General features: G+C 43.1%; 1 protein-coding gene across 1 annotated transcript; it reads right to left on the reverse strand.

Moving 5' to 3' along the window:
• Window positions 1–951: 951 nt before the first annotated feature.
• Window positions 952–36872, reverse strand: LOC121574695 (storkhead-box protein 1-like). Its single transcript, XM_041887237.2, has 4 exons — window positions 36363–36872; window positions 5886–6038; window positions 2702–5573; window positions 952–1741 (listed from the first exon to the last, which is right to left on the reverse strand). The coding sequence occupies exons 1-4, from the start codon at window positions 36694–36696 to the stop codon at window positions 1588–1590; spliced, it is 3513 nt and encodes a 1170-aa protein (XP_041743171.2). The 5' UTR covers window positions 36697–36872; the 3' UTR covers window positions 952–1587.
• Window positions 36873–60863: the final 23991 nt, after the last annotated feature.

Here is a 60863-nt window from a genome sequence, read left to right on the forward strand (position 1 = left end):
AATAATACAGTCCACACTCAAAGGCGATTACTCAAATGTGTTTAATTTTGGAGTATAGATTACACCAATTATGTACCAAAGATATCTTAAATCAGTTTTGTTTGATGTTTTTCTGCCATGCATAATATGCGGTAGGCTATGTATTGTATGGGTATGGGTGTTTTTAATTAATCATCACCTTAGAAAGCGCTGTCCATTTCGTTGTGTTAGGCTTTGAAACAACATCTACAATGACCATGTTTTCCACTCAGTTTCAACCTGCTGTTGAACTTCTTTCTTCAAATTGATTACCACAGTGAGGTGAGTTTTAAAAGCATGATACTGTTTTGATGTGAGTTTCGATTGCATTGATGTCAGAGTGGTTAGAGGGACAATAGAGCCCTTAGAACCAGGCCATTAGGACCTGTACTACCAAAGCATGTCCAGAGTGCATAACAAGAAATTACCACGACTCAACAGTCACATGGAATTTGACTGTGGTCATGACTCATGACTGCTGGTGACTCATGACTGCTGGTGTGGCAGTAATATGGTCACCGCAACAGCCCTAGTTGATCTACGTTGGGACTTTACTACAATGGCCTATTCAAAAATGTCAACACACAATCACCTAGCCTTCAGATAACACGAAACCACCTCCCATTCCTCCACCCATCCCACACTCCTAACCCTAGCTCCCCCAGAGACGGGATGACATGGCTGGGGTTTGTCTTCCATGTCCACCTCTTCACTGGAGCCTCCACCAACACCCAAGGCTTAGCTTATCAGCTGTCTGCCAGGCTCAGGTTTGTACCAACCTTTCCTGAGTGATGTGAATAAACTTCTTTGCCTTTCATTGGAATTCCTCTTGTAAATCTAGTCATTTCAGGTGAAAAGGTAGGTAGTAGTAGTGTCACCTTATTTTCTTGTGAGTGTACACATGTCATCTGACACATTCAGTGAGGAGGTGGCTTGTGGTACATAAAGATTTATTTGTGTTACACATGGTGACAAGGAAAGGTATGAAAATGAAGTACTGGATCTTTAACCTCTATCTGAGTTATTTTGTCATTTCAGGCCAAGTTGAATGTAGTGAAAAACAAAGGTAACTCAGAGTACAACCTCTTACATCCATACCACCTATCGATTGATCATGCATTTAACGCAGCCAAATACGTCTCTCAGGATATTCTTGTTAAATGCTATATACAGAATGGGAAAAATAGACTATACACCTGTACAAAGACCTCCACTGGGGTAGGTCTGGAGTTGAGCACCCATGACTTGCTAATATACACTGTAGCCCTGGAGGACAGGATATATAACCAGGCTAGACAATGAGGAAAAGTTAGAGGTTCACAGCAGATTTATGACAGCAGTGAAACAAATAGATGCTGTAAGTCCATAAAGACTGGGTATGTGTACCCCATATCTGATAGCATAGTGTTCCTACTTCCCATGCTTTTCGGTGGTAGAACAGAGGGAGCTGCATCAGGGGACTCATGGGCCCTAACACGGAGATGCATCAGGGAGCTCATAGTCCCTCACAGAGCTGCATCAGGGAGCTCATGATCCCTCCCACGGAGCTGCATCAGGGGGCCTATGGTCTCATACGTTCATGACTGGTGTGAGCTGTAGCAGAGAGCTCTGTGGTCGCATGGCTGAGCTCTTAGAGTGCAGTTTCTCCAGGTTCTGTAGGAAACCTCTCCTCTTTAGACCCTCCAGAATCACTGTGTTGTTGGTTGCCAGACTCACACGAGTCCTGTAGGGAGTAACATAGAAGAACAGGGTGTAAATGCATAGTATAAATATAAATTATTATAAAATGGACACGCGTGTGCACACAAACACAAACCGGTCCTGTTGGGACTGGGGAGATTAACCATATCAGTTGGATATAAATACAATATGCAATACACTGATAGTCACACACCCACACACACTAACTATACTGTGAAATCCAGATGAAAAAACTCTGCTCTTCACCACAAAAGGGAAAAAGCCAAGTCCTTATAAAGTTAATGGAAAAACATTTTCCCTTTTCCCCTCTCTCTGTTTTAAACATGAGGGTGTACCCATTCCAAAGTAATTACATTAATCACTATAATCATTCCCCTCTGTCTAAATACTGCCTGGTGTAATTGGCTATGGGGTGTTTGTTCAGCTTTATCACCATTTACATGAAAAGGGAAGAGAGAGAAGTCACCACCGACCAGGGTCATTGGTCATCTAACTACTCCCTGCCGTAGCTTATTTTCTGCATCTCCACATTCCTCCACCCTCCCTGGGCCAGCACTATAGGCTCTGTAGCCTCTATCTCAGCCACAGAGAGAGGGTTACAGCTGGAGATAGGGGTCGAGGCCGCAGGCGAGAAGACAAATAAACGGGGGATTTAAGGGCCAAGTGCCTCTGTTCTGTTTTCTGGTTGACTGGGACCTCACACAGGAGAGGATGGGAGCAGGATAGGTACTGCTGCCTAGAAGAGTTCTACTGAGATTACACTACAAATGAAGGCCATTCCTGGGGCATAGTCCTTTGTCTTTTGTAAAATAGACTAATGCTGATGAATATCATGGTCATTTAATAATACCTTGCAAGTGACAAATTGTCACAATCACTCCACAAAATATAATGAGACCTTTTGTGAAAAGTGGTATAACTGCAATCCATAAAAAAAAGTTACGATGATCATCAACATTTTAATACAGAGAAAGAAACTCACCGTGGCGAGTCTATCCCGCTGTCTCCCATGTTGCTCTGACTCTCCCCCGCCTCCCCCATTATCTCTCCCCGTCCAGTTCCACTGGGCATGACCATACTGGCGCTTGAGGTCTGAGGGCCTCCTCTCTCCCCCAGGGTCTCAAAGCCACCCTTTTCTTCCTCCTCCTCTACTCCGCACCCCCAGTGAGACGACTCCCTGTCCCCCTCGTCTGCTGATTTATGGAGGGTCTCAGCATCCGACTCCACCTCACTGGTCTGGCAGTAGTCAAAGATGCTGCTGTCTGCCGCCTCAGGAGGCGCCAAACCCTCTAGAGCTTTCAGGGAGAGGATGGAGTCCTGCCTTCGCTCCCCCGGGATTGGATCTCCTCGTCTGGGGATGGGATCGCTGTGGGTACCTGGGGATGGGTGGCTGCGGTGGTTAAGGTTAGAGCCGCTCACCCTGACCCACCTCTCCTCTTCCTGTCTGTGGGGGCTGTGGGGGGACAGAGGGGGGTCTTGGTGGATGGTGGAAGAGTGTTCCTCCGGATAAGTGCTGTTCCAGTCTCCTTGGAGGGAATGGGGGTTGGGGCAGTGGGGTTGGGGCTCGTGGTAAGGGGAGTTAGGTTGGTCGTGGTAGTGGGTGATAGTGTCTTGGTATATGGTCTTAGGATCATGGTAGAGGGATTGAGAGTCATGATAGTGAGACATGCGTGTTTGATAGACCTCTCTGTTGTCAATGACTCCCTCCTCACTCAGATACAGAGAACTACAGGCATCCTCATCTTCTTCCTCTGCTCTCTGGTAAAGCCTGTGATCATCTTCTATAAACTCATCACTCTCTATCATAATGCCATTCCTCTCCACTACTAACCCATCACTGTCCCTCTGCCCATGCCCTGGACTCCTGTGCTCTCTACTGCCACCACTGCTGTGTACCAGCCCATGCTGTTTGGGGGTGGTACTGCAGGCCTGTTGGTGAGAGGAGAGCAGGTCAGGCCTGTGGGTTAGGTCTCCCTGTGTGTCTGTGTGTTTGAAGGAGTGCCTGCGATGCACAGCAGGCTTTGGCCAAGGCATGGCCTGGTCGTACGGGTGGGCAGGGACTGAGTTATAGGGATGGGTACTAGGGAGGTTGGCATCAGAATCCAGGGTTTGGCTTGTTACTGCTGGGTGTCTATGGTCCGTTGTACTGCCATATTCTACTTGCTGTGTCGTCCTATGCTTTCCTTCCTTCTCCTTCCCTCCCTCCTTGCTCTTCCTCCCTCTGTTCTTTCCCTCCCTCTGATATCTAACCTTGTCGTCAATCCTTAGTGTGCTGCTCTGGGGGTAGGACGAGCTGTAGTCTAACGGTAATTCTCTGGGTGGTTTGGTGTCAGAGAGGGCCAGGAGGAGGGGTTCGGTGGTGAACCCCCTCTCGTGGAGACGGTCACATGACCTGTCCTCGGCTGTACGAGACTTCCCAGCATGCTGTGTGTCAGCAGCAGTTGCTTTCGCTTTGTGCGGGTCCCAGGATTTGGAGCGGTGTCCCGCTAGTTCTCTCCTCCCTCCCCCTGAAGTCTTTCCCTCTTTCCCCTCCTTCACTTCCTTTCCCTCTCTCCTCCTCTGTTCTTTGTGGGTCATGGTAGGTGCCACAGTCTGGGTTGTGGCTGTATCTTTCCCAGGTGGTTGACCATCAAAGGGGTTGTCAATGCGTTTCTTATAGAGGCTTTTCCCCTCCACCGCTCCTGGCTCCTCTCTGTGGTCTGTTTCATCAATAGGGACCTCTGGTCTGAGGCAAGAGGAGACCAGGTCATCCCTGTCTGGGTCCACATCCACACACACTGGGGCCTTAGTCTTCTGCCTGTCTCTCCGTTTCTCCTTGGAGGAATGGGCCCTCCTCTTACTGCGAGAGGCCTTGGAGGTAGATCTCCTGCCCCCAGCCCCTGCTCCTAGTCCGGCCCGAGAGGAGTGGTGGTGTCTGGGCTTGGAGCGGTTTAGGATCTCAGTGGACATGCCCTTGTCCACACACTTGTCCCCTCCGTCTACCCTGTCCCCCTTGTGCAACCCTCTATCCCTTTCCACCCCTCTTTCCCCTCGTCTTTCCGTTTCCATCCCTCTCTCCCCTCCTCTCTCCTCCAGTTTCTTCATTAGTACAGTGTGGCGTGTCAGGTTGTCAACAGTGAGCTCAGGGTTGATGCGTCTGATAATGGCGTGCTCCAGGTCTCTGGGCAGATTGTTCAGATCCTCCTCGTCCCTCACCGGCCACTCCTCTGGAGGGAACTGACCTGAGAACAAGGCGTACTCTTTCTTCACTTTCTCCTTCTTCCCTCCGTTCCTCCTGAAGAGGCTGAGGCCAAACCTCCTCCCTGGTTTCTCCTTGCCATCTTTGTCTTTGTCCTTACGGCTAGTGGCAGTGGTGGTAGCCGTAGTGGTCTTGCTGACCTCTCTAATCTGGTAGTCTGCGGCCGTCGAGGTCGACTGGTGCTGGACTTGAGGCTTGTGGTCTCTAGGCCACTTCAGGCTCTTCCCTGTGCATTCGCTAATAGAAACAGAAACCAAGTGCTGGTCTGGGACGGATGGAGGAACCGTGGCACCTATAGTGGCCGTAGTAGCAGCATTGGTCACGTTATGGGCAGGGGCAAAGCAGCTGCAGGACTTGCAGTGGGTCACCAGGGGGGACTGTGGGTGGCTCTCCAGAGTGTCATTACTGAGCAGGTAGGTGATGGGGGGAGGGGATGGCAGCTCATTGTCTCCAGACCCTGAGGTCCACCAGCTCTTCTCTCTCACCAGGCTGTTGGTGATGAAGTAGGTCTGAGGAGTGACAATGAAGTAGCCCTCTCCTGTGTGGTAGATCTTCCTCTCTTTGATCAACGAGCCCAGAGCGTTGTACAGGATGTCCTGAGTAGGGATGGTCATACCTGGCAGGGAGAGAGAGAGAGAGAGAGAGAGAGAGAGAGAGAGAGAGAGAAAAAGAGGTTCAGCCACATTAGTTAATACAGTTTATCTCCTTTAAATCCCACAAAAGTTACTGTATATCTGCAGATGGGCTCAACTAATGTACAGCCAGGCTGAAAACTTCCAGTTGAGACTAAGCATTAGACTTAATACACTAGATATCATTCTCCCCTTTTTGCCAACTACAATTCCCCTATTGCAGGAGCACCTGTGGTTGAATGTACTGTATGTAAGGATATGCCCTGAAGCTCTCCCCATACATCTGTATATGTTACCTTGGTGAGCCTTGGTCATATGACTGATGAGGGCTTCCTGGTTGACGGTGATGTTGGAGGAGTTCATGTCAGAGATGACACAGCAGAGGACCTCGGCTAGAGGGATGAACTGAGACTGGGGCACTGGAGACATCTGCACTGGGGACAGGTCACCTGGAACACACACACACGTAGTTAGACTGGTGTAACACACACACACACGTAGTTAGAAAGGTGTAACACACACACACCTAACTAGACTGGTGTAACACACACACACACGTAGTTAGAAAGGTGTAACACACACACACCTGGCTAGACTGGTGTAACACACACATACATCTGGGTGATACCCACATCTGTTGATGTTGAGTTTTAATGTAGTAGCAATGTTATGACCACAGTTGGTCTTCATCAAGCCTGTTTTTGCCAGTCAAAATAACTTACTTCTGTCATGTTTGCAACTTTTACTTTGTGGTCTAGATCCTTTTGCCTGTAAAAAATTATCCTGTCACGCCCAAGTTGAGATTTTTGAATGCGGGTGGTCCAGTGAGTAATGTAGACCAGGGCTGACTTCCATTGGAATTCCATTAATACTGGAATGGATTGCGGTATTCCATATATGCTGGGAGTGACCATGGAATGTAATTACTCCCACAGAAGTGACCACAAGTTCTGCCTGCCAGGCTATTACATATCATCTCTATATCATACTGTGTCTTCAGCTGCTAGAACCCGGCCACACACTTTTGGGAATTTTCTTGTGATCCAAGAAACATACCTAAACTAAATGTATGTTTAAAAGAGAGGGAGAGCGAGACAGAGAGAGGGAGGGAGGGAGAGAAAGAGAGCATTTTACAGGCAGTTTGTTCTTGTGCATTGCAAACCGTACAAAGCTCAGACCGCTCTCACTCACTCTCTCTCACCAGTGGAGGCTGCTGAGGGGAGGACGGCTCATAATAATGGCTGGAACGGCGGAAATGGAATGACATGGAAACCATGTGTGATGTATTTGATACCATTCCACTAATTTACGCTCCAGCCATTACCAAGAGCCCGTTCTCCCCAATTAAGGTGCCACCAACCTCCTGTGGCGCACACACACACACACACACACACACACACACACACACACACACACACACACACACACACACACACACACACACACACACACACACACACACACACACACACACACACACACAACTCGAGGGCTGTCTGACAGCATTCCAATGACACGAATCTACAGTCTGGAAGCCACCTCAGAGAGAGGGAGAGATAACAAAAACCATAAAGACCATCTCATCCCCCCTTAAAGGGATAGTTTCAAGTTTTAATGTCACATGCACAAGTACAGTGAAATGCCTTTCTTTCAAACTCAAAACCCAACAATAATTACTAGAAAAAACACACACGAGAAATAAGAATAGGAAATATGAAATACTTAACTTACTTTATTGTGTAAGTAAGCATACTATATACAGGAAATATTTAAAAAGTCAGTTCCAATACCATATGTACATGTGCAGGGATACTGGAGTGATGGTAGTAGATATGTATAGGGGTAAGGGGACTAGGCAACAGGGTAAGATAAGCAGAGTAGAGTCAATATAAATGTATATGCATATTATGTGTGAGTGAGAAAATGATGGCGTGAGTGTTTGTGTGTGTGTTGGAGTGACAGTGTGTGTGAGTGTGTAGGGCCCTGTGAGTGTGCATAGAGACAGTGCAAATATTGAAATAAAAGGTCAATAAAGATACAAGGTAAACTCAGTCAGTGTAGCTATTTTGTTAGCTATTTTTCAGTCATATAGCTTGGGGATAGAAGCTGTTCAGGAGCCTGTTGGTGTCAGACTTGATGCACTGGCACCTCTTGCCGTGCGGCAGCAGAGAAAATGGTATCCACTAGTTCATCTGACTCTGGGGAAGTAGATAAATGGCCTCATTGCCAAAATCCCGAAGTATCCCTTTAACAGGACTGGGCTTATGGGCATACAATGGAGTTTGAGGCAATTTAGTTACACCTTGATTCAAGTTCACAGTTTGGAGTTTTTTCTTTTGCTTGCTCGAGTGGTTATATGTACACACTGCCTAGTGGCTACTACAACAGTTCTTAATATTTAACTATAGGTTACATTATAAGAGGTTAACTCAATCTGGGATGGCCACTTTAGTGCTTTCCCACCCTGAGCTGTTAAATGATTAGCCTACCAACAAGCCTGGTATTTACAGATAGTATAGGTCTACTATTCTTCTTAGAGAGTTGAACTATACCCAAACACAGACAGACACAGGGCAGTGACCATTATCTCATAAAGACCTGGGATATTGGTTTTTACTCACCGACAACACATGCTGTATCGACAAATTCTTGTCAGATATTTCAAGTAGGCTGCATGTATTCGTGTTAGAAAATGTAAGAAACATGTCTGTGGTTAAACCCTGTGGTGTGTATGTATGTGTGTTTCTCCCACCACTCCTTAGACCACTCAGCTAAAACTGTCTGGCACACCTCTCCCTGCAGAGTAAACATTCACCTCCCTCACACACTTGAACCACTTATGGCGGAGGCAGCGAAAATAAACCACTAATCAGATGGCTGCCATGGTAAGGTTAGACATGTATGGCATACATGCACACGCACACAAATACATGCACGCACACACACCTGAGGCAGTCTGAGGAGCCAGAGAGGAAGGGACGAAGCAAAAGGTTTCACTCTCGCCAAAATCGGTCCAAAATAAGACAAATGCGTTTCTATGGGCTTATTTTGGACCTAAGCCTGCCTTCCCACCGTTGAGACAACGACTCCCATTGTCAGGGCAGAGACATGAGCATCTCGTCATTATATACAGTGTGGGAAAAAAGTATTTGATCCCCTGCTGATTTTGTACGTTTGCCCACTGACAAAGACATGATCAGTCTATAATTTTAATGGTAGGTTTATTTGAACAGTGAGAGATAGAATAACAACAAAAAAATCCAGAAAAACGCATGTCAAAAATGTTATAAATTGATTTGCATTTTAATGAGGGAAATAAGTATTTGACCCCTCTGCAAAACATGACTTAGTACTTGGTGGCAAAACCCTTGTTGGCAATCACAGAGGTCAGACGTTTCTTGTAGTTGGCCACCAGGTTTGCACACATCTCAGGAGGGATTTTGTCCCACTCCTCTTTGCAGTCATTAAGGTTTCGAGGCTGACGTTTGGCAACTCGAACCTTCAGCTCCCTCCACATATTTTCTATGGGATTAAGGTCTGGAGACTGGCTAGGCCACTCCAGGACCTTAATGTGCTTCTTCTTGAGCCACTCCTTTGTTGCCTTGGCCGTGTGTTTTGGGTCATTGTCATGCTGGAATACCCATCCACGACCCATTTTCAATGCCCTGGCTGAGGGAAGGAGGTTCTCACCCAAGATTTGACGGTACATGGCGCTCTCCATCGTCCCTTTGATGCGGTGAAGTTGTCCTGTCCCCTTAGCAGAAAAACACCCCCAAAGCATAATGTTTCCACCTCCATGTTTGACGGTGGGGATGGTGTTCTTGGGGTCATAGGCAGCATTCCTCCTCCTCCAAACACGGCGAGTTGAGTTGATGCCAAAGAGATCGATTTTGGTCTCATCTAACCACAACACTTTCACCCAGTTCTCCTCTGAATCATTCAGATGTTCATTGGCAAACTTCAGACGGGCCTGTATATGTGCTTTCTTGAGCAGGGGGACCTTGCGGGCACTGCAGGATTTCAGTCCTTCACGGCGTAGTGTGTTACCAATTGTTTTCTTGGTGACTATGGTCCCAGCTGCCTTGAGATCATTGACAAGATCCTCCCATGTAGTTCTGGGCTGATTCCTCACCGTTCTCATGATCATTGCAACTCCACGAGGTGAGATCTTGCATGGAGCCCCAGGCCGAGGGAGATTAACAGTTATTTTGTGTTTCTTCCATTTGCGAATAATCGCACCAACTGTTGTCACCTTCTCACCAAGCTGCTTGGCGATGGTCTTGTAGCCCATTCCAGCCTTGTGTAGGTCTACAATCTTGTCCCTGACATCCTCGGAGAGCTCTTTGGTCTTGGCCATGGTGGAGAGTTTGGAATCTGATTGATTGATTGCTTCTGTGGACAGGTGTATTTTATACAGGTAACAAACTGAGATTAGGAGCACTCCCTTTAAGAGTGTGCTCCTAATCTCAGCTCGTTACCTGTATAAAAGACACCTGGGAGCCAGAAATCTTTCTGATTGAGAGGGGGTCAAATACTTATTTCCGACTTTAAAATGCAAATCAATTTCTAAAATTTTTGACATGCGTTTTTCTGGATATTTTTGTTGTTATTCTGTATCTCACTGTTCAAATAAACCTACCATTAAAATTATAGACTGATCATTTCTTTGTCAGTGGGCAAACATACAAAATCAGCAGGGGATCAAATACTTTTTTCCCTCACTGTACATATCTCTGGAGGAGACTAGAAAGGGTTTGCAAACACAGCAAAGAAGTTAAAATGCTCATAAATCCTGAAACACACACAAACATGCCCAATGTGAGGTGTGTAACTGATATAACGTACTGTACATCTTGTCATTCATTTTGCTGAGCTTTTGTCTAATGAGATACAGTATGTTAAGCAGAGGAATTAAGCTGACAACAACAAGGCCTTTTATCAGTCAGTGTTAAGCCACAGCAGCCACTTATCCACAGCCCACTAGTGGGAGAGGTATGTTCTTACTTCTTAAACATCCTGATCCTGTGATAAGGGAGGGTACTGAAGGATTGTGGGCACAGCCAGACAACATATTCCTTCAACCCCTAACCCCCATACACCCTCACCACTGACAACAGGCTGCTTAACGCTCAGTCTAATCCTCAGAGCTGATGTCTCACTGAGTGTTCCTCCCATTAGGTCTTAACTCTATTGTGCTCACTTCCTAGAGCAATGGCTTCCAGGCTGACTAGCAACAGCTAATGGCTGGGACTTAGGGCTTCCGAATGCCTCGGTTCGGCTGGTGCCTAGCTGAGCTCGCATACTCCCTTAAAAAGACCTTCGCTTGAAAAAAAAAAAAAGGACAATAGTACTTTGTCCATATTGAGATGCCGTAGCCAGTATACACTTCCTCAAAATAGTCAGAATTAATCTAAGAGAACTCAAGAAATCTGTCATTAATTTTGACGTTTTTGCAGAGATCTTAGTCACGCAATTTTACATCTAACTAAGATGTTTGGTGCAGTATTTCTCAAGTGAAAAAATTTGCATGAAAACGAGTCGTCTTTGGTTGAATGACAACAAACACTTCATTGAAGAATCCTTACTGTTGACTAATCACCAACAAAGGGGCGTAGGCTTCGGCTTGCCTGGAGAAAAAAGGTTGTGCGCACGAACAGCCGAAAAAAAACTTGCCAAAGACTAAAACAAACTAACATTTCACAAAATAGCGTCATAATATACACTACATTACCAAAAGTATGTGGACACCTGCTCGTCGAACATCTCATTCCAAAATCATGGTCATTAATATGGAGTTGGCCCCCCTTTGCTGCTATAACAGCCTCCACTAGATGTTGTAACATTGCTGCGGGGACTTGCTTCCATTCAGCCACAAGAGCATTAGTGAGGTCGGCACTGATGTTGGGCGATTAGGACTGGCTCACAGTCGGCATTCCAATTCATCCCAAAGATGTTTGATGGGGTTGAGGTCAGGGCTCTGTGCAGGCCAGTCAAGTTCTTCCACACCGATCAACAAACCATTTCTGTATGGACCTCGCTTTGTGCATGGGGGCATTGTCATGCTGAAACAGGAAAGGGCCTTCCCCAAACTGTTGCCACAAAGTTGGAAGCACAGAATCGTCTAGAATGTCATTGTATGCTGTAGTGTTAAGATTTCCCTTCACTGGAACTAAAAGGGCCAAGCCCAAACCATGAGAAAACAGCCCCAGACCATTAATCCTCCCCCACCAAACTTTATAGTTGGCACTATGCATTGGGGCAGGTAGAGTTCATGAAGCTCCCGACGAACAGTTCTTGTGCTGACATTGCTTCCAGAGGCAGTTTGGAACTCGGTAGTGAGTGTTGCATCCGAGGACTGATGATTTTTACGTGTTAAGCGCTTCAGCACTCAGTGCTCACGTTCTGTGTGCTTGTGTGGCATATCACTTCGCAGCTGAGCCATTGTTGCTCCTAGACGTTTCCACTTCACAATAACAGCACTAAGAATTGACTGGGGCAGCTCTAGCAGGGCAGAAATTTGACAAACTGACTTGTTGGAAAGGTGGCATTCTATTACGGTGCCGTGTTGAAAGTCACTGAGCTCTTCAGTAAAGCCATTTTACTGCCAATGTTTGTCTATGGAGACTGCATGTGCTTGATTTTATACACCCGTCAGCAACGGGTGTGGCTGAAATAGCAGACTCCATTTATTTGAAGGGGTGTCCACATACTTTTGTGTGTGTGTGTGTATATGTGTACGAACTGTTTCGAATGGAAAACATGCGGACGCCTTAACAGTCTTGTGGGAGAGATGGAGGAAGGGCATTTCCATGGTAACAGAATTGCGCAGAGACTCAGATTTCTCACTTAAATTGTATGCTAAACAAAAACCATTGATTTCAAAGTTTAACAAACCGTACAACTATCAACAAGGACTACGACTAATCCCAAACCATCTCAATTTGGTTGAGGTCGGGGGATTGTGGAGGCCAGGTCATCTGATGCAGCACTCCATCACTCTCCTTCTTGGTCAAATAGCCCTTACACAGCCTGGAGGTGTGTTGGGTCATTGTCCTGTTGAAAAACAAATGATAGTCCAAACCAGATGGGATGGCGTATCGCTGCAGAATGCTGTGGTAGCCATGCTGGTTAAGTGTGCCTTGAATTCTGAATAAATCACAGAGAGTGTCACCAGCAAAGCACCCCCACACCATAACACCTCCTCCTCCATGCTTTACGGTGGGAAATACACAAGCGGAGATCATCCGTTCACCCACACCGCGTCTCACAAAGACACGGCGGTTGGAACCAAAAATCTCCAATTTGGACTCCAGACCAAAGGACACATTTTCACCGGTCTAATGTCCATTGCTCATGTTTCTTGGCAAAAGCAAGTCTCTTCTTATTATTGTTGTCTTTTAGTAGTGGTTTCTTTGCAGCAATTCGACCATGAAGGCCGGATTCACACAGTCCCCTTTGAACAGTTGATGTTGAGATGTGTCTGTTACTTGAACTCTGTGAAGCATTTATTTGGGCTGCAATTTCTGAGGCTGGTAACTCTAATGAACTTATCCTCTGCAGCAGAGGTAACTCAGGGTCTTCCATTCCTGTGGCGGTCCTCATGAGAGCCAGTTTCATCATAGCGCTTGAAGATTTTTGCAACTGCACTTGAAGAAACTTTCAAAGTTCTTGAAATGTTCCGTATTGACTGACCTTCATGTCTTAAAGTAATGATGGACTGTCGTTTCTCATTGCTTATTTGAGCTGTTCTTGCCAAAGTATGGACTTTGTCTTTTACCAAATAGGTCTATCTTCTGTATACCCCACCTACCTTGTCACAACACAACTGATTGGATCAAACGCATTAAGGAAAGAAATTCCACAAATGAACTTTTAAGAAGGCATACCTGTTAATTGAAATGCATTCCAGGTGACTACCTCATGAAACTGGTTGAGAGAATGCCAAGAGTGTGCAAAGCTGTCGTCAAGGCAAAGGGTGGCTATTTGAATATAAAATATATTTTGATTTGTTTAACACTTTTTTTTGGTTACTACTCATAGTTTTGATGTCTTCACTATTATTCTACAATGTAGAAAATTGTAAAAATAAAGAAAAACCCTTGAATGAGTAGGTGTTCTAAATCTTTTGACCGGTAGTGTATATTTTGGTTATTGAACTACTGCAAGTGAAGTGGATTTACACCCAGTAACATAATTGCGGTAACCATTGGTGGAAAAAGTACCAAATTGTCATACTTGAGTAGAGGTAAAGATACCTTAAAGAAAATGACTCAAGTAAAAGTGACAGTCACCCAGTAAAATACTTCTGGAGTAAAAGTTTAAAAGTATTGGTTTTAAATATACTTAAGTATCAAAAGTAAAAGTATAAATCATTTCAAATCCTTATATTAAGCAAACCAGACGGCATGATTTTTTAAATTTACCGATAGCCAGGGGCACACTCCAGCACTCAAACATAATTTACAAACTAAGCATTTGTGTTTAGTGAGTCTGCCAGATCAGAGGCAGTAGGGATGATCAGGGATGTTCTCTTGATAAGTGTGTGAATTGGACCATTTTCCTTTCCTGCTAAGCACTCAAAATGTAAGGAGTACTTTTGGGTGTCAGGGAAAATGTATGGAGTAAAAAGTCCATTATTTTCTTTAGGAATGTAGTGGAGAAAAAGTACAAGTTGATATAGATACACAAAAAAACTACTTACACTACCGGTCAAAACGTTTAGAACACCTACTCATTCAAGGGTTTTTCTTTATTTTTTACTATTTTCTACATTGTAGAATAATAGTGAAGACATCAAAACTGCTGCATAGAAACCACTGCTAAAGGACACCAATAATAATAAGAGACTTGCTTGGGCCAAGAAACATGAGCAATGGACATTAGACCGGTGGAAATGTGTCCTTTGGTCTGGAGTCCAAATTTGAGATTTTTGGTTCCAACCGCCGTGTCTTTGTGAGACACGGTGTGTCCAAACTTTTGACTGGTACTGTATATTAATTAGTATATGTAAAGACAATATTAAATCAAGAAGTCTGATAGGTAACAATATTAGCCTATCACTTGTGAATTATATATTATCACTTGTGAATGATGCCCAGCATAAGAAAAAGCCTTTTTTGTATCACAAAAGGTTTGTATCACTACTGAAGTGGCCAAATAACTTCTTAAAATTAAGCACATTATTCCGCTTTACAAGGGGTGTAGAGCCTAACTGGCATACATAAGCAACACGTGAGTTTCAAGTTTGGGGAAGATAATTTTCACCATAGAAATGCACCTTTATAATAAAAGCATTACATGCATAATTGCATTTGGGGTCACTTTTGATGAAGGTGTTTTCCGCAAATGGAACATTCGCGCTTATAGCCTACTACCATGTGCTAATTGCTGAGCTTATAATGTGAAGAAATAGCCTAATAGTTGATCAACATTTTAAGCTAAACGTTCTGATCTGTTGCGTCAGCCACATTGCATAAACCATTTTTTTTGATGGTAGTGGTTGTATTAATTTGGGATCTATTGCATCCCACAACTGTCCCAGACTATGATTGGAATATTTATTTCTCGCACAGAATAGAATAGGTCGACTTTTGTACTATGGGGATAGTAGATCGACATAGGCTACTGCTTTTTCTGTTCGTTAGGCCTACTCATCTTGTTGGCTGATAAAAAGTAAATGTGGACAGTTCTTCCAATATCTTCAATATGCACCTCGGAATTGGATAAGGACGCGCGCAGTTGCGTCCCCGATGTGTCTCTTCACTTGTAGCCTGTGAGAAAGACTCGATCACGTGATGGAGAGCCCTGTGAATGAGAGGTGATTCAGAGCGCGCAGCACTCAGGGAGAAGGGCACAAGGCATGGATTTTTTTAGGGTGCATTACGGCCACACAAAGGGGATGCCATCGTGAAATTTGAGGCATTATCAAGTGCTTGTGAAATTGTGAATGAGTGACTGATGTAGTGTGTACAGCCTGCGCAAAAAAATAAGCAGAGCTCATGCCTTTCAAGCAACTTTAAAAAAATCATAATTAGAATGTATAAAAAATCAAAACGTATAGCCCAACATTTGTAGAACAACTAAAGTTACATTAATAACTCTAAATTAAGCATATAGGAATACCTATTTCTTTGTTAACCGCTCAACACAGAATAGCCACATTTGCGTACTCCCTCAAATAGTTTGGAGAAAATATCCTATTTTATTCAGCTTTGTTCAATAGTATTCTTCATACTAACCCTAACCCTAGGTATGACCACCCCTCAGTAATAGACCTCAGTGCTATAGCTCTTTTCTCTCCAAGGGGAACATTACACCGGGACACAGACATTAAACCCTTTGTCAAACGCCACATCAATACCCCTCTAGGTACCATGGCAACGACACGCTGTGCCATGAGGAGTAGAGACAGCATTCTAGTGGGTAGAACAGGAGACGGAAGCAACAGGAATATTATAATTCTAGACTTAGAATAGGCTAAGAGAGTACATTTCGATTTTATGCACTAAGTTGAACGTTCCTTGGTGTTAGTTTAGAACTATGTCAGTTAGGGCTGTGACGGAAAAAGTATTGCGATATTGGTATCATGGCAAAAATGTTAACACAAAGCAGACCTAACTCTTTGGTCCTTTAAAAACCTGCTATATGTAAGATATTGTGTGCTATAGCTTGGAAAATAAATAAATGTGACTCTGGATGACAACATAATGATGTTTGTTTCCAAAATTAGGGCTGCTTTCCTGAAGAAGTTAAATCCGGTTCGTGTTTTGTTTCCTTGCCACGCTACTAACGAGTATCGCGAGTATGTACTTGTAATGGTATTAATGTACAGTACAAAATCGCTTAGCAAAACAAGCAACGTCAACAATCACCTCATCTAGGCTATATTTACTCTCATACATCAAATAGTTTGTCATACTAGAGTAAACATGGACAGAAAAATCTAAATCTCACACTGATTTTGAAAGAGATTGACAGACAGTCTAGCCTGTCTCTCTCCTATCACTCTTCTGCCTGGGACCGAGGTTGATAAATGCCACATGTATTCTATTCAAATGGCTGTGCTTCTGCTGTGTGCCGCTGCTTTAGCCCACCGGGTCAGTCGCATGAGTCCCATTAGATTAGGCATGTGATTACATTACAGCCTAAAGGTCTAAAAACACATCTTCCAGCCAGGCCCCTTCTGACTGCCTACACAACAGCAGAGATAACACTGGGTTAGTCTGTAGTATTTACCAAACTACCAATAAGGGACATACTGGCTTAGAGATATCCATTCAAAAGGAAGACACACAGGCCCTACACGTCTGGAGTCAGCCCCGTTGCCTGTGTGGGCTTCATACTCAAATCATTGGAGCCATTAACTTCCATACGCTCTATTGATATCATTATTTCTTACACACATGCACGCAGGCGCACACACAGTCTTTCTTGTCCCTTTCTAATCTCCAGATCCTAACGATGTGGTCCTCATTCCACCTCACGTCCAGTCGTCCACACACACACCCCCTTCCACTAGGTGGTCAAACACGAACAAAAGCAAATAGTTTGTGTGCGAGTGAGTGTGCACGTGTGAAATATCAGCCCTATACTGCTGTTCTTTAAGTTTCCGTATACCTAGTACCTCATCAATGGAAGATCAGTTAGGAAGTAAATTGATAAGTGGGACCATGGCCGGCATTTTGATATGCATTTTTCAGGATTTTGTTGTTGTTATTCTGTCTCTCACTGTTCAAATAAACCTACCATTAAAATTATAGACTGATCATTTCTTTGTCAGTGGGCAAACATACAAAGTCAGCAGGGGATCAAATACTTTTCCCCCTGTAAATGGTGAAGGATGTCTGTTGCGATTTTCTTTTATTACCACACCCTCCCAGACACTCTTCTTTGCCTTTGTGTCCTAGCTGGGCTTACAGGGCTCCCTGCCACACCCTCTGGTGTGTGTCTGTGTGTGTGTGTGTGTGGTGTCTTTACGAGCAGAGTGTCAGTGGCTGTCACGGAGGACACAGATGTGGAGCCAGCAACCGTAAAAACAGACCCATAAAGACACTGAAAAGAGTCCTTTACCAGCCCAGCACAGATGTGGAGCCAGCAACACATGCATTCAAATCACTGGAGCCATTAACTTCCATACGGCATCCCGGTCAATGTCATCCCATCTCAGCCTGACTCTCTCTGGAGTCTGCCCTTGGGTTCTTCTTTTCTCAGACACTAAAAGGCGCATCTCAAGAATCTGAGTGACTTCCTCTCCTTTACTGATGTGAAAGAGCTGGATAAATGAAAGTAAAATCCCAGTAGACATCATCCACCATACTGCTTTCATTTATCCTGTTTTCAAATCACGTTGATGAATATGTAGTGTTTCGAAACGTTTTCTTAAGGACTGAAACAGTAGGAACCATTTCTGGAATTTTCATACATGACAAGCAAAATGGCCGCTACAGAAGTGAATGATTCCAACCCAATTATATCCACTTTACTGTGCCATAAAAAGGCAACAATCAGTCCATGAACACTTTGTGATGACTTAACAGCTCCATTGACTTCCAGCAGTAAACTCAGCCTTCCCTCCTTCCCACCCCTCCCTACGGGCTTAAGATAAATATTTCAGTAGAAACTAAAGGTTTACTATCTCAGGGCATCAGTGTTTAAACATAAAGTAGAAGGCTTAAGTGGGAGAAAATAGCAATATTATGACTGCACCCTCATAGTAGTCACAGCTTAAGGAAATGGCTGTGCTGGCAAAGTGATAATGATTACTACAAGCTGAGGTTTGAGGAAACAGGTCATAGAATATCTAATCATGGGTTAAGTAGAGCTGTGTGAAAGTCCATTCATCTTGGATGAAGATTTTTCAGGGGCAGGACAGGAAAACACAACAGAGAATGAATATTCACCACACATTAATGCATTGTCTGAACAGATTGAACTGGAGTTTTTTACCCATATCCTGCTAAGTGTATTTGATTGGTATTGAACCTTGTTTATCAGCTCTCCGCGATTCAAAAGCTTTCAGTCTGGGAGTGACAGTTGACTTTCAGTCAATACTCAGTTTACAATCATGAAGTAAGGCAACAACCCATTAACTCTCACCAGCCTCCTCTGTTACATAAGACACAGACTACACAGTGAGATCAGATGGACGTTTACCACAGTGGGGAAAGGTGAAAGGTCATTAAAACAGGATACAGGGGCACTGTGGAAGGAGAAAGCCACCAATACTTAATCCTGAGAAGGCCTTGCTGTCATGGACAACACCAACAGACAGACAATAGGAGCTTGGGCATAGCCTATTTGTCAAACTGACAGAGACACCCACAGACAGCGTTAGCTATCTGAGCAAATAGTGAATAAAACAGAATAAAAGACGAGAAACCAGACTGTTTATGGACGCCCGACTCTAACTCTACAGCCCTTTCAGATTCAAAACATCAATTAATCAAAAATAACATTTTAACTTTTGCCAAAAGTTATTAGGTCATTGTTTTAAGATGCAGCTGAGTGGGAGCAGAGGCATGCTTTGTCAGGAGTTCAATCACCATAGAAACACATATAGAACTGTGCCACACACTGACTTTAGGTCAGAAATCAAAAGGAAAGAAAGAAAAAACAATCCATCAACACAAAACGCCTTGTACTGAGATAAAGTGTCCAAACCAATACATTACATTTATGTTCTGAAGTCTCAAAGATATGAGTCTGTGAAGTGAACATCTAACCACGTTTGTTGACTAAAGACCCAGACAGCTGACTTCATACAAACAGACACACTGTTGTATTGAGATACCAGAGGTGCTTTTCGGCATAAAAAATAACATTGTGTAGTGCTGCACGGTATATCGGTACCCAGTAATATCACGTTACCAAAACGTCATGATACCAACATTTTAGAATACCATAGTACCGTTTCATATGATACTACCAACTTTTTCAGCCCTAGCAATCTAAAGAACACACTGTTTATGAAGTCAGTTTTGTTGATAAATTCAGTTGAATTTAAGCAACAGCCACTGGTGTCTTGTATGGGCAGAGCCAATAATATCCACTTCACTTTCATGCGCATATCACTTGGCAGCTTATGCTTGATTCAAAAATGTGGTCGGAGGCGCCGTATGGATGGTGTGACGTAATTGCGGAGCCTCAGGAGGCAAGCAGAGGCCAAATGGAGCTCCGTACTGCATCGCTGTGTGCATCCGAAATTCTTTAACAATCCGCAATGCGAAGGGCTCCGTATAGCTCCGCATTGACATGATTGGTTGACGGTAGGTGGGGGTGGGAGATCCTATATAAATACAAACTCACTTCCTTGACAACTTCCTTCACAACAGCTCCGCGCTGCTCCGCAAAGCGCAAAAAGTATGTTTGCGTTGACTTCTGCAGAGGCCATATCACCGTAAATACTGCACGGCCAACGCAGACGTCGGAATGACCATGTAGCACCTTCCACTCACCTGCTTCTCTCCATCCGCTCTTCATGAAGAGTCTATTCCTCTGTCAGTTCAAAAAGAGCACAGACCAGTCTGAGTAGACTTTGCAAGTTCACCGTCATGCAGCCTCAGTGTCAGAGAGGAGAAATGGAGCACCGCTTGGCGACAGGCATGCTTGCATGCAGCTTTACAGCATAGAAAATGGCTTGTCTCTAGCCTAAACGGTTCAAAACATATGACCCATATTACCGGAGATGCCTTTTTTTCTTTATCGAGATTCGCGCGCATGTTATATATTTTCACAAACCATGTCTCGGGCATTGTCTCGGGCAATGATTGGTTTGCTAGGCCTCCCGAGTGGTGCAGCGGTCTAAGGCACTGCATCGCAGTGCTTGAGGCGTCACTACAGACCCGGGTTCGATCCCAGGCTGTGTCACAGCCGGCCATGACTGGGAGACCCATGAGACAGCGCACAATTGGCCCAGCATCGTCCGGGTTAGGGGAGGGTTTGGCCGGCCGGGATTTCCTTGTCCCATCGCGCTCTAGCGACTCCTTGTGGCGTGCCGGACGCCACCAAACTGATTTTGGCCGCCAGCTGGACAGCGTTTCCTCCGACACATTGGTGGGGCTTGCTTCCGGGTTAAGCGACCAGTGTGTCAAGAAGCAGTGCGGCTTGGCAGGGTCGTGTTTCGGAGGACGCATGGCTCTTGACCTTCGCCTCTCCAGAGTCCGTAGGGGAGTGGCAGCGATGGGACAAGACTGTAACTACCAATTTGGATATCACAAAAAGGGGGTAGAAGTACAAAAAATCAAATAATAATTGTGGTTTGATAACAAACAACGTTGTTCAGTCATGTTACCTAGCTAACAACTTGGTAACTTGACAGTGGGTTTAGGCAAATTTGATTGGCACAGTAAGAAAGGAAAAGGCTCTGCTACTCATGAGATGTGGTTCAAAAGGTAGGATTCATATAGGCCTAAAATCTATTTATTTCTGGTGCTCCATTCTGTTTGGTGCCTAACGTTTCAAAAGTTGGGAGCAGTGTGTGTATGTTGGAGAGAGAGTGGTGTTTATGAGAGTGAGGGAGAGAGAGAGTGTGTGAGGAAGGGAGAGAGAGTGTGTTAACTAAAGCGTAAAGAAGGTTTCATGCAGTGTTTTCCCCTTACTGACACAATGACATGAACAGTGTGAAGCTAAATTCAATGTATTGAGTAGAAACGTGAACAAGTGTCCGAGGGATGGGGTGAACAGGATGCTAGGCCACTGATTTTTTTTCCACCGTGGTATCGCAATACTACTCGGTATCGTGATACCTGGCCTGGTATCGTATCATTTGTAAAATTATGGTATCGTGACAACACTAATTCTGTGACAACTGAAAATAAATGCATCATTATGACATGTCTTCAGGATAAGAGATGTGAAGACGCTGACCTCTTTCTAGTCAGTCATCAACACACTAAGGGACAGTTTCCTGGACCTGGATTAAGTTTAGTCCTACTCCTGCACTAGAAAGCATGCTTATTCCTCACTGCATAAGGAGTGTCAGGAAATGGGCCAATCGTGACCAAAATCCTGACACTCCATTCTCCAAACAATGAACCCTGTAATGCTCCTAGGATGTTGGAACCAGACAGAGTAATCAGGTGTTGGACTGAAGACAGATAGTCATGTAAAAAAGAATAAGCCCCTATTTTGTGCCGGTTCCCAAAGTGCTCACTGTAACCTGAAGCTCAGACAACTTTTAGATCACTCATCACTGTGATACATTGACCATGGAGGCAGGTAGCAGATAAACATTTAGACTACATTCTGATGTTTTTTTAAATTAAATAGTGGGAGGAAGGTTGGCATTCGTTTATAAGCTATTATGTGATATTATAAGGGGTGGAGCATGGTTTAGGCCTAGTCATTAAAACGGCATGTTATGGTTAGAATGCACAGTGCCTATGTCCTCTTAGCATGACTGTCTAGTGACCACCAAGCCCAGAGGAATGCAAAAGTCTTCAGTTTCACAAGCTTCCCTTCCCTGGGAAGTTTAGAAGTTCCAGGTGTTTCCAGCACGCTCCACCCAAGGAACCTTAACCCCCCTGAGAGTGAGTGATGGTTCACAAACACACACAATCCTACTTTTACCCCTGGGAGAGAGGGATGGTTTATAGTGCTCCCACCCGCTCTAATCAAGAGTGATGGTGGGTGGGTGGGTCATTGAGCCCAGATGAAACCCATTTCCTCTCCAGTCTAACCAGGGTATGTGCAGTAGGCCTAGCGGACAGACTTCTGATGCTCCAACCAACTTAACCAAAGACAAAAACAGTATTTTTCAATTAATTATTATCTTAATCCATAATATAATAATACCAAGCAGTGTTTTTATCTCCAAGCATGTGTTATCAGTGTTGAAGCTAAGACAACATCCCCTCAGGAAGCAGAAGCTTCAATAATAACAGAAATACTATAATATTACATCACCTGGTGACCTCCACCTCTGACCAGCAGTCAGAGAATAAGGTTAAAATCCAATAAAAGCCAGTGTGAATAAGCTGAGGCGTGGAAGGTCTGTGTGTAATTGTTGGCTGTGATCCAGTATTGTGGGTCAATAAATGGCCCAGTATATGTGATTCACCTAGGGAGAGTTTCCTGCTGAATGGGAAGAGGATGTAGCTAACAAACGATCAGGGACACAGAGGCAAACACACACACACTGAGATACACAAACACACACACACTCACACTGAGATACACAACACACACACACTCACACTGAGATACACAAACACACACACACACTCACACTGAGATACACAAACACACACACACACTCACACTGAGATACACAAACACACACACACACTCACACTGAGATACACAACACACACACACTCACACTGAGATACACAAACACACACACACTCACACTGAGATACACAAACACACACACACTCACACTGAGATACACAAACACACACACACTCACACTGAGATACACAAACACACACATACTCACACTGAGATACACAAACACACACACACACTCACACTGAGATACACAAACAGACACACACTCACACTGAGATACACAAACAGACACACACTCACAGCGAGGGGTCATGTTAGAGAATGGAGGGTGAGGTTGTCTTTTCCTCTCTGGACTAATAATAAGCAACTAGCTATCAAGACACCACATACACACACACTCTCCTTTTTCCATTTCTCACACTGTGGGTTTGCATGACCAGGACACACACACACAGAGAGACAGAGAGACACAGCGAGACACAGAGAGAGAGATCAAATGTCTAACAGCATCCATATAGGGTCAGGTTACACTGGACTGGTAGCATGAAAGATGGAGCTTCATAACAAGGCCTTTTTTCATTGTCAGAACATCACTGGCCCAGCCAGTCTGGCTGAATCTGTGTAGAACAGGGAATAGCTAGGCCTAGTCTGACAACTCTTGGAGGAAAATGGTTTGTGCTACTTCATTATTAAACTCCAACACATTTCAGCGTTAAGAATCGTCCTCAGGGTGCTTAAACGTTAGTGAAGCCAAGCTAAGCCTGACTGGCCCTGTGTAGAATGCACAGTCCGACCACTTGTAATCAAGCCTCATCTCCACTCAGAAACACTACCTCTGTACTGTACTAATGAGGGAGAGAGAGTGTTCTTCTACAGGGAGAGAGAGAGTGTTCTTCTACAGGGAGAGAGAGAGTGTTCTTCTACAGGGAGAGAGAGAGTGTTCTTCTACAGGGAGAGAGAGAGTGTTCTTCTACAGGGAGAGAGAGAGTGTTCTTCTACAGGGAGAGAGAGAGTGTTCTTCTACAGGGAGAGAGAGAGTGTTCTTCTACAGGGAGAGCGTGAGTGTTCTTCTACAGGGAGAGAGAGAGTGTTCTTCTACAGGGAGAGCGTGAGTGTTCTTCTACAGGGAGAGAGATAGTGTTCTTCTACAGGGAGAGAGCGAGTGTTCTACAGGGAGAGCGTGAGTGTTCTTCTACAGGGAGAGAGCGTGCGTTCTTCTACAGGGAGAGAGCGTGCGTTCTTCTACAGGGAGAGAGCGCGTTGTACAGGGAGAGAGCGTGCGTTCTTCTACAGGGAGAGAGCGTGCGTTCTTCTACAGGCAGAGAGCGTGCGTTCTTCTACAGGGAGAGAGCGTGCGTTCTTCTACAAGGAGAGAGAGTGCGTTCTTCTACAGGGAGAGAGAGCGTTGTACAGGGAGAGAGCGTTCTACTTCTTTTACAGGTACATGGTGGTTCAACTGGGCATTCTCTGTATACCAGGAACACCTAGAAACACAGCATGCACACATGCACAAACGCGCATACACAGGGCTTTTTCTGTTTACGAGGAATACCTAGAAACATGCACGCACACACAGTGTGAGGATGGAACACCTGGAGACGCTGTGATTATATGAGCCGGTTGCCTTAACGACGACCTCAGTTAGCCCAGAAGCCACCACTTTTGACCTTAGCTGCATGATCACGATAGGGTACCCAGGCCACGTGGCAGTCACACACACAAACAGGGTGGGCAGTTTAACCCCAGTAAGTCGAGGGGATGTCATGGCTAATAAGCGGACATCTGGGAGAGGTACGACCATTAGTACAGCTCTGAGTCTCAGACCAAACAAACCAATGAAATCAGACTCCTCATGTCTTAAAGTATACAAGCACTTTCATCTCCAAGATGTGAAGGAAAAGGACAAACAGAAGTTCTCTGTATTCAGATAATGATTAATTCAAGAGGGAAGCATTGCAGAAATGGTCTGGAAGCAATGCATACATTTGTGTTGCATGTGTCCTATAATTCTACATCCTCTCATCAACTCCATTTATAGGCCTAACCCAATACTTCTACAAAAACTTTTTTTTCTTGATCTATTATTATTTTATAAGGTAAATAAATTGAGAACATTATAAATGTACAACGATGATGTCGAGAAGAAATGCATTAGAATGAATTACCCAATTGGAAGCTCCACATTCAAGGTCCATACCACGACACTAACAGTGACGACATACAGTCTCTTGTTGCCCTTGGCAGTGGAGGAGGAGGGTTCAATTGTGTAGGAGGACACAGGATACCTCATTACACCACAGGACGACTCAACATAAATGTTTTACGTGCGTATCCCTCCACCTGGCTGTAGCCTCGTACCAGGAACCCTACATAGTGAACTACTTTTGACTGGAGCCGTACGGGTCCTGAACAAAAGTAGTACCATTTGGGTGCATGTTAGCCTTCTCAATAATGCAGAAGCAGCTAACAGCCATTGTGATGGATGAGGGAAGCCTCCCATTTCACCTGAGGAAAAGAGTTGAACAACTAGGTCCTTCCATGACAAGGATATTAGTATTAGGACAAGACTGATGAGGGTGTCCCCCATAGAAGTAGAATAACAGTATAGCTTAGTAAATCTATTGAACATGGTACATTTCTACCCATTATGTCAGAAAAACAGGATGAGACAACTCCAGAAATGTAAAATACCTGGGCACTCCCAAACCATATGAAATAATGTGTCAGGAGCCCCCTGAGGGCACAGTGAGCAATTTGGGGTTTGTCTAGCTTTCATCTTAAATAGTTGGCATGGTGTGCAGTAAGTTCTATGGGCAAAATTGTAATTTATCATTTGATGGTTGGGGTTTCTTGATGAAATAGATATGTTGGACCAAACTCTGGTCCAATTAATCGCAGTGCTACAACTGGAAAGGTCTTCCTCCCATGATGCATGGGAAGGGATAGGTTTATGAGTCTAACGCCAGTTCTAACTACTCTTCTGCTCTCTCAGTTGAACTCAGAAATCTCTTTTCACAGAGCTCAGTGAGCTCACTCGCTCTGTTTTTCTGACAAACATAGCTGTCCAATCATTCAATCATTCCAATAAAACCCTCTACAGTTTCTACTCTTTGTAAAGAAAAATCTCTTCATGATTTCATAAGCTTAAGGCTATGAGAGAGAGCGAGCGAGAGAGAGATGAGAGTGACTCCAGTGTGAGAGGTCAGCTCCAGTACCAGGGGGGGTCCATTCCCAGAAAAACAGAGCCTGTTCATTCTCCAGCTCACCCCATCCACCCCCGTCTCCTCATTCCCTTAACGCGTCATTCCTTCACCCTCAACCCTCACCACCCACTGTCTCCCTCAACTCATCCCCTCCAAACACCCCTCCTCCTCAATTCCGCTCCTCCCCAACCCCATCATCTCCTCATCAATTCCGTTCATTGTCCTCCTCTCTCCCCTCATCCAAACAGTGGTGGTACCAGTGAACCATCAGTCTTCTGACGTCACTGACGTAGTGATAATCAGACAGACAGAATGAGGGAACTCAGCCTTATAAATTACTGTGCTGTGGTGACCGGTTATCTCTCCTTTCCCTCTCTCTGTCCCTCTATCTGGGCTAAACATTCTCCTAAAAGTTATAATAAGAGTTAAGTTACTAACAGTAGAGTTTGCAATTAGCTAAACCCACCACTGCACTGAAGTCTACTGTCATCTCAAGCTCTCAATTAGAAAATAAATATCAAATGGGACTTCCTGGGTTAAACAAGGGTTAGACTATATTCAAAGAGGGCTCTTGCTAGGGTTTTTGTGCAGTGTCTTAAGAAATGCCCAAAATAGGCTAATCGAATAGTTTGATTAGCTGGTAACATCATTACAAATCCTCCTACCCCATATCCTCCAGTGAACAGAAAGATACAGCCCTCTCAGTTAGGCAAATTGCAATCTAGTCACATTCAAAACGTAGGAAATTGGCTGGTTCAAAACTCATAACATAAATTATAACCTGGAAAAGGTGAGAGGGGGCATTTCCAATTTGGAGCTGGCGTGTTGAAGTCAATGTCAAGGTCTTTCTCGGTGTCTGCTATAAAGACATCAGGCTTATATAGTCCCACGCTGGCCATGAAATGAAAGGACATTAATCCTGAGGGTCTGGGGTTGTTAGGGCGGCTCTGGTTGGCAGCCAATGGAGGAGTGATTCACTGCTGAACGCCTTGTAGTGAAAAGGCAGTAAACCAACCTGCCGGGAATAATTTCCATACAAATCGCTATGGAGTAGAATCAGTCTGATCAGAAGGAAGAGAAGGGTGTTTGTGTGCGTGTGTGTCTGTCTCTCTGCCTGTGTGTGACTATGCATTTATGCAAGCCCATGTGTTCGTGTTTTTAGGGTGTGCACAGCAATATCCTTGTCCCCCATGTGGTGAGAGTGTGTATGTGGTGAGTGTGTCTGTGGTGAGTTGAAGCTTATTAAAAGGCGGCTACAAGCTCCATTCCATTGATCTACGTGCACGTGGGTGGAGTCAGTTTTTGGGGGCAGAGGACTCTTTTCGTTGCGTTCCACCCAGAGAGGAAGTCCGCCTTGTGTAGTGTATATTCACTAGGGGGTTTGGGGGGCCAAAGTAGCTTACCAAGCAAGAGGGGCCGAGGCACTCTTTTTTAAAACTCTAGATAGCGACGGCATTTGAACTTTCGGATCCGGTGTTACATGCCTGTTTATAAATACTAGCTAGCTGGCTACATGTCAGGCTTTTCTGGTGGTCTATGCTTTACGACACTAATTTTTAGCCACAGAAGATGAAGCAAACATGTCTCTCTATGAATTGCAATAGCTTGAAATGCTCTTACTAAAACTGAGAAAATGGCGAGTTCGTCTACTGAAGAGAATACACGAGATGGAGAATACACGTCTCTTGTTCAACCTATACGAAGCAATGACGAGGAAAGACATTTTCAATACTTTCGGATGTCGGTTGCCAGATTTGACGACTTGCATCAGCGGCTTGCCCCTAACATCTAGCACGAGAGAATTCACAGCTTGCCCGTAATTGCTGCAGGAAGCCGTAATTGCTGTCTGTGAGCCTTCAGTTGTTTGCCAGTGCCAGCACACAGAAGTGAGTCACGCTATCTGGCATGTCCTGAAGGAGAATTTTGTTGCTTATCCCCCCGTGGCAAAAAATGGGCTTCCCCATGATCGACGTGAACGCATAGCCGGGAGGGAGATGCAGGAACTCATTGCAGGCCATCTGCCGCTACCAAGGCCAGAGTGCTTGCCGGGGACCCATACATAGAGCCCATGTTTTCGTGGGAGACTAGGCATTCCCTCTGATGGTAAACCCAATGCGACCATATCCAAGTAAGATAGGCTAACTAAATGTGAAAATTATACCAATACAGACATTGTAATTATATGCCTCACATAAAAGTGATCTGGCATCCCAGTAAGAGGATGGGGGCCTATGTCCAAAGTATTGGCTACACAGCTGTTACAGTACACATTTGGTAGCCTTCATGTTCCTGTTCAATACTAATGGAAACGCTTATGTTCTTCTGGCCTTGGTAATGCCAAGAAGATCTACAACTACCACCATTCAAGAGCCAGAAGAATTTCAGAGAACTGCTTTGGGATCCTTGCTGCAAGATGGAGGATCCTGGGACGAGCACTTGAAGTTGCCCCAGAGAAAGCTGAAACCATTGTGAAGGCCTGCGTGGCACTCCACAATTACCATTGCACTACACAGACACTGACAACAGAGTCATAAACACAGTACATCCACCCCACATTTGTTGACCACTCCACACCCACTGGGGACCTGCATCCAGGAGAGTAGTGACAGGTGGTACAAGTTTATTTTTTCAGTTTCGTCCGAAGAACAGATTGTAGTGGTAATATGAAAAGGGATACATTTTTTGTGCCATTTAGGCAAAATGGAATTCTAAGCATCATTCCAGTCAAAATAAGCTCTGCGAACGTTCCGATTCAATTAATTTGCTATGGGCTCGCGCTAGTGTTCCATCTTGAGGCATGATAAGGGGTAAAAATGTTTCGTTCGAATTTGCCTTCCCATTTGTACCCCTTATCATGCCTCAAAGTGACAACTAACGTTTTAAAACGTTTAGGGGTATTTTGTATTACTGGTTAATATAAGCTAGCTAGAAAACTTAGCTAGCGAGCTAACGTGTTCCAGTTAGTTAGCTAGCAAACTTAGCTAGCGAGCTAACGTGTTCCAGTTAGTTCTCATCATGAATGAAGCAGTTAGAGTAGCTACTTTGTGGTATAGTTATGTAAAATGACAATATTTTCTTGCAATATCGACACAATTTTGATTAATGATTTATGCATTGACAGTTTGGAGTGGATCACTGACCAACACTACCACCACATTGGGTCTGGACTGCGAGGGGCCACCGCTGACGACTCAATCTGCATCCATCGTCCATAACAAACAGGGTAGACAGGGGTATTGAGGGTGTGCAACTTGTATTTTCTGATAAATAAATTTTTACAAATTACCAAAGATTGCCCTACATTTGCATCTTTATAGAAAACATGTGTTGTGATTGGAGCTCTGGATTTGCTATGATGCATTTTTTAAACAGAAATAGCAGAGATGTGCTTTGGAAATAGCAACTTGGATTAAATATGACGATGTTTGCCTTTCCGTGCTTTGTATAGCCTACTACTGAATATGGTGCAAATGTATGCTCAGATATGTCACCTTCATGTGAAGAAGCACGATGATGTTTGGCGCCTGAACAGGTAGAATAATTTGGCCACTGGGCATTTCATGAGTCGAACTTAGCCCATTTTCGATCAGGCATACGAGGATGAATATTACATATTACGTAAGGATATCTATTGAAATTAAGCTTCTTTTTTTATATACGGATACATAAATGATTAGGTAATGACTACAGATATGATACATTTCTGAAAATATATGGATTCGTTCATGCCTAAGTATAAAGGCTTAGATATGTCAGCATGTTGACACATACCCTTTCCGGAGTTAGAATATTCTACAAATATGTAAGTGGGTGCACGCGCATCAGGTGTGTGTCTTGAACATATCTCACCCCAGATATCTCCCTGGACTCATACGGTAGCAGAGAGATTTCTGAGGACCAGATTGGATGCATGTAGAAACTGTCCCATTATGGAGAATATCCTAGCTCCGTATATGAAATTAAGGACATGCGTATCTGGAGCATGTTTACTCCTTATATATAATAAAATGTCAGATATCCAGAAATATATAGATAAAGATATCCCCTGATATTGACCCTTTTCGCCCAGTGATCACTTTTGCGACTCCGGGAGAAGAGGAATAGCAGAGCGGCTTGCACAATTGCGTATGGGCTCATCTGGAAAATGCGTAGCTGAAGAAGCGAATTCATTAACCCATCATTTGTTGGCTAAATAGTAGGCCTAATATTGCAGTAATGTATCATCACCAGCCAATGTGATCACACTATCACACACTTTCTCTCCTTTCAAACATCAACCAGTTATTTGGGCTGAAGACAGATAGCCTACTAGCGATTTGTAGTTGCATGCATATTAACCCATAATTTCTTAGCTAAATAAGGGCCTTTAAATATTGACTGTCAAAGTCCAGAAAAAAATATGAAATGGTAGTGTGCATTAGAGGCCTTTGCGGGTCCCATCTGGAACCAATATGCATAAATGTATACAAGGACAACTAGACCCAGTTCGATCAAAGTGAGGGAAGCAGCAGAAAAGTCCATTTTTAAGCTACTTTATTAACCGGAGCTGATAAAGCACGAGGGAGAAGAAGTAGAGAGGTGAGGCTTTAGCAGTGGTGGAAAAAGTACTCAATTGTCATACTTGAGTAAAAGTAAAAATACCTTAATAGAAAATGACTCTGGTAAAAGTGAAAGTCACCCAGTAAAATACTACTTCAGTAAAAGTCTAAAAGTATTTGGTTTTAAATATACTTAAGTATCAAAAGTAAATGGAATTGCTAAAATGTACTTAAGTATCAAAAGTAAAAACCATTTAAAATTCCTTGTATTAAGCAAACCAGACAGTACAATTTTCTCTCTTTTTTTATTTTATTGACGGGTAGCCAGGGGCACACTCCAACACAATTTACAAACAAAGCATTTGTGTTCAGTGAGTCTGCCAGATCAGAGGCAGTAGGGATGACCAGGGATGTTCTCTTGATAAGTGTGTGAATTGGACCATTTTCCTGTCAAAATGTACTTTTGGGTGTCAGGGAAAATGTATGGAGTAAAAAGTACATTATTTTATTTAGGAATGTAGTGGAGTAAAAGTAAAAGTTGTCAAAAATATAAATAGTAAAGATACCCAAAAAAAACTACTTAAGTAGTACTATTTTTACTTAAGTACTTTACACCACTGCGCTTTAGCAGGGGCTGTGCTGTGTGTGTCGGCTACTGTGAGTGTGAGCAAGTGACATGGGGAACAGGGAGGGAGAGACAGCAAACAACCAACCCAACTCACGCTATAGTAGACTAATAGCTGCCATAGCTAGGTTATTTATCATCCAATATGATTACGTAGTAGCTACCTGTCTTGACCGCGTCAAACCGGGAGAAGCTAGTTAAGCTAGCTAGCTAGGCTAATTGTGGCTGCATGCGCTTTCTCGTCCTATTGCTACAAACAACAACTCCTCCATTCAGAATATAAAGTAGCAGCCTACCTGTTGGCTCTTGGTTGTTGTAGCCTATCATTCTTCTTTAACTTTTAATTTAATCTTCCATTGATTAGATATCTCCTAACTTTGGACCCACATGACTGTAGCCTATTGCCGCTTTGATGACTTATGATTGGACGACGACAACACTGTAAAAAGCAAAGAGCAACAGCATAAATGACAATTTCTCTCTCTCCCTCTCTCCTGCAGCAGTCTGTATGGGTCCTTCCGGACAAGTCAGTTAAAATTACACATACCCGAGACCCGTGATAATCATATCAGATCCGACTCAGACCTGTGACATTATTTAGAATTCTGGATCCGGACCCACTCGGGTCCCAGATATTCGGGTACAGGTGGATCCGTGAAGACCTCTAGTGTGCGTTCCCCCAGGCTTAGTGCCAAAGCATTTCTGTGACAATAGACTGGAACAGCTCAAGGACAGAACTACATACATTTTAATAGAGAGAATAAATGCATTTTTAAGCATTTCTGTGAAGCTTTGTGATTGACAAGGACAAGTTTGATGTCGGTCAACAACAGAATGTTTATGATTTAATGAGTGCCAAAGCAGGTGAGATGAAAGGGGACGTTTTATACTGAGGCGTTGGCAGGACATATTACCGCATTCATGCCTCGGTTGGCTGAAATAAAAGTACAGGCTTTGTTACTGGCAATACTGTTCAGATATACAGAAAAAGGCGGCAAAAATTTGACGACATGGTAAAGTTGGCTGCTTTTCGTCATGGTATGACAGGGATATCTCTGTATGTATGTCCTATATCCTGAGCATTCTATAATTAGGTCCAAAATCCACACAGAGGTGTCATTTACAGTTACTATGGGCTCCCGAGTGGCGCAGCGGTCTAAGGCACTGCATCTCAGTGCTAGAGGCGTCACTACAGGCCCTGGTTCGATTCCAGGCTGTATCACAACCTGGCAGTGATTGGGAGTCCCATAGGGCGGCGCATAATTGGCCGTCATTGTAAATAAGAATTTGTTCTTAACTGACTTGCCTAGTTAAATGAAAAAATTACAACAAGTATTTTCTGACACTATACAACCCATGAGATCATGTTGTCATAGATATGATATGGATGTTCAAAACACCATGCACAATAGCTGCCTGAAAGAGATACAAAAGTACAGCTTTCCGAAACTAATGAGAGAGAGGCCTATTTAAGGTTGTACAGATTTTTGTATACAGGCTTTGACAAACATACAGAATGTTTCAATGTGAAAGACGACACTGATTGGTCAGTCAAAAGTCTGCGGAAGACCACCAGGCAATGTTTTTTTAGCAAGCTGACGTTTATTGGACATCATGGCTCAAGCTTTGTTACAAATCCAATAGATAGTTTACTAATCACATGAATGAAACAGGCAGGTACCGATAGCCGCGGGAAGTACGGATGCTGAGGATGCTGCAGCACCCCCTGAAAAATCAGAATCAAATACAAAAAAGGAATACAAAAAAAATATTTTTTTTAACAAATATTTTCCACAAAAGTAGTGCACTGGGCCTTTACTAGTATTAGCGAACCAATATAGACATCTGTAGTGCGGGCAAAAAAATTATTTCAGCATCTCTGCTTTGGCAAAAAAAAAGGTAGTTGTATAATTAAGAACAGTATCTTGCAGGATTCAATAGTTGGAATTGTAAGAGTTGTTGCCCTGTCCCTTTCTCTGCAATGGTCATACTAACGGTATCTAGAAAGAACAAAACCCTGTCCTCAAACATTTACATCAAAAGGTGTAAAGTTATGGGCAAAGACACAACATCCACATCAAATTACATATTTTTCTTGATCAAATAACATGGAAAACAACCACTTTTTGTGCAGTATTAATTTCCCATCATTACAAACCACTTAATTACTGTATTGAACATAGGCTGGTCATCTAAGTTTGTACCTGTAGACTTTCCATCACCATGAAGAAAAACAATGCACAATACAGTAATTGAGTACATTGAGACATCAAGTGGTTTGTGGTGATGTGATGATGTGGCTCAGTTGGTAGAGCTTGACGCTTGCAATGCTAGGGTTGTGGGCACGGCCGGCCCGCTCATTAGGTGCCCGCCTTTGGTGGCAGATTGACGAGGGCGGCATTTTCTCAGCTAAACTGACCAAGATGCACCTCCAACAACAACACATAAAACCTCACATAATTCTGCCCCAAAACAATGACAATTTCTCTCAATCAGTGGAATAAGGGCTTTTTAGGTGAGCGTAGATTCCGCCCTGTGATAAGCAGTGCCCACTTTGTCAAAGGAAGGGGTGCAAAATATTGTCCATTCCCAGTGCGCCTCTCCAGGGTGCTGTTGGAGAGACGCATTGCTGGGGCGCTCCACCAACGTTCCGTCAAAAAGATCATCCAACATAAATCATATAGCAGATATGGTAGAAAGAGCGTGTGGCCTTTTCTGTAGCCTACAGGCTGGAGATTAAATGTATGACAATGCAACAATCAAATACAAATTTGCTGTCAAGTTAACAACATTTCCTAAAAACAGGACAGGTCAAAGTAAAATGGACAATCACAACTGTTTTCCAGGAGTTTCACCCAATTGTCATGAACAGTGGTTTCAAGTTTGTATCTGTCAATTTTTGACAAGCTGATCATAGCGAAAAAGAAAATAATTCTGCATTTCCAACTGTGGAAACATATTGCAAATAGGCTCACAATAACTCCTGATAAAGTTGGGTATCAACATCCGGAAAATAAGTATTTTCAACTTTCATTCAGAACCGAAAATGAACCCCATTTCAACATCCGGAAAATAAGTATTTTCAACTTTCATTCAGAACCCGAAAATGAACCCCATTTCAACATCCGGAAAATATGCCTTTTCAACGTCCTGGAAAATAGTTATTTTCACCTTTCATTCAGGTTCAATTTTGGTTCTAACTTCAACATCTGGAAAATATGTATTTTACATGTATTTTCAACGTCATTTTGTTTACTGGGACTATTCTAGTTTTGGGGGGGCAGCATTTTTTGGTCTCCCTTAGGGGGCGGCAGAACCGCAAGGACCCGCCCTGGTTGTTGGTTCACTTCCCACAGGGGACCAATACGAAAATGTATGAAAATGTATTTGACATTTTAGTCATTTAGCAGACGCTCTTATCCAGAGCGACTTACAATTAGTGAGTGCATACATTTTTCATACTGGCCCCCCGTGGGAAACGAACCCACAACCCTTGCGTTGCAAGCGCCATGCTCTACCAACTGAGCTACAGGAGGGCCAATGTATGCACTCACTACTGTAAATTGCTCTGAATAAGAGCGTCTAATAAATGGAAAAGGAATGAATTGACCATTTCAGTTTTCACATAGAAATAAGTTGCATTTGCAAAGTATTTAAAGAAACTGGAAAGCATTTATCATGCAAGTATTTTTATATTCCACAAGTATTATCAGATTAACTGTTTTGTACAGATAATTATCAGACTTAAATTACAAATGCTGGTAAACACTCAAATACATGTAGTTTTTTTTTTATCACAAAAGTGGTGCACTGGGCCTTTATTAGTCCTGTATTAGCAACCAATATATACATCTTCAGGGTGGCCACAAAACAAATGATGCATCCCCCCAGTCGGAGAAAAATCGCAGCATCCCCACCCCCAAACTTCATGGAGCTATTAGGGCCTATTGAATGGGGTACCCTAACTACCCTTTAACGCCTTTTAGGCCCCGTGTAGCTCAGCTGGTAGAGCATGGCGCAAGCGCCAGGGTTGTGGGATCGATTCCCACGGGGGGCCAGTATGAAAAATGTATGCACTCACTTAGCTGTAAGTCGCTCTGGATAAGAGCGTCTGCTAAATGACTAAAATGTAAAATGTATTGATGAATGCATCTTCTTCCTGGGAAATTGTATTAAGAGTCCTGACGCTTGCTGTGAACACGCAACGCTTTTGTACGGTTTTGAAAACATAAGGAACATATATATTTCATATCACCCAGAAACAATTTTCAGAAAACGAACGGTTAAATTACTACACACCTTTATAGGGTTAATGTTCTCACATGGCCATATCTCAATGTTATAGGCTTGTTTACCGAAAACAGACTGCTGAGAGGCGCAACACCTATGCTATTGACATGTTCATGTGCTAGTCAGAACTAGGAAACTCGGAAATGTCCGACTTGCTAATAGGTTGTAGTTAAACATGTGCTACCTTCAACCAATTAGCATGTTGGACATTTCCGAGTTCCGACTAGCATCTGAACGCAGAATAATTTGCTATATAGCTTGCTCCAAACACCTGTGTGTAAGCTAACTCGGGAAGTGTAGTTTGGTCAGATGGAGGCACCCATAGCTGTATGGAACTGTGCAAAACTGCTACAGTAAGTGTGTATCTTTTTTATTTTAAGGATTCTTTCTCGCTGATGAAAGTGCCACATACTGTATGTTTCGAAAGCCGTATCGCAAGCGATGATTATTGACGTTTCTAAACATTAAAACACAGCTTCGGGATTGTAGTTCACATGAGCCAGTCGTGGGCGAAACTAATCGCTGAAAACTGTAGGGAGAAGGCAGAATGCCGCCTGTTGATCACTCGCCCATTGACAGTGTCTCAGGCTTTTATTTTCATTAGCCTATATCCAACACATTTTCTCTCTCGAGGCTAAGTGCTGTGTAAACAAAGTATTTCCCAAAGAGTCCCTATAGAAATTCTGGTGAGCGGGGAGTCAAGTCAATACTTATCAATAGGGTTAGATCATTTTCTTATGAAAGAAAATCCTCATTTATTGTGCGCCATGATGGCAATGGCCATTCATATATTTTTTTTGAACAGGCAACATGTTCTCAGACATGTCATCTACAAATAAACAAAAACATGATAAATAATAATGGTAGAATAATAATTAGGGTACATACCCACTGCTTTGATGACAAACCCTTTGGGTGACCTCAGCGCTCTGCGCATCCAAGCTTCCCTCAACACCTCTAGGTTGTTGGCATTCCCATGGACGAACAGGACTAAATTCTCCATCCATCCGTGGAAGTAAACTTCAGCTACAGCTTTCACAAGTCTTTTGTTCCAAAAACTGCGCAGATTTTGCGCTTTGAAATCCGTAAAAATCTCCTGACCACTCGCACTGTTCGCGTTGTATTTCCCTCCACCCGTGACTCTCGAGCTCTCCTCTTCCTTGCAGAAGACCAGCGCGAGCGAGGCGGTAGACAGTTGGATGATTCGCTGTTGTTGTGACATTTTCGTTATCTCCGATTCGCTCGATTATAGGAGAGAAATGTCATGCTACAGACATCATCACAGAACGAAGCACATATTCCCCCCAAATCTCCTTGGAACGCTAGAATTTGTAAAACATTCCGACAGTGTCAGTCGGAGCTGTGCCAAGTGAGCTGAGCAGAGCGCAGACTGGGGTACTTTCTCCTGCTTCCAAGGTAACCAGTGGTGACTCTGGCAGAGGAGGCGGAGGGATCCGCTAGTTGTGACAGGGCTAATAAAAGTAGTCTCAGGTTGGCTATTGAATTTCAATTCAACTGGAAACTGACAGACAGGTGCGTATCTCCACTTTTACCTATATACGGTCTATGACATACGCATTGGCATAATAATAATAATAATAATAATAATGCGCATATTATGTAGGCTAAGGCTGTCCTTATACACGAGAGCACTCTAAACCCACATACACTTGACATGTTGCTTATAATAAACCTCTTACAATGTAATTATTTAACACGTTACGTAATAGCACATGTATGTCTAATTAATTAGGGCTGGTATCAAAATTATATTCTGGATGACATGGAAATTGGGCCTACCAAGAGGCTTTCCTGAAGTCAATCATATTAAACAGTTCTTAGTCATTTAATTGTGTAGGCTCCATAATATCATGAATGCAAGACTTTATGAAAGAAAAGATATGTACAAATGCCGTTGCTCACAGAATACACAACACAGATCTTGTTTGTTCAGAATACATCAGTAGTGCAGGGTAGGGTTTGGCATCAGACCAGCTCCAAGGCTTCCTTGTAAAACACTTGGTTCCTGTTCAAGGTTTTTCTTATAAATGGTTGCTACATCAGAAAGAACACGGGATAGCTCAGAGCCAGGCTTGAAAGCAACTTTTGTTGAGGGCTAGGTCTTTTACAGAAGGGAAACTCACTGTGTTGCTCGGGGTTACTTGCTTCCAACAGACAAATAATTTGATGCCGATAAGAATATTTTTGCAAAATGGTGCCATAGTTCTTTAGTTTTGGTACATGGAACGTACATGCAATGCCACAGGTTACAGGGAAAACTCACTCAGTGGCTCTAATGAAAGTTTGGTAACCACTGCCCTGTATAGATACTGTAGCTACAATGAGAACCATTCCCTCCCAAATGCTTTTACTACAGACACCCCATTAGGCCAGGCGTTTTCTCCTGTTTTAAGCAGGCCCAGTCAGAGCCACAGACAGACAGAGACAGATCTTATATCAGTCTTAGAGAACCCCTCAGGTCTGTCTATAGTTTCAGGGGCACTCAGAGCCCTGTAGAAGTGGAGGGACCACCCTGACTCGCTGTGGTATTAAGCACAGTGCTGGAACAGGATATTGCGTTTCCTCCGTACATGAAGAGAATACATCACCCAGGCTACACATGATTAATTATGTGCTGTGTTTTACCCGCGGGGGAGGAAGGGGATGTGAGTGGAGGGGAGTGCAGTTACAGGGCAAAGGCATATGGGGTTGGCAGAGATATATTTTGTGGTGGCCTATACCAGGAAATAATGTGATACTTTTAGGAAGCAAATGCCTACTTTTGCTAACGCTTTATTTTACAGTCTGTTGTTCACCTAGTGTCGGACATTCAACTACTTTTTTACTACCTGAAAATGTAGACACTCCGTGGCATTCCTTCCGCAGCCTTGGTGGCAGTTTGGTCGCTTGGTTCATTGAGCTGATCTATGCTATATAGGCTATTCATCAAAATAGCCTATTTTGCAGTGATAACCAAATATAATCTCAGCGACTGTTCAAACAGTAAACCAAACGACAAGAATCCACCCAAAAATATATTTTGTTTAGAAGTAATACCTAGTGATTACAGGCTATTGTGAAATGGTAGAATCTGCTTTAGCCAACAAACTAGCCATGTGCTTTTTTTCTCCATAACCAAAACATGACATTAGATTTTTAGCTGATATGGGAATTAATACAAAAGCAGCATATCAAAAACTGGGATAATGTTTTAAATTACACCGGCAAGTATAGAAATATTTGCCAGGGCATATTTTTTCATTATAAATCTGATGATTTCATATGGAGATGTAGGAAGCTTAAAAGGCTAGCTAGCTTGCTATGTTTTTAGCCAGGCTAAAGCCAGCTAGCCAGGCTGCTGGCTAGCACCCCTTGTGAATGGGAGTGGGACCAGCAATGATATTTGTATTTTATTTTATTTAACCTTTATTTAAAAATAGGCAAATCAGTTAAGAACAAATTCTTATTTACAATGACGGTGTCAAGTTACGTCAATTCAAATCTGGTATAGGAACAAAAAGAGGTCAATACACGTCTTCTAAAATAGACTAGTATTTTAATTAATGCAAACACTTGAATGGTAAATATGATGTTCGTATATACGGGCTCACTGAAACACCACGCAGGGCAGTCAGAGAACTGAGCTATTGTTATAAGTTCTTCTTTAAATACTCTGACAGAGATAGTTCCCGCTCCCTGCTGGGCCGGTCAGAATAGAGGCTGGGTGTGGTTTAAACTTACTCAACCTATCATTGGCGCTCAGGCTGGTCCCAGCCCCTTGGCGCTTCACTGTTGCCGGGCATTAGTTGTTATCTTTACAACTTGTCTCGAGTCAACAACCTCAGACATAGTTTGTTCTTCTTCATTGTTGCAGTACACATGTCCTTGAGCAGTTTAACAAAGAGGCAGTGTGTGTGTGTGTGTGTGTGTGTGTGAGTCACAAGTCTGTCTCAGCCTACCCTCTAACGGTTCCTCACATTAATCACAGCTTGTTATGTTAAACAATCTATATCAGTACAGCACAAACCTATTATGTTTAATCATTAATGTATTCTTTCTAAGCTAGGCATCACATCTAGTTATAAGAAAATAGATCCCCACAATCCCCCTTTTCACACCCGCTGGGTGTGAACCCAAAATAAGAAATTTCAGGGAAATTTAGGATTCCCCCTTTTGACACCCACTAGGGTGTCACTCATTAAAATACAATACAAACAAAAAGAATCACACTTTTATTAATAGGCAATAATGATAATAAAAAGGCCTTCAGTCCTTCCATCTACACCTAACTTGTACTAGGTTGGCTACCAGCCACCCAGGAACTTCAAACCTTCACATAAGGAAAGACAAACATTCACAATAGCTAAAATGGATTTATAAAACACAAAAAGACAAACAGGGAATTTTGATTCCCCCTTTAGACACCCACTAGGGTGTCCCTCCACCACCTCACCAATAGCAAACCAAGGGTCATCCTCAGTCAACCCCAGTTTCCTCCGAAAGCTAGACTCAGTGTCTGCATCTCCTTCTTGAGCCTCCAGCAAAGGCATCATACCAGCAGCGTGCACGACATCTGTAACAGACTTTCTCAGACAAGGGATAATACAGGCAGCACAGCACATTAATATTCGAAACACAACTACTAGGGTCAGAAATCCAGTAACCACCAGTGCAGCATACTTACCAAACCACTCTCCCAACCAGGAGAACAGTCCGTTTCCCTCCCTTCCAGCCATGCTCTTCATTTCAGCTGATAGTTTATCTAAACCAACTAGGGCTTTAGAGATACTCCCGTCAGGACTGGTATTGTTAGGGATAAACGTACAACAATGGCTTACCATTCTATAGACACCACCCCTTTCTGCCTGATCTAGAGCCAACCTCTTTTTACTAAGTCATAAGAGTGAGATGGCGGATAATTGTTCAAAGATCCCTTTTGTTGCATCCCTAGTCTAGCCAATAAATCGTTGTTGGTCGTAACAGATATAATTAATCCAATCCACAATTTTGCTTGTCACCCATCAAAAGAACGTGGTAGTAAACCCTTCCCCTAATTGTTTCATAGCTCGGTATCCATCCGATACCCCCCTTGGTATCCCAATCGCATCCATCTAAATAGGGCTATTCTCCTCCTTGTTAAAACTCCTCCTACATCTGTTTAATCCTTGGTTCCTGGTGACTAATTCTAACTAGCTGAACCAGTAGAACCAGGGTGCACATATCTAGCCACCCTTTTGGAATTCTCTGCCTTACACTGCCTTTACTGGCACACAGGGTCTGTAAGGTTAAAAATTCTCTCCTGTGCTTCCGAACTTAAGTCTGTCACATTACTACTATCTCCAATTGATAATTGGTGATGTCTTTGTTTCTCTTTACCCCCCATCTGGATGTTCAGTCCCCCTCGGTCTCATATCCCCATCCCCAAGTGTTTTTAAACACTTGAGTCTAGGAACAATCCGCCGTGGGGTCCAAACATGAATATAATGGGATTTTATAATCCCAATTTGCTTATTGACATGTACCCACCCATTGGCTACGTCCCTAACCCTTATTTTGAATCTGACAGTCTGCCCTTCTCTGACTCCCATTTTGTAGGCCACTCGTCCTTGACGGTCAGTATGTCGGGACGCTTCTCTTCTCTTTTACTTCTTAACAATGGTAAGGGCATAGCACAATTGGTGGTGGATCTTGACATATCAAGACCATTACTGAGACTATGATGCAACTCAAGTTATCCATATTCCCAAAAACCGCCAACCCTCTCCTGTCCTCAGTCTTTCTGCTTGGTACTACCCCATACTCACACCCTGAGAACACACTACAGTGATGATAGGTCAGGGTAGGAGATCTTCGTTAACAGAGGTGATCCCCAGACCCTATTGGTTCAGTTCTTCTCTCTAACTCTGCATGTGTTCAGTGGTGCTTGCATGTGTTCTTACCTTTTTGCAGTGGGTAACGTGGACCCAGGTTGCTCTTTCTGCTATTCTAATGGCAAAGGCAGTGACCAATATAACCTGATAGGGCCCTTCCCAACAGGCCTGCTTCCAGTTTTTCTTCTTTAGGGACTGGATGCTCACCAGTCACCTGGTTAGATAGAGTGGGTCACCTTCTCCTTTAGTTCACCTGTGGGGCACAAAACCTCTGACATACGGGTGTGGTTAATAAACTATCTTCACACGTGTTCAGCTCTCAATTTCTATTTCTGACTGCATTCTTTTTTATTTATTTTTATTTTGTCCTCTCCTTTGTATATATTTATTATTTAATCCTACCATCTACTATCATCCCCCTTTTGACACATGTTTTGCCTATGTGTCAATATTACCACCTACCAAAACAATCACTTAGGTAATATTGGTAATTTATCATCCAATTGCCATCCCTTATTTATTTTTTTAGACTGTCCCTTGCTTCTTTATTGCTCCTCCCACTTCCTTTGTCTTTTATGGGGGCTAAATTCGACTTTCATTCAGTTCAGAATCAATAGTAATCCAATCAATCAATCCCTTATCTTGTAAAAACACTCATGTTTAGTTCAAACTCTGTTCTACCCCGGCTCTCCCGGGCTTGACCTGAAGACTGATGGTTGGACATGACAGGTCCATTCTTAAATCTTTCAAACCTAACACAAACCCCCTAAATTTAACATAACAACCCTTTATAACCATCATACTAGGTGTGTTGTTTTTTATTTGAAAAACCCAATTTGAAAAACAACAACCACAAATAGCCAGGCCCCACTTAATTTGGTAGCTCACTTTTATGACCTAAATACTGCCTAACTTCACTACTGCTCCCCCTAGCCCTGGGCAACATTCCAATGAGATAAGCTAATCTCTTTCTCCTGGTTATACATTTTGTTAACCTTTAATTACCATCAGTAATCTAAAGATGGTAGTACACACAAAACATGATACAGATATCCCCAGTCCTAACCCATCAATAATTGTTTGTATCAATCTAATTCCTCATAACTAATCCATAAAACCACTCAAAATTCCTCGAGTATACAATGATTATTTAATTGATTACCCTAAATCTGCTACATGTGATCTCATCTCAAATGATCCATTATCAATTATTTGATCAACCCCCTAGGAAAATCTGTCTCCCCTTCTATTGTTCCTGTCCCCCCTGTAAATGTCATATTTCATTTTTTAGCCAATACAATCACGGTTACATCAAATGTTCCCTCCTTTGGCCATTTAGTTACTATCTTTCTGGTCCTTTTTCTCATTTGTTAGAGATATTACCAATATCTTCACTATTTTCTGGGCACCTTCTCTTCTCTTCATGATTGCTACTGGTGATCCTGCCATCTCTACTTCTGGTGTGGTCTAATGTCTACATTAGGGTGTAAGGTAAATTATTCCTGTTGTCTTTTTCAGCTAAACGTTTTATATCCCTCAGTTAATGGTATTTTCTCCCTAATATATCTTCATACTCTTCTTCTTTCCCTAAATGAGATTTAATCCCTTGCCTTTCCTCTACTATCTTTCTATCATTACTGGATCAATGATAATAACTGTAAAAACTATTAATAATAATTGTAATAACTATTTCACATTAAATTGTGCCTTTTTCTGATAATGTTATAATTGTAGCCTATTGCATTACTTTAGTTTAAAATATAAGTTTGTTTATTTAACAAATCTAGAACCCACTATAGGTTGGTCCTATTCCCTCAGCATAATAGCTAAAGCTACTTGCATCCCCTGGTCCCCGTAACGAAAATAAATTATCGTTCTAGAATTCACCAACTATTTGCATACACCACTGGTGTTAAGCAACCTATTGAATAAAGTAATAACAATTATAATTTATCAAAGCACTGCCTTCCAGTCAAGTATTTAGACCTCTACTTGAAATCTTACAGCTCAATCTAACTCGCTGGACTGTCTATTTTATTTTATTTTATTTTATTTTATTTTAATTCCGCTAACCAGCGCCATAAATTATTCTCCTTTGTCCTCAACTCAATTTTCACAGCTCTATCGCCATTTCAGTTCGCTATTCAATTTCTTTAACTGTTCTCTCTGATTAGGCCCTAATTAATAAAACAAATACTTGCTATCGTTGATAAGCATACATTCAATGATATTCCTATCATTTGAACGATGTACTGTCTCTCACCTATATTATACATTACTTCTATAACCTCATTAGTTATGGTCCGATTACCCATTAAACCTTATCACATAATCAAACAACGGCACAACCTTAAACTCATTTTCTCTACTTTCTCACCCATGATGTACGTCTACGTTCGGGTGAGCAAGTTCATACGTATATATCGTTAGAAATGTATAGGTACCTCTCAAATAATCGCTTCGTGGTGTTTTTAGCCAATTCTTAATTGACACAAATCACTTCTTCAAACTTTTTACCCGTGGAACCAAAAAATAGACTGTCATTTCCCGGACATTGCCCTTTCCTTTAGCTCTGCAGTCACGATGGTTATGACCTGTTTTGTTACAGTATTTACACGGGGCCTCACACTCTCTGGCAAAATGTCCCTCCTTGTTACAGTTAAAGCATCGACCTCCCCCGCTGTAGCCTTAACTTTTCCCTGCCTTTACCCGCTATTTCCCCAAGAGTGGCCATTAGGTACTCTGCTCCTTTCTGCTCTTTCTTGGCTCTGTCCTGTCTGTTATTCTGCTCATGGTGGATTGCATGTCTCTCTGAGGCTATTACACAATTGAGTTATTTTCCCAACATACTCTCCGTGATCGGCCCATGGCAAAAGTGTCCTCTGGGCATCCCCTGAAACCCATTGCCCTCTAACGGCAGCCCAAACCTTACTATTCTTGTTTTGGGGTGGGTCATTACTTCTACCGCTCTGGCCACGTCCTCTGTGTTCATGGCCTGTCTGCTAAATGGCATATTATTATTATTACTGTATACATCTAAGGTTGCTGGGGCCCCTTTCATTCCCCGCCAATAGATTAGGTAAGGCTATCAGTGGGTACTGGCCCCCTCCTACTCTCTCTCTCTCTCTCACTGCTTCTTCATGCTCTTCTCCCATGTCTATATAGTGCCCTCTGGGAGGTGAAACCGGTCTGTGCATCATTGGTGGAGAGGTTGCTCTACTTCCTTGTTTCCTCTCCTCGCTCAGGTCTCGCATAGTTTGTTCCATTTCCTTCAGCTGTTTCGTGCCTCTTCTTACTTCCTCTTCCAATATTTTCACTTTCCTTTTTCTTTCTTCTCTCTCTCTGTCCTCCCTTTCCTGATTCTTCAGTTCTGTTTGGGTCAAACCCCCATCAAGCATCAGGCTTCCCCTGTCGCCGTCACCCATCAGGCTCATACGACTTTCTTCATCCTGTAATCTGGACATGTTCTCAACCCCGTCTCGTATAGCTCTTGCTGCTTCTAGCAGTGCCCCTACCTCCTGTCTCCGATCGCCCAGATCGCAAGCCCTCACCCATTTTTCTCCTTCTTCCTCTTCTGGTCGCTTATGATATTCGACTTTCCCCACAATATCCAGTGTTTGAGCCATTAGCTTTGGTGCCTCGTATGGGGGTGGAGACGTAGGTAGTTCTGGGTATAATCTTGGTGGCGGTTCCGTAGGAAACCTGGATCCTTCCTTCTTGTCCTGCTTCTCCTTATTGTTCTGTTTTTCTTCCCACATTTTCTTAAGTTTTCCCAACATTGCTAGTCCTATTCTTTCCTTCAGCCTTGCTTTTTCCATTGCTTCCTTGATTTTACCCCTTCTGGGTTCTCCCTCTTTCTTCCATTCCCCCTCTGTTTTCTGGGTTTTCCGCTTCAACGTTTCCAGTATTCTCCCTGGTTCGCCTCCTACAGGCACTCCATCGGGGGATAGTATACAACCATCTTCTATCCATTCCTTATAGAGTTTCTCTCCTCGCCTGCTCCATTCCTTCCTGTCCTTTCCTCCATTAGTTTCAAGTGTGGATTTTAGAACCTTCAATATTCTTTCCGCTTCTCCACTGGTAGTCATGTTTTTCGTTTTAATTTGTAATATTCGTCCGTTATTTAATTATTTAAAGTACGTCTATCTATTTATTTAAATCAAATTATTCCCACCTAATTAGTTAAAGTCGGTGCATATTTATATTTAAATGATAAACCAAATTATTTCAGTCTAATTATTTAACCAGTATTTTGCAGGGTCAAACATCAAACGTTAAATTAAATAATAAACCAAATTGCTTCAACTTAATTATTTAAAACCAGTATTATGCTATGGCAAACATCAAACGTTACAGTTCAATTATATCAGTTCAAACGTTTCAGTTTAGTCATACTAGTTATTCATTATTTTTACCTTTATATTCCCAATTTACTATTACTCCTTCCAACCTCGCCTACTATTCCTATCTACCAAATACTCCGCCGAACCTAGCCGTACCCTCGTAGTTACGGACCTTGCCGGTCGCCAGTATTTATCTAAAATTTCCCGAACCTAGCCGTACCCTCGTAGTTACGGACCTTGCCGATACCAATTACTAATTCAATTATTCCCTATATTATCTAAAATTTACCGAACCTAGCCGTACCCTCGTAGTTACGGACCTTGCCGGTGTAATTCCTCGAACCTAGCCGTACCCTCGTAGTTACGAACCTTGCCGATACCAATTACTAATTCAATTATTCCCTATATCCTCGAACCTAGCCGTACCCTCGTAGTTACGGACCTTGCCGGTAGAACAATACTCTATGGTACCATGGTTTAACATCACATTCACCACAGGTTTGCATGTCACAATATGGTGCTTATCTACTCATAATAATTCGTATAATAATTCATAATTTAGTTCACTTACATCAAACAGGTGTTTCACAAAATTAATTTGGATAAAGCCAATGTGCAGAACTTTAGTTATATAACAATAGGTGTCTGCTTACCTGTTTTTAGTTGTCCGGACTCTTTGTGAAACACGCCGTCCAACGACAGCGATGTCCAATCGGCCGGACAATTCCCAGCGAAGTCCCTCTACCAGATTACGTCGGCGGTCACCAATTGTCAAGTTGCGTCAATTCAAATCTGGTATAGGAACAAAAAGAGGTCAATACACGTCTTCTAAAATAGACTAGTATTTTAATTAATGCAAACACTTGAATGGTAAATACAGTGGGGAAAAAAAGTATTTAGTCATTGTGCAAGTTCTCCCACTTAAAAAGATGAGAGAGGCCTGTAATTTTCATCATAGGTACACGTCAACTATGACAGACAAATTGAGAAAAAAAATCCAGAAAATCACATTGTAGGATTTTTAATGAATTTATTTGCTAATTATGGTGGAAAATAAGTATTTGGTCACCTACAAACAAGCAAGATTTCTGGCTCTCACAGACCTGTAACTTCTTCTTTAAGAGGCTCCTCTGTCCTCCACTAGTTACCTGTATTAATGGCACCTGTTTGAACTTGTTATCAGTATAAAAGACACCTGTCCACAACCTCAAACAGTCACACTCCAAACTCCACTATGGCCAAGACCAAAGAGCTGTCAAAGGACACCAGAAACAAAATTGTAGACCTGCACCAGGCTGGGAAGACTGAATCTGCAATAGGTAAGCAGCTTGGTTTGAAGAAATCAACTGTGGGAGCAATTATTAGGAAATGGAAGACATACAAGACCACTGATAATCTCCCTCGATCTGGGGCTCCACGCAAGATCTCACCCCGTGGGGTCAAAATGATCACAAGAACGGTGAGCAAAAATCCCAGAACCACACGGGGAGACCTAGTGAATGACCTGCAGAGAGCTGGGACCTGCAGAGAGCTGTAACACACTACGCCGCCAGGGACTCAAATCTTGCAGTGCCAGACGTGTCCCCCTGCTTAAGCCAGTACATGTCCAGGCCCGTCTGAAGTTTGCTAGAGTGCATTTGGATGATCCAGAAGAGGATTGGGAGAATGTCATATGGTCAGATGAAACCAAAATATAACTTTTTGGTAAAAACTCAACTCGTCGTGTTTGGAGGACAAAGAATGCTGAGTTGCATCCAAAGAACACCATACCTACTGTGAAGCATGGGGGTGGAAACATCATGCTTTGGGGCTGTTTTTCTGCAAAGGGACCAGGACGACTGATCCATGTAAAGGAAAGAATGAATGGGGCCATGTATCGTGAGATTGAGTGAAAACCTCCTTCCATCAGCAAGGGCATTGAAGATGAAACGTGGCTGGGTCTTTCAGCATGACAATTATCCCAAACACACCGCCCGGGCAAAGAAGGAGTGGCTTCGTAAGAAGCATTTCAAGGTCCTGGAGTGGCCTAGCCAGTCTCCAGATCTCAACCCCATAGAAAATCTTTGGAGGGAGTTGAAAGTCCGTGTTGCCCAGCGACAGCCCCAAAACATCACTGCTCTAGAGGAGATCTGCATGGAGGAATGGGCCAAAATACCAGCAACAGTGTGTGAAAACCTTGTGAAGACTTACAGAAAACGTTTGACCTGTGTCATTGCCAACAAAGGGTATATAACAAAGTATTGAGAAACTTTTGTTATTGACCAAATACTTATTTTCCACCATAATTTGCAAATAAATTCATTAAAAATCCTACAATGTGATTTTCTGGAGAAAAAAAATCTCATTTTGTCTGTCATAGTTGACGTGTACCTATGATGAAAATTACAGGCCTCTCTCATCTTTTTAAGTGGAAGAACTTGCACAATTGGTGGCTGACTAAATACTTTTTTCCCCCACTGTATGATGTTCGTATATACGGGCTCACTGAAACACCACCCAGGGCAGTCAGAGAACTGAGCTATTTTTATAAGTTCTTCTTTAAATACTCTGACAGAGATAGTTCCCGCTCCCTGCTGGGCCTGTCAGAATAGAGGCTGGGTGTGGTTTAAACTTACCCAACCTATCATTGGCGCTCAGGCTGGTCCCAGCCCCATGGCGATTCACTGTTGCCGGGCATTAGTTGTTATCTTTACAACTTGTCTCGAGTCAACAACCTCAGACATAGTTTGTTCTTCTTCATTGTAGCAGTACACATGTCCTTGAGCAGTTTAACAAAGAGGCAGTGTGTGTGTGTGTGTGTGTGAGTCACAAGTCTGTCTCAGCCTACCCCCTAACGGTTCCTCACATTAATCACAGCTTGTTATGTTAAACAATCTATATCAGTACAGCACAAACCTATTATGTTTCATCATTAATGTATTCTTTCTAAGCTAGGCATCACATCTAGTTATAAGAAAATAGATCCCCACAACGGCCTACCAAAAGGCAAAAAGCCTCCTGCGGGGACGGGGGCTGGGATAAAAAATAAAAAATAAAAAAATAGGACAAAACACACCACGACAAGAGAGACACCACAACACTACATGTCCGCTACTCCAATAATCCCACTCCACCACCCACTTTGCTCATTGGAGTGCAGCTTGTAGTAACCTTGCAGTACGTTATCAACAGATAGATGGACTCTCCAAATAAAGTGTGACCGATCCTTATTGTCCCTGAAGGACAATTCTTGTGCAGCGTAAAAAAAATATATTGATAGTTGTTGAATTCCCTGATAAAGATAGTGGCTTCAGAAAGTATTCATACCCCTTGACTTATTCCACATTTTGTTGTGTTACAGCCTGAATTCAAACATTCTTATTTTTTATCTCACCCATCTACACACAATACCCCATAATGACAGTGAAAACATGTTTTTAGAAATGTTTGCACATTTATTGAAAATGAAATACAGATTTCTCAGTTAGTTACAGTATTCACACCCCTGAGTCAATACATGTTAGAATAACCTTTGGCAGCGATTACAGCTGTGAGTCTTTCTGGGTAAGTCTCTAAGAGCTTTCCACACCTGGATTGTACAATATTTACACTTTTTTAATTTTTTTATTCTTCAAGCTCTGTCAAGTTGGTTGTTGATCATTGCTAGACAGCCTTTTTCAAGTCTTGCCATAGATTTTCAAGCCGATTTAAGTCAAAACTGTAACTAGGCCACTCAGGAACATTCACATTTTGGTCATTTTGGTAAGCAACTCCAGTGTATATTTGGTCTAATGTTTTAGGTTATTGTCCTGCTGAAAGGTGAATTTGTCTCCCAGTGTCTGTCGGAAAGCAGACTGAACCAGGTTTTCCTCTAAGATTTTGCCTGTGCTTAACTCTATTACATGTATTTTTATCATAAAATAAAATATGCTTGAAAATATGAAGTGGTACTCAGTGATGGTGGATTTGCCCCAAACATAACACTTTGTATTCAGTACATAAAGTTTATTTCTTTGCCACATTTGTTGCAGTTATACTTTAGTGCCTTATTGCAAACAGGATGCATGTTTTGGAATATTTGTATTCTGTACAGGCTTCCTTCTTTTCACTCTGTCATTTAGGTTAGTATTGTGGAGTAACTACAATGTTGTTGATCCATCCTCAGTTTTCTCCTATCACTGTAACTGTTTTAAAGTCACCATTGGCCTCATGGTGAAATCCCTGAGCGGTTTCCTTCCTCTCCGGCAACCGAGTTAGGAAGGACGCCTGTATCTTTGTAGTGACTGGGTGTATTGATACACCAGCCAAAGTGTAATGCATAACTTCACCATGCTCAAAGGGATATTCAATGTGTTCTTTTTTAATTTTTACCCATCTACCAATAGGTGCCCTTTTTTGCGAGGCATTGGAAAACCTCCCTGGTCTTTGTGGTTGAATCTGTTTGAAATTCACTGCTCAACTGGGGGACCTTACAGATAATTGTATGTGTGGGGTACAGAGATGAGGTAGTCATGTTAAAAACTATTTTTGCACACAGAGTGAGTCCATGCAACCTATTATGTGACTTGTTAAGCAAATCATTACTCCTGAACTTATTCAGGCTTGCCATAACAAAGGGGTTGAATACTTATTCACTCAAGACATTTCAGCTTTTCATTTTACATTTATTTGTAAACATTTCAAAAACATAATTCCACTGTGACATTATGGGGTATTGTGTGTAGGCCAGTGACACAATCTCAATTTAATCCATTTTAAATTCAGGCTGTAACAATGTGGAAAAAGTCAAGGGATGTGAATACTTTCTGAAGGCACTGTAGTTGGCAGACTGTGGGTAACTTTGTGGGAAGGTAACAATGGTAGTTGGGAGCCCCTCCAGACTAGTATTTAGAATGTGAGGGGCCTTCACCCCTAGATGTTTAGTCTACTGGTGGAGCTGATTACCACAACGCATACTTCAGCAAGTTACTATAATTATATGAAATACTGCACTTTCATTTTGTGTGCATGCAAGTGTAGCTTTGAAACAATTTCACGAGGCAGTATCAGTTGTCGCTCTAGTTTTGTGTATGTCAGATATCCCTGATTTTATTATACTGTATGTTTCCAATCATATGTCAATGAAGTGAATGTTTAAACAAGACATCTGAACTTCCCCCTGCATGCCAATACATCGGTTACTACTACAGCAGCTCTGGCTTTGGGACAGATTCGGACTAAACCGCAGAAATGCTTTCCCGAATCTCCTATTCCTCCCTGGCCAAGAATAGCATGATTAATTCTAAAACCACCGTAAGACTCAACACATATGGAACACCCTCCCACAAAACCATAGCAATACTGAGACACTCAAGTGCAAGCCAAGCCGAAATGGTACCCAGTGCATTCATTTTGGCCAGAGACTAGTGCACTACTTTAATCCAGAGTAAAGTAGTGCACCACATAGGAAATAGGGAGTCTACTGTCAGCCTATTGTTGATTGGACTCCTTTATTCCAAATCTCTCCAAGCTGGTTGGGTTGTCTCAGGAATCAGGATGTGTTACCATAGTGACCCAGCCCTTGTCATGGGCAGTGACCTGGATGGAAGGGAGCTGTTGGAAGGGTTCAGGCCAAAAGAGGTCAGGGTGATCATTAGAATGTCTGGTGTGAGCAATCCATTCTCCTGCCTGCCAATACTGCTGTCAAAGACCACGATAGATACCAGGATATGTCTGTCTGAGGGGCTTGAGTTTTTCCTGGTCAGCTCACATGGTCAGGAAAGACTCCTGGCCCTATACGCGGTCTTTCCATTCCTAACCAGTCAGAACAGAGATTCCTAATGTCTTTAATACATCTATGTACACACACAAAAAAAAATATATATATATATATAAATAAACACGCAACGATTTCAAAGATTCTACTGAGTTACAGTTCATATAAGGAAATCAGTCAATTGAAATAAATTCATTAGGCCCTATTCTATGGATTTCACATGACTGGGAACACAGATATGCATGTAATGGTCACAGATACCTTAAAAAAAAAAAGGTAGGGACGTGGATCAGAAAACCAGTCAGTATCTGGTGTGACCACCATTTGCCTCATGTAGCGCGACACATCCTGTGGAATGTTGTCCCACGCCCCTTCAATGGCTGTGCGTAGTTGCTGGATATTGGCGGGAACTGGAACACGCTGTCATACACGCCGATCCAGAGCATCCCAAACATGCTCAATGGGTGACATGTCTGGTGAGTATGCAGGCAGTGGAAGAAGGGACGTTTTCAGCTTCCAGGAACTTTGTACAGTTCCTTGCGACATGGGGCCGTGCGCTATCATGCTGATACGAGGTGATGGCGGCAGATGAATGGCACGACAATGGGCCTCAGGATCTCATCACGGTATCGATGTGCATTCAAATTAATAACATGTAATTGTGTTTGTTGTCCATAGCTTATGCCTGTCCTTGTGGCACTCTGTTCACAATGCTGACATCACTAAACCACTTACCCACACAATGCCATACACGCTGTCTGCCATATGCCCGGTACAGTTGAAACCGGGATTTATCCTTGAAGAGCACACTTCTCCAGCATGCCTGTGGCCATCCAAAGTGAGCATTTGCCCACTGAAATCGGTTATAAACGGCGAACTGCAGTCAGATTAATACCCTGGTGAGGACGATGAACACGCAGCTGAGCTTCTCTGAGACGGTTTCTGACATTTTGAGCAGAAATTCTTCGGTTATGCAAACCCACAGTTTCATCAGCTGTCAGGGTGGCTGGTTTCAGACCATCCCGCAGGTGAAGAAGCCGGATGTGGAGGTCCTGGGCTGGTGTGGTTACACGTGGTCTGCAGTTGTGAGGCCGGTTGGACGTACTGACAAATTCTCGAAAACAATGTTGGAGGCGGCTTATGGTGGAGAAATGAACATTCAATTCTCTGGCAACAGCTCTGGTGAGCATTCCTGCAGTCAGCATGCCCATTGCATGCTCCCTCAAAACTTGAGACATCTGTGGCATTGTGTTGTGTGACAAAACTGCACATTTTAGAGTGGCCTTTTATTGTCCCCAGCACAAGGTGCACCTGTAATGATCATGCTGTTTAATCAACTTCTTGATATGCCACACCTGTCAGGTGGATGAATTATCTTGGCAAAGGAGAAATGCTCACTAGCAGGGACGTAAACACATTCGTGCACAACATTTGAGAGAAATACGATTGTGGTGCGTATGGAACATTTCTGGGATCTTTTATTTCAGCTCATGAAATATGGGACCAACACTTTACATGTTGCGTTTGTATTTTTGTTCAGGTGTAGATATTTATAGAACATTGACAGGAGACCACATGCATACCTTTGTAATAGTGACCAGATGAGTGATAATGAGAAATGGTAAACATAAATGTATGTAGTGTTTAACATCACCACGAACACACCCTATAGTGGCCTATATCCTTCCAGAGGTTATATATACATGAGGAGACTGACTGGAGAAAATGACCTGGAATTCTTCGTCTTTACAGCGTGGAAGCAATACTGGGAGGCTGGTGGGGGATCAATAATGTTGACAGTTTATTGTTTAATGTAAGTAAGAGCAAGCTTGACAGTCATCACCACATGCATCATGTAGGGTGGAAATCAAACAGGGTTGACTGGATTAATACATACATTTTTACTTTGAATTGCCCCTCAAATAGTATAGAAAAATATTTCACCTTCACTTCATACCAAGGTCGTTTCATTAAGCCTTCACATTTTCACCAGGCTTCTTCAATTAGAATATTGTTTTCCATATTTAATAGTGTTTTGGTTTTTGTATGATGTATCAGCCTGAGAGGAGAGATGATATGTCTCCCAACGCCAAGTTGCCAACTCAGGCACTCACTAATTCCTGTTTTATTACGACAGGCTACTCCCCCAGCCCACTCCCTCTGCTATCAACATCAAAGCAGCCTGAACATGGTTCCTGTTCAACCCTAATAGTGTGTATTGATCTTTATAAGACAGAAACAAGCGCATGCCCGAGTGCTTTAGTGGAGAAATCAACATGCACGCAGGCACGCATGCACAAACACAATCGGGCACACGCACACAGGGTGCAGACAGCCACAGACTAAGGTACTGAGAGCGGCTCGGTCGTAAAACTTGATTGTTGAAGTAAGATCCTAAATTGGGTCATTTTGTTTTAATAATTTGTGGATGGGAGGAGGTTTCCAAAACAGCACTTAACTCTCAGAGTATTAGGTGAAAGTGCTCCCTGCTTTTAGATTTTCCAGGGTGGTTTTTACAAATCAAAGAAAATTAATGGTGATATATGGCCCATTGAGCAAATCAATCTCACTGAAAAATCAGCCTAGACTCAATAAGAAAAGGAATATGACGGTTACGTCCATGCATTTTTCTTTTCATAGATCTATGACGTGTGCTGAGGGATGTGTGTGTGCTGTGCATGTGCGGACGTGCGAAAGGAACGTTCAGGAAGCTCCATACTGAGCAGGAAGCAGTAGCCAGGCATTCTCTCAGAGAACTGTTGAGTTGACAACTGACAATCTGCACAGTCATTCACACAAAGAAGGGCCATAGCACCTTCCGACTCCTACGCACACAGTTCACACACAGCTCACAGCCTTGTGTGAGGTGTTCACAGCTGCACTTCGAGCCTGTGTGAGATGGGTGGGCTTCCTTTCTCTCATCGCCATTGACACCAGTGTGCAATGAAACCATCCAATGCGGACAGAAACCACCATTGTGGAGCTCACAGCACAAGTGCACTGAGTCAGGTGGTGTAGACAATAAAACGTGATTTCACAACATCTAGTGTTACCAAGTGGCCATCTGGAATTATGTGTACTTGTGCTACACTCTAGTCGAGAGGGTTTGCATGATACACTGACTCTTTGAATTAGTGACATAAAGCATAACGGGATGCAATATGTGGAATCACAGTGCATATGGTAACATTCACATGTGGTTCTTCAGCCAATGTATACTTATAGGAAATGTTTTAAATGTTTTATAAATATACATCCCTCCCATCTGTCTCAGTATGACTGAAACGTGAAGACATCGGAGTGATTGGCTAACTACACAAACATGAGCTGTGATTCAGCCCTGTGTAGATCTGTTCTCCATCATCTGTCACCAAGTTAACATAGGGCCGAATGCAGAAGCTTAACTACATTACAGCCCAGGTCTAAATGACCAGAGCTTTGAACTGAACAACCAGAGCCTGAAAACTGCTGTGGCAGAGCGACATCAAACATCCACCACATATGCGGTTCATTAGGGGACAAATACACACACATCCAGACACCCACATGCACTCGCGCTCACACACACACTGGCAGAGAAGAGAACCCTCCCACTGTTCCCAGTGACCCCTGCATCAAGGTGACCTGAAGCATGCAGGAAATACCTTGCTGTGACTTCCTGGACTGGGTTAGAGTTTTACACTTCAATGAGGAAGACAGAGGGATGGGGGATGGGGGGGGAGAGCTGTATTTGTATTATTATGCCTGAGCTATGAATGATAGTAGACAAGTGAAATCTGGAGAGATGACTGAGCTGCAGGTTGGTTTTCAGCTGTAGAGGCTAGTGGCAAGATGGTGCATTTGTAAATGACTCATTGTAACAACTGGTACGAACGGAAATGTGAAGGGCTGTGTATGTTCCTGCATTTGTTCTCATAAATGTTGCTTGCTGGATGTGTTGACCCCTGTTTGCATGCACCACCACGACAAAGCAAACTATGTAATTTCACAATGGAGATGTTTGTTTTTTCAAATTGCAGGCTGGTACTGGCAACTGCTGGCTCCCACTGTATATGATTATCTTATTGAGTGACACGCTTTCCTTCAAGGCAGCTTACTGGAGCGCAAATAAACTAAAATCGTCTTTTAACCCATTTGTAAACGCCAAGCGCAAATGAATGCTAAGATTTATGTGCATATTGTCTGTGAAATCTGAAACATGCTAAATGTGATATTAGTGTGTGGAGTTTGACTTTTTGAACATATTTTTCAAATTCTTTGGAAGAAGATTATAAAATGCATAGAGATGTTGCTACCTGATTGCCTATATTATGTTTTGGAAAGGGTCAATAACTTTGCAGTTTGTAATTTACAATATAATTGACTAAAGTAAATGTTTTATAGCAATCGGTTAAGTAGATGGATGCACGCTCGCACACACATAATGAAGCCGCTCCTGTATACACAGCTTGTTAGTTAGTTAGAGGTTGTCCAGACGACGACTCAAGGGCGTTCCGACGTTCCCAGCGGGATTCTACGCCCCTCGAGGGAATGTTGTCAAAAACAGCTGTGAAACTTTCTTCCACTGTAACCCAGTCTTCCCAGATCCTTCAGGCCAGGAAAGAGGATAATTTCCCCAACAACCACACCACTCTGCCACGCTCCGGAGAAACCAGGGGTCCCAGATCGGCCACAAAGGCCCTGAACACTGAACATAAGGGCCCTTGTGTGTGTGTGTGTATGTGTGTGTACAGGGGGCCGAGGGTGTGGATAGGACCGGGAGAGGCCAAGGAGGATTAAATCAATGGGACCACTCATGTATCAATTAACTAAAGTATCAAACAGCACTGAAGTGGGCAGTTTGCCTGTTTGTTTGACTACGGGGGACAGTCTTCTGGTGAAACTCAAGGAGAGAGAGAGAGAGAGAGAGAGAGAGGGTGAAGGAGAGGTAGAGAAAGAAAGAGGGTGAGAGAGAGAATCCAGAACAGCGTGTTCCCTTAGTTTCCTAGACTAGAGGAAACATGCTCAAATTCTATGTGAATACAGCAGGCTATATATGCTGCTACGCTCTCCGTAGCCGATGTGAGTAAGACTTTTAAGCAGGTCAACATTCACAAGGCCGCAGGGCCAGACGGATTACCAGGACGTGTACTCCGAGCATGTGCTGACCAACTGGCAAATTTCCCTGACTGAGTCTGTAATACCAACATGTTTCAAGCAGACCACCATAGTCCCTGTGCCCAAGGACACTAAGATAACCTGCCTAAATGACTACCGACCCGTAGCACTCACGTCTGTAGCCATGAAGTGCTTTGATTTATTATAAAAAAAATTATATGCATTGTTGGTTAAGGGCTTGTAAGTAAGCATTTCACTGTTATGTCTACACCTGTTGTATTCGGCGCATGTGGCAAATAAAATTTGATTTGAAATTGAACTATACAGGGTAGGGCTGTTAAAAGCAATCTTACATTTTTGTCATTTAGCAGACGCTCTTATCCAGAGCGACTTACAGTTAGATTCCCCCCTGTGGGAATCGAACCCACAACCCTGGCGTTGCAAACACCATGCTTTACCAACTGAGCTACATCCCTGCCAGCCATTCCCTCCCCTACCCTGGGTCTCCCGGTCGCGGCCAGCTACGACAGAGCCTGGATTCAAACCAGGACCTCTAGTGGCACAGCTAGCACTGCGATGCAGTGCCTTAGACCACTGCGCCACTCAGGAGACAGACTTCTTCTGAGGCACACCAAACCAATCTTGTTCCTCCTAATCTCGTATGCCAGATTTAACACAAGCGTCTAGCTCGGCAAGATTACTTCCCCAACCATCATGTCATAACTACTGGCACGGGCAAGAAATCAAGACAACAACCCAAAGCAAACAGACAGGAAGTTGGGGCGAGTTATTTACATTTACATCATTTAGCAGACGCTCTTATCCAGAGCGACTTACAGTTAGTGAATACATTTATTTATTTATTTTATTTATTTTTATATACTGGCCCCCCGTGGGAATCGAACCCACAACCCTGGCGTTGCAAACGCCATGCTCTATCAACTGAGCTACATCCCTGCCGGCCATTCCCTCCCCTACCCTGGACGAATTGTGCGCCGCCCATGAGTCTCCCGGTCGCGGCCGGCTGCGATCCAGTGCCTTAGACCACTGCGCCACTCAGGAGTCATGAAAAGCAGACGCATCAGCAGACACATCAGGCCACTAAAGGCTGTGAGGGTAGTTGGGGGAGCAGGCTGTGTCATGATAATCACAACACTGAACATTTGACACAGAAAATGGGAAGCTTTGGGAGTTAGGGAGAGAGATCAAGAGTTGAGCGAGGGAAACAACTCCTACAACTGTTGAATGATTGTGTTTGTGTGGGTGTGCAGCTATGGCACTTCCTGAGATGGGGAGGTGTTGATGATGATGACAGACACAGATGAGAGAATGAGGAGAGAACGGCCCCACTGCCACAGGACAATGGATTCCCATCAGACCATACAACTCTACACAGCTACACTATAAGAGGACGGCCATCAGCCCGTATAGATAGTTACTATACACATCTATAGGAACTCAGACTGAGCTGAACAGAGGAGACAATAGAGAGGGTAATGATAAGCAGATCAGAGATCAACACCTGCAAATTGAGAGGTCAAACTTTTTTTTGACTATATCCAACCATTAATGGGACCAGTGTAACACCATAACCAGATCAAGGGAGAAAGAACTGCAACTTGATCAGTTACTTCCCCAAACTCTCCCTTTATAAGCACAACCCGACTCCACCCTAAAAACACCAACCCTGCATTGAAATGGACTGATTGTCAACAGTCTAGTGTGTGTGTGTGTGTGTGTGACCCTTTGCTACACTGGGTTAAAGAGGAAGGAGGGGAGGGGGCCACAAAGGCCCTCTGTCTGAGTCTGCATCACTCTCTCTGGCAGGGGTCTGATTTCACAACACACACAGACAGACGAACGTTGGATTTAGGATAATTATACTGTAGTTCCTCTTGTCTGTTCCCTAGGAAATTATATAGAGAGCTGTCGACTAAATGTCAACAAAATGTTAAGAGACAAGTCAGAAGTTCACACAAACGTGCCTTTCTAATTGTGACCCACCATGTAAGAAATAAAACTGTTTCTAGCCAGGATTCAGTCTTCATCTGTGACTCAAAAGGAGTCAGATGCAACCCACCACCAGTGATCCCTTCCCACTGTTACTAAACCATGTTACTAACCTGCTGATTTTGCTGCACTTGTTATGTCTAGGAGTCTAAGGCCTAGCTACATGGTCTGTAACCTGATTTGATGTGTGCATAAATGTGGGAAGTAAGCATGTGTGACTAGGTGTTGAATATATGTACACAGGAGACAACCACCTTACCTTAGGTCCAGGGCCAGCTCCTTCTTCACCTCTTGGTCAGCCAGTACAAGCGGATTATTATTTGTTCAGATGGTAACAAAACATAAATATGTAAAAAATACAAAAAGGCATGCCCAAAATAAAGACAAAAAACTACGAAAGGCCTCCAAACAAAACCAGCAGCCTCACGGCTTTGCCTGCTGAATGAAGATTTACATTTTAGTCATTTAGCAGACGCTCTTATCCAGAGCGACTTACAGTTAGTGAGTGCATAAATTTTTCATACTGGCCCCCCATGGGAATCGAACCCACAACCCTGGCGTTGCAAGCGCCATGCTCTACCAACTGAGCTACAGGAGGCTACAAGATCACTTTAATTGGCAGCACCTGTGTGCAAATAAAGGCCTGGCTCAGCAGCTAGACCCGGTTGCTGCTGTCACCTGGGGATGGAGTGTGTAAGTGTATCATGGTAGTGTGTTTGTCTATGTCGTAACACTAACCCCCCCCATATCATAACACCACCATTAGGTAAACACCAGGTGAAATCCCTTATACAAAATTAGCTTTTACAGTACAAAGATAAAATAAAAAAAATATTGAGCATCTGAAAAAGTTTTCTAAATGCGGAAATATCTGATACGAAACATTAATGTGTTGATAGTGAACAGTGGACCCCTGAAATGTAAAATACCTGAGGAGTTTGAGGTGACCTTTTGTGAAAGGTGGATAGAGATAAGTTTAGAAATGTCACACTGGCTTCCCAGTGAGCTGACCTCTGGCCACAACCTTTGATCTGTACCCTCTTTAATGTCACCTCTAACTCATTTCCTCTGGAGCAAACTCGTCAACATTCATAGGGAGTAAAAGAGGCATATAATGCGAACGAGAACAAGCTCAATACATAGAGACATGAATGTTTTATGTTTTATCACATTTAGGGAACATACACATTTTTTTTGTCTTAGAGTTATGTTTTGAAATGTGGAAGGAAAGAAGACCTCCCTTCCCATCACATTCGTTATTACGGCTTCCGTGTGTGTGCGTGCAGTGGAGGGTAAACGCAAGTAAATGTAGTTTACCAATCTTTTGCAGAAAACTGCATTGCAAGTATAGGGAGCGTTAGTTTTCCACCACAACCTTTTTTTTAACCACTAAATCAAGGTGTGTGTGTGTGTGATGGGAGTGGTGTGAAGCCGCCGGAGGAGACAAAAGCTAGCTAGCGACAATACATCACCATGAGGAAGACACATCAAAACAATGCAGACCTCAGATGTGTTGAAATGTCTCATTCAACTACAGCTTCAAAGGCAAGTGGCTAATGACTGGAAACAACTCTACAGGCTCTGTAGCTCAGCTGGTAGAGCACGGCGCTTGTAACGCCAAGGTAGTGGGTTCGAACCCCAGGACCACCCATACACAAAAATGTATGCACGCATGACTGTAAGTCGCTTTGGATAAAAGCGTCTGCTAAATGGCATATTATTATTTATATTATTACTATAGACAATGAAGCTGAAATATGTCTTGTTCAACAGTTACACCTGGAGTCTTGACCTCTAACCTCCAGGACACCATTTCTGATTGATGAGTCTAAACAAAGATGATCTATTATATTGACAAGATGGTCAAATGACTGCTCTAACAATGGAAAAACATGTCCACAAAGGTGAAAGGCAGGCGGGAGGAGGTGAGATCAGATGGGCACATTCTAGCCAGAGAGGGCAGATACGCGTGTAAACAACAGGCACAACTCTGATATAAAATCATTTTTATCAAAGTTGCCTGAACGTCACGTGCATTACACATAGATCAGTACACTTGTAACTACCTAAGCAGTATGAAACTTCTATTTGATCAAATAAGCCTCACCTATCAAAATAGCAAATCACTTTTATCTTGACTAAATTCGACACTCATTGCCCCCCATACAAAAATGTCTCACTTGGTCTGCTTTTAACACTTATTTTCGCGTGGACATATTTTGGGTTGAGTCGACCCTTTCTCTTCACCTTTAGTCTAAAGCAGTGCAGTACTATAGAATGAGTGGGCCACTGCAAACTTGCTCAGAGGGTTCAAGAGGGGAAAACCTTCTAAAGA

The sequence above is a fragment of the Coregonus clupeaformis genome, unplaced genomic scaffold, assembly GCF_020615455.1.
Source record: "Coregonus clupeaformis isolate EN_2021a unplaced genomic scaffold, ASM2061545v1 scaf0176, whole genome shotgun sequence".
NCBI lineage: Eukaryota > Metazoa > Chordata > Actinopteri > Salmoniformes > Salmonidae > Coregonus > Coregonus clupeaformis.

Bases quoted from the DNA above. Each gene is read 5' to 3' on its own strand.
- LOC121574695 (XM_041887237.2), bottom strand. From the start codon at position 36,696: ATGTCACAACAACAGCGAATCATCCAACTGTCTACCGCCTCGCTCGCG. The intron at 6,039-36,362 runs GTATGTACCCTA...TGTGTGTTCCAG, and splicing joins GTTTGTCATCAAAGCAGTGG to GTGACCTGTCCCCAGTGCAG. The intron at 5,574-5,885 runs GTAACATATACA...TCTCCCTGCCAG, and splicing joins TATGACCAAGGCTCACCAAG to GTATGACCATCCCTACTCAG.